Consider the following 72089-nt stretch of genomic DNA (forward strand, 5'->3'; position numbering starts at 1 on the left):
AGTATTCTTTGGGCCGGTTTCTAATTTCATGTGAGCTGGTCCTTATGTCCCCAATTGGGTCAGGTTGAATAAATAAGTTGGTTTTAGACTTTTGGGCTTGGGCCAAAGCTAACTAGTGTTTTCTTGGGCCAGTTCCTAAGTTGGTTTTGGGGCCGATTCATATAACTTAATATAGATAAAAAAAATGGGGTCTTTAAATATTTAGATTTTTGGGCTTTGAATGTAGCATGTGGACTGTTTAATTGTGCTACGTTTTATGTTGTACATTGTATGGACAAATCAAATGATAGAATGTTGTGGAAGCCTGTATAAACTTAGTTGTCATTATCTAAGACCGATGTGACGTTGATATTTTGTATTTTTGACACGTGACAAGAGTGAAATTTTAGGAGATATAATATTCCTAAAACGCTATAAAAATGTTATGCGATACGTTTGGAGTAATTGTGACATTATATGATATGTTGGGATATATATATTAAATGCAATATTTTTTTTGAGAAATAAATGTAAACGCTCAATTATTTTATCTATGAGATGCTACTATAAGGTAGTATAGTATTTGTGGATATTTTCCCACCAGATTGTGGCTTAGTGCAATAATATATTGGCACGTGAAAGAATGAAAGTTGTTATGAGATGTATTGAGACATTTCTAAATATTGTGGCTTAGTGCAATAATGTATTTGGCATGCACGTGATAAAGTGAAATTATTATGAGACATGAATGTCTGCCACTTGAATAAATTACGTAACGAAAATCCTAGAACCTAGCTACCACAACTCATGTGATTTGCCTTTGTGATGGGCGTATGTGATATGATTGGCCCTTTTGGCGTTTCAGTGAATCTGAATGGCCCTTTAGGCGTAAGTAATTTGATTGGCCTTTCTGGCATTTCAGTGAATCTGAATGGCCCTTCTGGCGTAGCCAAATAGTGGCTTGATTATTCCGTTCGCAAAATTAGAACGAGACGCACGATATTTTATGCCGAATAGTGGCAGTACTTACATAATGGCTTTCGTGTGAGGGTTACCTGGTGTGCGGCATCCCATTCAGGGTAGCTACGCACGGAGTAGTTCAATATGTGAGGGGAGGCATGCGGATGTACATGTTCGGCGTTGGGTAATGATTGTGGTAGCCAGGGAAACTAGGTAAGACATAGATATGACGTGATTGTAGGGACACACAAAGAAAGCCTTAAATAATATAATTATGGTAATATGTTGGTTAATGATATATCTTTAAATATATAATTGGATAAAGTTTTGCAGAAGGGTGGGTCAAACTAATTACTTGTGCAGAGACGACCCACTCTGTAATTGAGCATGAAATGCGGTAAGTATAGAATATGCTTGGCTGGTTAGTAGTTTAGTTAGAACCTAAGGCGCCTCGGTGGAGGAACTAAATGCCTTGGTATTATTGTTGGGAAGCTAAAGGCCTCGATTGGAGGAACTACGCCTTTAATTATTGTACTTAAGGATGTTGTATTATTAGATTTGCATGTTAAAAAGCCTCGATTGGATGAACTAAGTGCCTTATTTAGTGTGTAAATATATGTATAAGTATATATTGTATTTTAGAGCTACTCACACCAGCATTTTTATAATGCTGACCTGATTTGCATGTTTCCTTATCGGGTGTGTTCATTAAATGAACATAGTTGATAAGTCTTGACAGGTTTAGTGTTGAAGAAGGTTGGTTGCTGCTTGTGGTTTGCGTTAGCGTCGCATTTCAATATAGGTTTTGTTTTCCCTTGAGGTGATATAGATTTTCAGTTGAGACAATGTTATTTGTATTTTCATTTGTAGTTTTAAATAAAGAGTTATTGAAAAGAGATTTGTAACCTAATCTTATTTGTAAATTTTTGTAATGAAGAGGACTTTTGTTTAAGTTAAAATTTTTATGGGTTTTTAATTATCAGCATACTTAAACTGTTTATGGGTTTTTGGAAGTTGAGAGTGCATCACACCTCAAAAATCGAAGAGTCGGGAACAAATATTGTTTTTTCGAATTCTGTCGAAATTCGGGGGTGTGACAGCTCATCTATGGGGGTGGGGGTGGGTAACACTAGTTCACCCTTTTTTTTTTTTTATTACATTGCTTATTTTTCTACTCGATCATCATTTAACCTACATAGCTCTCGTCTTGAACAAAATTTGTCATTGCACCATCGTTCGCGACTCGCACAAACTCCATAACATGTCCACAAGCGTTTTCAAACAGGTTACCCAAAAATTCCTCATCAACCCCTCGTAACATTAATTTCAATAATTTTATATCAATAATTTCAATTTTTCTTATTTGCGAAATAAGGAGTTGCCTCTGTCATCGACTTGGGGAATTTATTGTTTAGGGGCTCTTCTTGGTGGGTACACTTCGTTTATATACACAAGTAAAGGACAACTGCAACTCGCATGATTGACATCTTTCTTATCAAGTAGTAAACAAAACACTACCAAAAGCAAGCTACAAAGACAATGGAGTAAAATATGTTGTTTATCGAAAAAAAAAATGTTGGACAGCTGGAAATGAGATTAAACAGTACATTGATGCCAGATATATTGGACCACCAGAATCAGCTTGGCAGCTATATGGGTTTTTCTTACAGAAAGAGTTCCCAACTGTCATAAGGTTATCCCTTCACTTGTCAGGCATACCATCAAGTTGTGTTCAACCCCAAGGAACCGATGGAGAATATTATTGAGAGGGTGAAACATCAGAAGTCGAGTCTCACTACATTTTTCAACTGTTGCGCTTCAATTTTTCTTTTTTGCTTATAATAGCAAATGTAAATGTTTGTTTTGTGTAGAACCTAATTTTGGGAAAGTAAGGGGAAATAGGGGAAAATGGTGTAGAATATGGATTTGACTGAGCTCGTATTTGTGCGAGTTGTATATATCAAGTTCTCCGGTGAAGTTGAATTAAGTCGGACGTAGTTCCTCTCCTTTTTATATAGAAAACTTTGTGATATTTACTCTTCAAGGCATTCATCCATCATCATCCTTTTCATCCACCCTTATACGTGAGCTTATCATATACCATTGTGTAGTCATGTTGATTGTTTTGGTAGCTCATTTGTCAGATTTGGACCGAAATGGTAATCTATGTTTTACGTGTTACGAGAGGGAAATGACACATCCAGTATTTTTGATATTCATAGGGGATTGGGCAAAACATTTCAAACCCTAAAACCACGCAACGGATGGACGTACACGCATTTAAAACCCACCAATGCGTCTGCTCGAACCACATTCTCTTCTCCCCAAATTCTACTACTCAACCTTTCAATCAACCACATTTTGTCCCATGGCCCGAAACAAAACAATTGTTCTTGAATGGATTTTTCAAACCTTTTCAATTCTGGGCTTTTTGATGAATTCTATAAACCTGAGATTGAAAGAAGGGGCCATGGGAGTCTCTGATTGTCACCCCCAAATTTCGACAGAATTCGGAAAAACATTATTTGTTCCCGACTCTTCGATCTCCGAGGTGTGACGCACTCTCAACTTCCAAAAACCCATAAACAGTTTTAAATATGCGGATAATTAAAAACCAATAAAAATTTCAATTAAACAAATGTCATCTTCATTACAAAAATTTACAAATAAGATTAGGTTACAAATCTCTTTTCAATAACTCCTTATTTAAAATTACAAATGAAAGTACAAATACATTGTCTAGACTGAAAATCTATATCACCTTAAGGGAAAACAAAATACATCCTGAAATGCAATGCTAACGCAAACCACACGCAGCAGCCAACCTTCTTCAACACTAAACCTGTCAAAACTTATCAACTATGTTCATTGAATGAACACACCCGATAAGCAAACATGCAAATCGGGTCAGCATTATAAACAATGCTGGTGTGAGTAGTCCTAAAATACAACATATAATATACATATATATACACAATCCATACGGCAATTAGTTCCTCCACCGAGGCGCCTTAACTTTCAACGACTAATACAACATCCTTAAGTACAATAATCTAGGCAGGTAGTTCCTCCACTGAGGCGCCTTAACTTCCCACTAACCACACAACAAACTATACGCATCATAAAAAGGCATTTAGTTCCTCCACGAGGCGCTTTAGGTTCTAACTAAACAAATAATCAGCCAAGCATATACAATCATCTATCTAAAGATATATCATTAACCAACATATTACCATAATTATATTAATTAAGGCTTTCTTTGTGTGTCCCTAAAATTCACGTCGTATCTATGTCTTACCTAGTTTCCCTGGCTACCACAATCGCTACCCAACGCCGAACATGTACATCCACATGCCTCCCCTTACATAATGAACCACTCGTCGCGTAACCACCGGCGGGATGCGCGACACCAGGTAAATCCTCACACGGAAGCAATTATGTAAGTAATGCCACTATTCGGCATAAAATATCGCGCGTCATCGTTCTATTTTGCGAACGGAATAATCAAGCCACTATTCGGCTCGCCCGGAGGAGGGCCATTCAGCTTTCTTTGAAACGTCCGGAGGGCCAATCACATTACTTACGCCCGAAGGCCATTGGATTAACTGAAACGCCGGAAGGGGCGCCCAAGGCCATTCGGATTAATCAAACGTCGGAAGGGCCAATCACATGAGTTGTGGTAGCTAGGTTCTAGGATTTTCGTTCTACGTAATTTATTCAACCTGTCATACATTAATGACTCATAATAAATCCACTATATCACGCGGCGAGGTCAATTGCCTTATTGCACTAAGCCACAATATATAGAAATATCTCAATATATCTCATAACCATTTTCATACTTTCACGTGCCAATATATTATTGCACTACACCACACTCCCGTGGGCAAATATTCACCAATACTATGCTACCTCATAGTAGCATCTCACATATATAATAATGGAGCGTTTATATAAATTTCTCCAAGATATTACATTAATATATATATCCCAACATATGATATCATGTCATAATGCTTCAACGTATCGCATACATTTTTATTATAACGTATTAGGAATATAATGTCTCCTAACATCTCAATATCGTCACGTGTCAAAAATACACAACATCAATGTCAAATCTTTCTTAGATAATGACAACCAAATTTATACAAGCTTCCACAGCATTTTATTACTATATGTGTCCATATAATATACAACATAAAACGTAACACAATTAGACAGTCCACAGTCCACAATCAAGGCCCAATACTAAAGTCTATAAATCTAAGTCCGTATATAATTTAATACTCATAAAAACATATATATCAAATTCTTATTATCAGAATTCCCCTCTAGTTACGTGCTAATATTATATTGCACTATACACTACTCACGTCAAATCTTAATTAGATAATGACAAACAAAGTTATACAATATCCAACAATGTTTTATTACTACATTTGTCCATATAATCAAAAGTGTGAAAAATTGGAAAAGTCAACATTTCATAGTCAAAGGTCAAAGGTCAAAGTCAACAGGTCATGGTTAACGTCAAAGTCAAATGTCATGGTCAAAGTCAAACTGTCATGGTCAAAGTCAAACTGTCATTGTCAAAGTCAAACTGTCGTTTCTATGTTCAACAGGTTCATGGCTAAGGTCAATGTGTATGGCTCAAGGGCTCATGATTAAGGTAATGGTTCGGACCCAACTGGCCAAGCCCCAAACCTTAGAACCCGAAAGTCTAAAACCAACTTATTTATTCTACCTGACCCAATTGGATCTATTTTAAGTTATATGGACTGGCCCCGAACAATATTAGAAACTGGCCCAAAACAGTTAAGTGGTTCGGTCCAAAAATTAAACTGAAACCGGCCTCAAAAACTTTAAATTAAACTGGCCCAAACTAAACAAATAGGAAATGGCCCAACCCACTAGCTAATGTCAAAACCGAGCCCAACAACTTAAACTAGAATCCGGGCCCAAACAAAACCAAAAGGTTTTGGCCCAAGGCCCAAAGCCCAAATCGAAATTACTGTTCATCTTCTCCACCAATTCTCTCCTCCACCAGCCACCAAAATTTTCCGGCCACCCACTCCCATTTCAACAAGTCGGTTGGACTCACAAACAAAAACCCTATAACATTAATTAAGGCATAAACCTCAATTCCTTAAATCTAACCTTCCCCAAAACTAGATCTGGACACAAATTTCGGCCACCATTAAAGTTTGTTCCAAGCTCCAATCAACAGCCCCCAACCATCCCCACTACCACCAAACATAATCCCATCAAAAATCAAACGAAAGTCACAGCATCAAGACAAAAATAAAAAAAAAATCGATATTACTCCTAGCCTGGGCGATCTCGCCGCCATTAATGGACTGTCAAGCTTCGAACTCACCCCAAACCAGCGTCAATACCACCTTTACCTTCACCCCCACAGTCCATCCAACACTACAATCTTCTCATACAACTCGACCGTAAACCCTCGATTTCAAAACCCGGCAGTTTAACCACCGATCTCCCAACCCGACAACACCAACTCACCATCAACCCAAAAACGCAAAACGATCTTCAAACCATACAACAACAACAACAATGCCAGTCACACATAGAGGTTTTCTTGGCGAAGTTATCCGCCATTAAAACCTCCGAGTTCGAAACAGGTTTACCCAATTTAACAAAGTTTCGACAGTTTAATTACAAAATCCGAAATTTAACAAAGTTTAATAATACAAATGGCACGAAGTCCAATACTGGGATAATGAGCGATTATCAATAGGCCGAAACCTTAGTCGGTATACCCCGATACACGGAAAACGATAAATCCGGTGAAATAGCAAAATAGCTACTCACCTGTATGAACAGCTCGACGAATCCTCCTAGTCCGAATCGTCGCGCTCCACCCCTCCAGCAAACCAGATTCTCTCTCTGCCTCCATTTTTAATATTTTTATTCTCCCAGAACCCTATTCTCTAGAACAATGTGTATATATACTTGGGTCCGAAACCCAAGCCCAACATCGACTCGGGCCCAAAAACCAGGCCCACGTATCCCGAGTCCAATCCGATGAATTTTGAAAATAAATAATTAAATTAATTAATTAAATAGATAAAAACGTATTTTAAAAATACGGGCGTTACACTGATGCTCAATCCTTCTGCCCAATACTCCTTTAGTTTAATCCTTTATTTATCGTGGCTTAGCTCGTGATAATGAAGATAACGCGGTAGTTACAATTGGGAGTAATATGTTAAGTTTGATTTGAGTAGGGAGGTGATTAGTGTTGTCTTAGATATTCCTATGAGAGAGCAGATCCTGGGCCACCAAGATTACCCTAGAATAGTAGTTGAGTTGATGACCGATACGGTCATCAAGGGTGTATACAATGACATATCTCACTGTGCGAGGCAAAACTTGCTGAGGAAGAACCAGCTAGCTGTAGCCATGTGGGTTGCCCACAATCTGGTGGGGTCAACAAAACTGTCGGACATTGGTAAGTCCATTTTTCACATCTTTTGGATTTTACAGACCCGAAACAATGGGTTCCGTCAAACAGTTATGCTCTCTCATAATGGTTAGTACCCTGAACTCCATCAGATACCACTTGCATTCTTTCACTCTTAGAGCTCTTCCTCTTCTAGCAGAAAGTTGCTAAGTTGTGACTTGTGAGTGCTTCCTCCCACGCATTTGCACACACATGGCAATTGGATAGTTCTTGAAGACACTTCACCTCTGATATATATGACCACTTTACTAAATTTGGGAAATATGTTATGGTCCCCAAATACCACATAATTCCTATTACTTGACGGACTTTTCTGCGTTATGAAGACAGCTTGGATCCCTGGAGCATTCCCGAGGACCTTAGTGTTGGGGACAACGATACCAATCGATCCCCACTACTAAGATAACTTGCTCTTGGACCAACTACAATCTCCAGAAAAAAATCTAAACTTTCACCACAACTAACCTAGCATGCCCAACTCTCTAAACAACTATCACAAACAAATAATAATATAAAGAAAATATAAAACATACCATAACACAAAGATGTAACGTGGTTCGACCTATGATGTCTACTTCCACAAGAGCTAATCCTTTTATAACTGTGGGAAGGAAGATGACAATCACTCCTCTTAAGTCTCTCCACCTTACTAGATCACTCCTCTCTCCTTACAAGCTTTTCTATTTGCAAGGGTTCTTTCTCAATTTTGATAGCTCTCAAAATTGGGTTTAAATTCGTGACTTAGGTTTTCCAAAACCTTACTTTTGGTTTTTATAGTAACTCACAATTTTGCGGTTACTGTAGAAATAAAAGTCTGCAAATATAGACATGGCGCTGGCGCTAGTAAAAAAATTGCCAAGACGCCGCCCTCGATTTTTCCTCAAACCAAAAGTCCAGTAACTTTGTTTCGTGAGAGGCTGAAAAAAAAACTATCTTCTTTTTCAAGGCAAGGGTGCAAAGCGCTTGGGCAAGGCTAATCGGAAAGGCGTCTTGTTGATACCTCTTCACACAAAAATCGCTTTTCTTTCTCTTCCTCATTCTCATGTGAGGGATAACTCCAACAATCTCCCCCTCCCGAACAGTGAGGGGTGTACCTCTATACAATTTCCAAATCAACAGGAGGAGTGTGCTACCATTCTGGCAGTAGCACAACAAACATCAAACTTTCCTTTTGGTAAGACTTTGGTCATCATATCCGACTTGTTCTTGTCGGTATGGATCTTTTCAATTCTCAAATGCTTGTCTTAGAGAAATTATCTAATCTAATGATAACGCACATGTATGTGCTTGGATCTAGAATGAAAACTCGAATTCTTGCTCAAATTGATGGCGCTCTAATTGTCACATAGAACTACAAACTATTTCTGCTTTAGCCCTAGTTCATTGAATAACCTCTTCATCCATAACATCTCTTTGCAACACTCAGTGACTGTAATATACTCAGCTTGTGTAGTGGAGAGGGAAACACACTTTTGCAACTTAGATTGCCAAGAAATTACTCCCCCTGCAAAAGTAAACAGATAACCGGAGGTAGACTTCATCGAGTCAACATCACCTGCCATGTCTGCATCAGTGCAACCTTCAAGCAAGGTCTTACTTCCACCAAAACACAAACACACTTTGGAAGTGCCCTTGAGATATCTCAATATCTACTTAACACCTTCCCAATGCTCTTTACCCAGATTTGACAGAAAACGGCTTACAACACCAATGGCGAAAGCAATATCCAGTCTTGTACACACCATTGCATACATCAAGCTGCCCACTGCGGATGCATAAGGAATCTTTCCCATTTGACTCTGCTCATGCTCACCCTTTGGACACATATCTTTGGTCATACGGAACTGGCCACCAATCGGACAATTGACTGGCTTTGCTTGATCTATGTTGAATCTCTTCAACACCTTCTTAATGTAGATTTCTTAAGAAAGGCACAACTTCTTACTCTTTCTGTCACGAGTGATCCGCATACCAAGGGGCCATTTGTTTTTGCCTCTTATAAGACTTTAAGGTCTTATAACCTCTTATAAGATGTGGCCCAGTGATTTTGGACATTTTGTTTGTTTGTTTTTTGCCTCTTATAAGAGGCATTCTACTAGAAATGTCTTATAAAAGGCTCCAATTCTATAAGTACCAAAATTGGATCTACTTCAATTCTATAAGTCTTATAACTTGAAAAATGACTCAAACACCCCCGTCCACATACCCCTAGCCTAATTTCTCTCTTCTTTCCTTTTCATTATCTTCTTCTCCAAATAACTCCATTGTCCTAGCCACCACCGGCTACCACCACACCACCACCAAACTATTAAAACCACCACCACCACTGCCGCCACTACGACCACCATCACCACCACCACCACTATCATCACCTCCACCACCACTACCACCGTACTATTAAGACTATCACCACCACCACCACTTCCACTACCACCACCACCACCATCACTACCACCGTGCTATTAAGACCAATATCATCACCTCCACCACCACCACCACCACCACCACCACCACCACCACCACCACCGTACTATTAAGACTATCACCACTACCACCACCATGCTATTAAGACATCCACCACTTCTACTACCACCACCACCACCGTGCTATTAAGACCAATATCGTCACTCCACTACCACCACCCCACCGTGCTATTAAGACCACTACCACCACCACCGCCAATTAAGATAGTTTTCTAAAATATATATTCTAATTATCAAAATTGATTTGAAATTGAAAATCAAACTATACGCTTGTTTCAAATTAATCTATTCAAGTTAAATGTGATGTAAAGTAGGGTTATATTTGTCAAATAACCATCTATAGGATGTCATGTATTTGTTTTTTCTATTTTTACAAGTGCTTATAAGAGGAACTTAAAATGAAAAACAAACCACTTTATAAGACCATTTTATAAGACCCTCTTATAACACATGGTCTTATAAGACCCTCTTATAACTTAACCCAAAAAAACAAATAGCCCCCAAGTATCTGCTTTGCTTGACCTAAATCCTTCATCTCAAAGGACTTACTTAAGTCTTTCTTCAGCTTGGATATCTTGTTGATGTTCTGGCCAACTATCAACATATCATCCACATACAACAAGAGCACTATGAAATCCCCATCTGGAAATTTCTTAACAAACACACAATGATCGAAAGCGGACTTCATGTAGCCATGCTTCACCATAAAGGAATCAAACTTTATGTACCATTGTCTTGGTGCCTGCTTCAACTCATACAAACTCTTTATCAGCTTGCATACTAGGTGCTTCTTGCCTTTGACCTCAAACCCCTCTGGCTAGTCCATGTAGACATCTTCTTTAAGGTCTCCATGAAGAAAAGCTGTCTTGACATCTAGTTGCTCAACCTCTAGGTTCATACTTGCGGTCAGACCCAATACCACCCTGATAGAAGTCATCTTAACTACAAAAGAGAAAATTTTATCAAAGTCAATACCTTTTCTTTGACCGAATCCCTTCACAACAAGGCGAGCTATGTGCCTTGGGTATGGACTATTCTCCTCATGCTTGACTTTGTAGATCCACATATTCTTGAGAACTTTTCTTCCTTTCGGTTTCTCAACTAAGTCATAAGTGTGATTTTTATGCAAAAAATCCATCTCATCATGCATGTCCTTCAACCACTTCTCTTTGTCTGTACCTTTAAGAGCCTCTTGATAGTACATAGGTTCTCCACCATAAGATAGTAAAACATACATATGTGGTGGATACCTGGTTGAAGTTTGTCTCTTTTTGTTGGACCTCCTTGCCCCATTTTCTTGTGCTTCAAGAGGATGCATTTATGCTTACTCAGGTGATGGTTCATGCACTTCATCTGCATATTCTATATCAATAGGATCTATCCCATCATGAGCAATAGGATCAACATCGTGAGCTTCAAACCCATGGTTCTCTGCATTCTCAATGCCTTCTACACGTTTCATAGTAGGAACTTATGGTTCTGAATCAACAGGATCATTAGTGAAAGCTTCTAGCTTCTCACCATCCTCAAAGTCTGTTATGGTTTAGTCTTCCAAGAACACAACATCTCGACTTTGGATTACCTTCTTGTTAATCGGATCATAAAGTTTGTAGCCAAACTTCTCATCCCCATAACCTAGAAAAATGCACTGCTTGGCTTTGTCATCAAGCTTGGATCTTTCATTCTTTGGAATATGAACAAATGCCCTGCACCGAAATACCCTCAAGTATCCATAATCAACATCTATGCCTGACCATACTTTCTCTAGATAATCATTATTCAGAGGCTTCGAATGCGATAGGTTGATCACATGTACGGTTGTGCGCATTGCTTCTACCCAGTAACTTCTAGGTAACTTAGAGTGAGACAACATGCATCTTATCCTCTCTATAATGGTCCGGTTCATCCTCTCGGCTATACCATTGTGTTGCAGAGTCTTGGGAATAGTTTGCTCATGACGAATCCCATGACTCTTGCAATACTCTTCAAACGGCCCAATGTACTCACCCCTATTATCTGAGCGAATACACTTCAAAGGCTTTTGATAAGAGCCCAAAACTGTAGTTTTAACCCCTTAACCATCATACTTTTAGACCAATTATGTGAGTAATAATTAAGAGTTAATACTGATTACGTGTTTTTATGCATTTCAGGCTTCAAAGTCCATTATGTACAGAAATGTGACACTTTAGCGAGATAAAGGAGCAAAGGTCGGTTGCTAAGGAGTTCTGTGAATAAAGGCCAAGATTCAAGGAGACAAAGCCTTTCTAAAGCCGGGTCAAAAGCTGAAAAGTCAACACGGGCAGAAATAGTGCACAAGTCAGCAGAACTTCCGAAGACCGTATCTTTGGACTCAGACCTCGGAATTGGGAGTATCTTATGTCAAAACGACCGGCTCGGAAAGAGATTTCCAATGGTCCAAGCCTTGACCCAATCAGAGGAGCAAAAGTGGACGAAATATCTGTTGAAGCCAACTGCAGCTGAAGAGCCCATTTTGGACTAAAGAAATTGGGTTTTGGGCCCGATTTTCCGGCCCAAAACATGGCTCCAAGCCCATGTACGATTTTTGGATCTGAAAGTATAAAAACAAAAGTTTGACTCTTTGTTAAAAAAAGGAGGTTAGGTAGTTAAATTAGGTTAGGTAGAAAGTAGCCATTAGAGATTAGTTTTTAGATCCAGATCTAGTTTTACATTATTTAGTTTTACATTAATTGATTAGTTTATTTCTTGAGTATTGAATCATTGTTTTTATTGTTCATTAGACTAATAAGTAGTTGTTATTCATTCAATCATATCTTGTTCTTATTGTTTTATTAGATTTATAAAGTTAATTACTTATTCCATAATGACATGTTCTTATTATTGTTCTTGTGTTGGGAATGGTAGTATAGAAATTTCACATCAAATCATTACTCTCACCATTGTTCCTTTTTTGGGTTTGATTAGTTGAATTCAATTTAAGTCTAGACAGGTTAAGAGTGGAACGAATCCTTACTCATTATATTGCATGATTATGTTTTGAGAGTAAGAAGAATTGATTTAAACGTAAGAACGGTAGGATTACGTATTAGTGTTGTTAACATTAATATTGAGGATTCTACTATTTTTACGGTTATCAAAATGGCGCCGCCATCTTAATCTCGTTCAAGACAAGAATTCAATTGCTTGAATCCAAAGGGGTAATCCCCATTCTCTACCCACCCACCATTTTAATTTTTCATTCTTATTTCTTGAATTTTCGGAATCGTTTCACCGCTTTTAGGCATAGGGGTTCGCGGATTCACAGAGAAAAACAACTGCGGTGAAGCAAGTGAAAGTTCCTCGAAAAAATACACGGAGACACACTGCGCCCCAAAAAGGGCGACCTGCCAATAATCGCTGGAAGTTGAGCACGACTTCGCGCCTAAGCAAAGCGACTCGCTCAAAACATGGAAGTTGAAGCGACTGCGCCATACCGAAAAGTCGCGAATGTGCTCAAAACATCTGGAACTTCGAATTTGACCGGCTAGCCCTGCAATTTGATTTTGCCGATTTCGCAGGTTTGATTCAAATTTTCAATTTTCAAGTTTTTCAGTGTTCTAACTTGTTATATACACTGAACACGCCGTAAACAAGATGCTATTCATAAGCGAAGCAATGACGACAATCGTATTCCTTTCTTCCACACCTCGCATCTCCAGTTAGAGGTTTCTACTAGTATATCAGAATTGTTTGGAGTGTTGCATGTTTAGTTAAGTTCGACTTAGTCTTGCATGAGATTAAGGTCTGGTCGAAGAAAAACAACTAACGTAATTACACGGCAACGTCGACAAACACGTCTATCTAGTATATCACCCATTACACCTCTAGCTACTATTCCACACACACCACCGATATAATGGTGAAGAAAGAGAGACTCTCTCTCGACTTCTACAAAGCCTGGCGATAGCCCCAAATCTTGCATCGTTCTAGCGGACCGATTAAGGGGATTTCGAATCCCCCAAATATTTTAATTTGTTACCCGTTTTCCATGGTTTAGACCATGAAAACCTTATCGCCATTACGCGTGGGATTGAACAAGTCCTAACAACATTCCACCATCCCACGGGTTTGTGCGGAACAAATTAAACCGAGGGTATTCCCTTTCACCTTAGCCGATAAAGGCGTCTTGGTTAAGCGCCCAAACGCCAAACTCGTGGACTCATGGGCTCAACTTGTTCAATTGTTCATGGAACAGTTTTTTTACTCACCGAAGACGGATGAAATGCTTCACAAGATTCATTTCTTCACCCGAATCCTCATGAATCCTTTTCGGAGGCACGGAATCGTTTAATCGATCTTCTCATTGAATGCCCAAGATCATAATCTTGCGAAAGACACGCTTTGTTCGTGCTTTCTTCAAAGGGGCTTTCACATTATCATAAGGAGGTTCTAGATATCATGGTGGGGGGTAGTTTTCTTAGTAAAGGAGCCTTGGAGGCTTATAAATTCTTAGAAGATCAATCTAAGAAGAACAACAATTAGGGAGGTAACGATTCCTCCCGCTCCTCTCCTTCTTCTCTTGAGGTTAAATATGATCCCGAAGCTTAAAACTCTTATCGATGCCCTCACTAAAAGGTAGATGCCATCTCGTTCAACAACAACCCACTCCACCATGAACATTAACTCTACTTTCGTTGTAATGTGCATTTGTAGTCTTGAGCATTCCGACTTCTATTATCCTCTTGTCTATGCACAAACACCACCACAACCATCACACTTCAACCGGTTAACTCAACATCAAGGATAAGGGAACTTAGGTGACCAGAATAGAGGTTTAGTACCCATAACCTAGAACTATCAACATCAAGACAGGAATGCTCAACAAGCTTTAATTCCAATACAACCATCTACAGACAAAGTAGTAGTGACCTTGTTGGAGAAACAAAATCAAATTATGCAACAAAACTCCAACTTGATGAAAGATCAGCATGATCAAAACTCTAATATAATGAAACAAACGATGCAAATGATGCAGTCTTTGTGCCAAAAGGTTATTGACATGTCTTTTAACCAAAATAATAACCAAACCGGCGTGTTTCCAAGTCAAGCAGTGCCTAATCCTAAGTCAACAAACACCGCCTTTGAAATAAAGCGGTATTTTTTGTAATGGTAATATAAACCAAGGGGACTCCATACAAATACTACCCTTCGTTCGGGGTGAGTAGTTGATAACCAAGTGACTATGCCTAAAGATTACCCGCAAACTAAAAATGATACCATACCAAATACTATAATAGAAACTGAAGACCCTATTTGTAGAAGTACCCGGTTAAACCACAACCAAAAAGGGAAAACATTACAAGACCCAATAATAGAAAGTGAAGACCCTACACTTGTAGAGGTTCCAATATGAACACCTAGATGGAAAACGGCTAGAGATAAAGCAAAGACTAATAATACTTTTATCCCTTTTGCTAAAAATAGCGATAAAGCACCATATCCCCAAAGACTAGTTGTGTTTAAAATGGACGAGAATTTTGATGAGATTAGGGAAGTGTTTAAAAATTTGACTATAAACCTACCTTTTCTAGAAGCTATAAAAGTCTACTCGACACGCTTAAGTTTCTAAAAGAGTTGTGCACCAAGAAGAGGAAAACCAACATACCCCACGAAGCATTCTTAATTGAACAATATCCCTTTTTATCTGAACATAACGGAATTGTTAAGTACAAGGAGGACTCGGTCGCCCCATCAGACAATGCACCTTAGGTGATACCTTCATAACAACCGCTTTATTAGACACTGGGGGCAGAGTGTTAACTTACTCCCTTTTTATTTATATAAACAACTAGGTCTAACAAAACTTCAACCAACCAAAATGACTTTGCAGTTAGCCGATCGTTCTATAAGTATCCCAAGGGTGTAGTTGAAAATATTCTCGTTAAAGTTCAGGATTTTTACTATCCAGCCGATTTTGTTATTCTTGACACAGAAGTTGCTCATGATTCCATTCCCATCATCTTAGGGCGTCCTTTCTTGGCAACCGCCAATGCCCAAATCAATTGTCGGGATGGCTCAATGACTCTTTCTTTTGGAAATCTTTCTATAGAAGTTAACATGTTTAGACAAAAACAGGGACAACTAGGTTTGCTTGTAGAAGGGGAAGTGAAGTCCATTGAGAGTTTTGTACCTCACATTAGTGCGGCTGACACTTTAGTCCCCACATTAGTAGATACCCCTCTTATGGAAGAAGACAAGGATTACAATTTCTACTCCCTAGACGTAGATAACATCAATGAGGATTTCCTTCGACTCTTTTGCAACCCTTCTTTGTCGCTTCATGAAGTTCTCTCTTATTGACATCCATTCATCTCTTGACGCCATGACGGAAGAAAATTTTTTCGCCCTCTATCCTAGTGATTCTTCTTACCCACCTATTGAGGAATGTCTTGCATATCTCAAGGCCTCTGATGATATAGACCTAAGAACACTAGTTGAACACCATTCACCCACCTCACATCCTCATGTCACTCATTCACCTTCCATCACGAATGTTCCTCGCCCTCTACCTTTTCAAAGAACCATTGAGTTTGTACTTAACCTTGGCGTTTCTCCTATGCTTCATAACTATCTAAAACCAACTGGTGAAGAAGTAACACCCAAGGACAAGCCACCTGACACTTTTTCATTTTTTCCATTTTTTCCTTCTCAAAATTATCCACATCCTATGTATCTTCCACAATCATCAATTTTCTCATGTTCATTTACTTGGCACCCCCTTCGTAGGAGGACAAAGAAGAAACTGTATGCTCGATTAGATTTTAGATCTATAAGGCTTTGCTCTCATTCCACTAAGCTACGTCATAGGAAATCTTGGTGCTTAATTCTGTTTGATGGTGCATTCCATGTTAATTATTTGTGGAAAGACCCACAACTTTTTCGATTGTTGATATATAGTAAACTGCATTTTAATACATATATATTAGATAAAGTCTCGAGTATCTGACTATAAAAGACTCATTTTATTCTTTGGTGTACTCCATTCCAATCTTATGTTATGGGAGTGCACCATTAAGGCAACCGGACCCTCCTTTTGGAGTGAGTGGTTGTAAGTGTCGGATTCTTAGTCTACGTTTCATGTGACTCACGATTTATCTCTTGCACTTTTTCTCGTGGATTGAGTAGTGCTTCTCTATGGAGTGAGTTTCATTTTTATTTCTTTATCGTAATTTTGTTTTGTTTTTTAAAAATCAAACATATAAAAACTAAATAAAATAAAAACATAAACATATATTAGTAAGTCTAGGGAATCGACTTTAAAAGACCCAGTTTTTCAGACAATACCAACTTTTACGGGTATAGGCCAAACAAAATTTTCAAACTTAAAAAGAGTTTTCCAATTTTGTTTGGGGGTGGCGTATTTTGGTATTCATTTCAAATCATGTTGCCACCCTAAGCCTGTCATGTTTACTCCAGTAGAGTTTGTGTTAGTTAGTATGTACCAGTTTAATTGTGCTTCATATTATCATATCATCTTTACAATATTTCTATTATAGGTACTGCCAATTTTTGTCACGTTTCTATGGTAAATTCTTTCCTTATCTCTTTACACTTTGAGGATAAAGCGTTCGATTGTTTGGGGGTGGGATAGAAACATTTGCAAAAATTAGACACTTTTAGGATGTAAATTACGCACTTTTATTTATAAAATGTTAAAATTATAAAAATTAGTTAGTTACATAATTTAATTGTGCTATTGAATTGTTTCATGAACCCCCTTCTCCCAAATTGTTTGGGGGTGGTATAGAAACACGATGTAAATGTTAAGCACATATTAGGTTGTATATTACGTATTATTTGTCTTAAAAATAATAAAAATAAAAATAAAAATAAAAATAAAAAGTTTATGCTATACACTTAGGAATATTGGTATTGTTTCTTCTCTATGCATGCTCTTAATAATCTAGAAGTCTCACGTAGCTTTTGCATTAGAATAGTTTTTAGAAACTTAGGTTAATATGTAGGTAATAATCTTTGCATCTATCTATAAATATATTACATGAGTATCTATGATTGTTTGGCAAGAAGTTTCTCAAATCTAGGCGAGTACTTATTCTACAAATCCTGTGAGAATATAGCCTAAAGCCTTATATGAGTGAAACATTTGAGAAATGACACAAGGGAGAAGTATATTCCGAATAGAGAAATCACACGTCCACTTGCTTGACCACTATACTATGTCCTAAGAGAGAATTTAGGCCCTTTTTGGATCGATATAGCTAGAAATTCTTACCTAAGTATATTTTCTACTAGTCGCCCCACTGAGCCTTTCATTAGCCCTTCCATAAACCACAATTCCTTTACCCTGTTACAAAAACAAAACAAAATATAAAATAAAAAAAAAAAAAAAAAAAAAATCAACCTACCTATTTTAGAATAAGTCTGAGAATAGGATGAGTAAAGAAAATAGAAGAGAAAAACCTGTGTAAACAGAAATTAGTTAGTTGCTTCAGAAAAGAAAAAGAAAAGAAGTTTCCATCCAAAGAAAAAAAAAAAAAAAAAGAAAAATAGAAATAAAATAAAAACTCCAAAAATAGAATAAAAGGAGTCGAAAAGCCAAAAGAAAAAGGCTAAGGATGGAAACAAAGTGTAAAAGCAAAAGAACAAGGTTTTCTCTAGTTACGTAATATGAAGACCCTATTATCTCAGACTTGTCTTTTTGAATATCCATTTCCTTCATTCTTAAACCATCTCTTAACCCCGCAACACCTAATAAAGACCTCTAGCTCAATTAGGAATAGGTTAGTGGGATAGTAAGTGGCAGATGTGTTTGATCAACTTCGGCTTCCTTGTGTGTCATTGAGATTGTAAGGTAAAGTATGCCCACTACAATTTGGAGTAGCAAAACTTGAGTAGAAAAATCGAGTGATTTTTGTCTTGACTTTTATGTGAGAACCTACTTAAGGGCGTTATTCCAAAGTTTTAAAACGGACACATTCTTGCATTTCATAGCATTACTCATTGTATATATATTTATTAAGTAGATGATTGATTATTATGTATATATTAGCTTAGGTTTCGGACATGATTATTACGTATTTATTCTTTAGGGAGATGTATAGATAATTGAGACATAAATAAGGAAACATTAGTTTTATTTCTTAGTCGTTGTAGTATAGATGAAGTTTGTGAGTACCTTCATGGAAAACTCTCACGAGGCTATAACTCGGCCCACTAGGGAATTCCTAGTGGTTTAGGGCCTTGTTGCATATGGTCAATGCAATTGCACTCAGCGAAACGAGAGTAGATAGAACTCCATTTTTGGTCACTTATTCTAATTTATCATCTTTGCTTGAGGACAAGCAAAATGCTGTTTGGGGGTGGTTTGATAAGAGCCCAAAACTGTAGTTTTAACCCCTTAACCATCATACTTTTAGACCAATTATGTGAGTAATAATTAAGAGTTAATACTGATTACGTGTTTTTATGCATTTCAGGCTTCAAAGTCCATTATGTGCAGAAATGTGCCACTTTAGTGAGATAAAGGAGCAAAGGTCGGTTGCTAAGGAGTTCTATGAATAAAGGCCAAGATTCAAGGAGACAAAGCCTTTGTAAAGCCGGGTTAAAAGCTGAAAAGTCAACACGGGCGTAAAACGCCAAGACAAGTCGATTAGAACTTCGAAGGCGTATCTTTGGACTCAGACCTCGGAATTGGGAGTATCTTATGTCAAAACGACCGGATCGGAAAGAGCTTTCCAATGGTCTAAGCTTTGACCCAATCAGAGGAGCAAAAGTGGATGAAATATCTGTCGAAGCCAACTGCAGCTGAAGAGCCCATTTTGGACTAAAGAAATTGGGTTTTGGGCCCGATTTTCCGGCCCAAAACATGGCTCCAAGCCCATGCATGATTTTTGGATCTGAAAGTATAAAAACAAAAGTTTGACTCTTTGTTAAAAAAAGGAGGTTAGGTAGTTAAATTAGGTTAGGTAGAAAGTAGCCATTAGAGATTAGTTTTTAGATCCAGATCTTGTTTTACATTATTTAGTTTTACATTAATTGATTAGTTTATTTCTTGAGTATTGAATCATTGTTTTTATTGTTCATTAGATTAATAAGTAGTTGTTATTCATTCAATCATATCTTGTTCTTATTGTTTTATTAGATTTATAAAGTTAATTACTTATTCCATAATGACATGTTCATATTATTGTTCTTGTGTTGGGAATGGTAGTATAGAAATTTCACATCAAATCATTACTCTCACCATTGTTCCTTTTGGGTTTGATTAGTTGAATTCAATTTAAGTCTAGACAGTTAAGAGTGGAACGAATCCTTACTCATTATATTGCATGATTATGTTTTGAGAGTAAGAAGAATTGATTTAAACGTAAGAACGGTAGGATTACGTATTAGTGTTGTTAACATTAATATTGAGGATTCTACTATTTTTACGGTTATCAGCTTTCCTATCTCTCTTTCCACCATACTATGGAAAGTCTTGAACACGCCAAGTACTTCATCCTTGGTCTTCAGACTATATGCCCATATCTTTCTTGACGCATCATCAATGAAAGTCAAGAAGTACAAAGCTCCCCTATGGGACTTCACTTTCATAGGACCACTTAAATCTGTGTGCACTAGCTCAAGGACATTGTCATTTCTGTGAGACGAGAATCTTTGGAAAGACACCCTGTGTTGCTTTCCTACCAAACAGTGAGTACATCTATTTAAATGCGTACCTTTTATGTTTGGCAAGAACTTCCATGCCTTTTTCTCCCATATGACATAGTCTTTTATGCCATAGCTCGGAGGAAGCTTCTTCTTTTGCCACATTTACTTCTACTTTACACAAACTAGTCTGTGTCTTGTAAAGAGAGCAAGTTTTCTTCCCTTTGGTTGCTACAATGGAACCTCTGCTCTGTTTCCATACCCTGTTACCAAACAAGTTTAGAAAGCCATCATCATCTAACTTCCCAGTGGAAATTAGGCTTAGCTGAATGTCAGGGACATGTCTTACATCCTTGAGTGTCAAGGTGTAGCCGACATTGGTTTCTATATGAACATCTCCAATGCCTACAATCTTCGAGACACCACTGTTATCTATCTTTACCTCACCAAATTCACCACAGCTGTAGGTAGTGAAGAATCCCCTGTGCGGTGTGACGTGATAAGATGCTCCTGTATCTATCACCCACTTTGTATCCTGGCATTAGGTACTAAGACATCACACACAACATTCTGACACAAATCCCACTAGACCATCGTCGACTAGTGTGGGAGTATCTCTGCCTGTGTTTCCGTTCCTCTTTACCATGTCTTCATGTACACAATTATTCTTCTCATCCCTCTTTAGTGTTCTGCACTCATACCTGAAGTGACCCTTGGTGGCACAATAGTAACATTGTCTCTCTGCTTAGGAGTTCTAGTCTCACCCCTAGATTTGCTTCTGTTATCACCTTTAAAATGAGATGATTTTATGCTCTTACCTCTCCCCCACTTCTCTGTGATAAAGAAATATGAGTGAGAGGAGCTGCTTCTTGAACCCCTTCTTGTCTCCTCATTCAACAATGCCTTGGTAGCCATCTCCATGAAAATAACTCCATCCTTAGCGGCTCCGTTAAGAGAAACTGCTAACGTCTCCTAATTGTCGGGTAGAGAGTTTAATAGGAACAAAGCCTCAACTTCGTCTCCCATATCAATCTTCATCAAGTGCAACTGATTGATTGTATTTTGTACTTCATTAAGATGCTCAGACATTGAAGAACCTTCTTTGTACTTCGTGTTAGCAAACTTCTTAATGAGCAGTACTTTATTTCCAGCTGTCTTCCTCTCATAGAAATCTTCAAAATTCTTCCACAAGCCAAAAGAAGTAGTCTCTTGGGATACATGGTGGAAGACACTGTCATCAATCCACTATCGAATGTATCTAATTGCTTTTCTGTCAAGCTTGCTCCACTCAGCCGCCACTATTGCGTTTGGTTGTACTCCTCCATTCTCAATAGGTTGTGCCAAGTCCTTGAAATAGAGAAAGTATTCTATCTTGTCTTTTCAAATAGTGTATTTAGCTCTATTCAGACTAGTCATGCGAGTGTTCACAGAATGGTCCATCTCTACAAGCTATTTCAACTCAAACCTTCTCTCAGGAATTTTGTCAAACACCTTCCGAGCAAAATTTGGATAACAACCTAGGTTAATCTAACTTAGCTATGATACCATTATTGGGGACAACGATACCAATCGATCCCCACTACTAAGATAACTTGCTCTTGGACCAACTACAATCTCCTGACAAAAAATCTAAACTTTCACTACAACTAACCTAGCATGCCCAACTCTCTAAACAACTATCACAAACAAATAATAATGCAAATAAAATATAAAGCATACCACAACACAAAGATGTAACGTGGTTCATCCAATGATGCCTACTTCCACAAGAGCTAATCCTTTTATAAGTATGGTGATAAATGATTAAATGAAATAGTTTACCTACGAAATGAACGATAAAACTCAAAACGTAAGTAAACTAAAACTAATCTATGTGCCTATGTTTATCAAAGTTTCTACTCTCAATTCTATCGAGATAGAGTGGAGTAACAAATTCGTTCCACTCCTAGTGCTCTAGCATAGAATGTTTTCTAGTCTAATTAGTCGGTCTTAAGTCTAATGAGAGCTTTACGAAGGGTGTTATACTACGATACCTATATGAAATTGATTATGTTGAATTTAACTACGAATGCTATGGAAATATAATTGTTTTTGAATCTAGATAAAGGATTAGAGGGGAATCGAATCCACACCGAATCCAATTTTAATAACCTAGCATAGATTCTTGTATCTCGATTCTTACGTTCTTACGGCAAGAAATTCGAAGTTCTAATCCCTAGTGTTCATGACATTTCTACGAATACTAACTAGCATGAGGTCGTCCACCCATTCTCATGGCGAATCACGACCTTCTAAATTGGAATAGATTCTACAATGCTTCTACACTATACCATTAAGTTTTCATCAAGGCTTCATCAACCCTCTAATGGAGGTTTTAGCCTTGAGTCATCAAACCATCATTTCCCGTTGAATTATAACTACACATCATATTAAAATTTAACTTAACTAAATTAACCAACAATGTTTCAATCTACTTAAACTACTGAAAATGATAATCAACAAGAATTAAAACTAGATCTATAAATTGAGATGACAAAAATCGAAATTGACAAAATAACTATTTTATTTATCTAATCAATCAAGAACAATGATTCAAAGACTTAATCTAAAAACAAGAATTGAAAATGGAACTAAAACTTAATTAAAATATCGAAACTAGATCTAGAATTATCTATATTGTTTTAGGTCTAACTAGCTACCATTAACAAAGAGCTAAGCTTTCGCGTTTTATACTTTCAGATCCAAAATCGTGCATGGGCTTGGAGCCATGTTTTGGGCCGAGAATCGGGCCCAAAACCCATTCTTCTTCGATCCAAAAGGCCTCTTCAGCTGCAGTTGGCTTCAACAGACTTTTCGTCCACTTCTGCTCCTCTGATTAGATCAAGGCTTAGACCATTGGAAAGCTCTTTCCGAGCCGGTTGTTTTGACATAAGGTAGGCCCCATTCCAAGGTCTGAGTCCAAAGATACGGCCTTCGGAAGTTCTGCTGACTTGTGTCTTTGCTTTACGCACTGGTCGACTTTTCAGCTTTTGACCGGGCTTTAGAAAGGCTTTGTCGTCTTGAATCTAGGCCTTTAATCACAGAACTCCTTAGTAACCAACCTTTGCTCCTTTATCTCGCTAAAGTGGCACATTTCTGCACATAATGGACTTTGAAACCTGAAATGCATAAAAACACGTAATCAGTGTTAACTCTTAATTATTACTCACATAATTGGTCTAAAAGTATGACTGTTATAGGGTTAAAATTACAGTTTTGGGCTCTTATCATATGGGAAGGAGTTTTGTCCTCATTCCATACATATTGGGCAAAAACTTTCATTTTGCAGAAGGAGTGCTGAATAAGGTTTCAAAGATATGTAACAGGTTCTTATGGGCTGGTCCGGAGATGAAAGCTAAGATGCACAAAGCAAGTCATGATGTAATGATATACAGTAAAGACCAAGGGGGGCTGAATATCATAGATACTAAAGTGTGGAACATTGCAGCTTATTGTGGCCTTATTTTCAAGGTTGCCAGTAAAGAGGAGAGTTTGTGGACAAAGTGGGTGAGAGCTTATCATTAAGAGGACAATTCTTTTGGACTATGAACATACCGACTGACTGCTCTTGGGTGTGGAGAAACGTCCTACACTATAAAGAGAAAGCACTCAAGTTCACAAAGCATCTTATTGCAAATGGAAGGGAAACCAGTATATGGCATGATCCATGGCTTCCATCAAGTCTTCTCCTTAAAAACTCTAAAGCTCTAGCCTTGTTACAAGTCCCGAAAGACACACCAGTTAGTAGGCTTATTCATGGTGGCAGATGGAATGAGATAGTGCACAGTCTACCAGAAGGTGATATAAAGGAGCAGATTTTGCAATGCAATGCGAGATAAATACTCATTTGGGGGAGGATAAAGTTTGGACGGCTTCCACAACTGGCAGGTATTCCACAGAGTCAGCATACATAGTATTGAAAAATATGAAAGAGAAAGTGGAGTGGAGCAAACTAGTTTGGGGAAAGCTTACTATTCCCAAACACTCGTTCATAGTTTGGCAACTGTTTGCAGGATGTCTACCGACTAAGGATAGGCTGAGACACAGGAAAAATCTCAATTCCTTAAAGTGTATTTTCTGCAATGCTCAAGGTGAGAATTCGAAGCACTTGTTCTTCAATTGCGATTACACAAAAGAGGTGTGGTCGAGAATAAAGGCAGCAATGGGGCTTAAGGAGATGGTGAAAGAATCAACTATGGAATGGAATTTCATCATGAGGATAACAAGGAAAAACTCTATAGAGACAGAGATTATGAGGGCGATGACATGTGCGGCTATTTATAGGATTTGGAATGAAAGAAACAGTCGGAAATTCAAGAAAGTGGCTCACACAGCTCAAGTCGTCTGCCGGGACATTTTGAGGAAGATGCAAATTTACTTCCAGCGAATCTTGAAGGAGGAAGTAGATAGTCCAGGAATAAATGACATGCTTTCTCACCTAGGAGTTTCAGTCAGATTCAAGCAGAGGACGCAGATAATGTGCAGATGGACAAAGCTTATGGAGGGAATCATGAAGATCAATTCTGATGGGTCCATGATGCCTCCGATGCTAGCTTTGGAGGGTGTATACGAGATAAGGAAGGTCATGTTGCTGCCATCTTTCAAGGTCGAGGGGGGATTAAATCAGTTTTGTATCAAAAGCTGAAAGGCATTGAGATGGGTCTTAAAGCGGCAATACTGATGGACTTCAATAAAGTGATTATCAAATCTGACTCCAAGAGAGCTATTCAAGTTCTTTTAGGACAGGAGGAGAGCCCGTGGTATTGCCTCAATTTAGTAGCTGCTATTAAGGGGCTTGGGAATAGTTTCGAAGTTCTTCAATATAGGCATATTTACAGAGAATGTAACCAGGTGGCCGACTTTATAGCAAAGTCAGTTGCGAGAGGGGAGTGTGATTATGTTTTTAGTTTGCCACCTTTGTCTAGGGAATTATTTGTACTGGTGGAAAAGGATGTAGTGGGAACTATGTATGCAAGAGTTGTTTATTAATGTAGGTTAGGGTCTGCCTCAACCCTTAATCTTTTAAAAAAAAATAAAAAAAAAATTATTCACTCTCGATGCTATTGCAATAAGTGGAGTAGAGAATTCGTTCTACTCCTAGTTCTTTAGAATTTATGTTAACTACGATAATCAGTCTATCAAAGTCAATGAGAGTAACGATGGAAATTATACTACAATGGTGAATCAAACAATCAAGATGATATGATTCAAACTACGAAAATACTAAATTGACAATATGAGGAGGAATTAGGGGGATTTGATTCCACCTTAATTCAACTTAATCAACTAGCGAGGAATTGTCGTACTCCGAATTGCAATGCTTTCGCATAGCAATTGGGTCTTTCTAATCCCTAATTGTTCATGGTAATCTTTACCAACTAACAACTAGCATGTGAAGCAATCAAACACATTCTCATGGTAAACTAATTACTTTCTAAAATGGAATAGATTATTACAAACAATTCTATGTTAACAACAATCAAGTTTCATCAAGACTTCCTCAAACCCCTCTAATGGAGGTTTTAGCCTTGAATCATTATACTATCATTTCTAAAACAAGAACAATCAAAACAAGTCATTATTGAATAACTACTTAACTTTATTAATCTAATTTAACAATAGTCTAAGATTCAAAATGGATTAAAACTGAATTTAAAACTAATTTCGAACTAAGATCATGAATACCAATTATCAATTTAAAACAACTAAATCTATGAATGAAGAATTGAATTCAAAATTAAATATTGAAATATAAACTAAGTATTTTATTCTAAAATTCAAAACTTGTTCTAACAACTAATAAAATTGACAACTAACTAGATTCATCTATAAAAACTAATTTAATGAATTAAAACTAAGTATTTTGATCATTCACCCACTAAAAAACTAACTAAAAATTCATTCACTAAGTACCAAAACTAAGATTAAAACTAATTTTCTGATCTAGAACTAGGTAGCTTAAGAGCTAAACTTTTGTCTGTTGATATATAAGAGACCAGATCCACAATTTCGTACATGGGCTTGGAGCCATGTTTTGGGCCGGAAAATCGAGCCCAAAACCTCAGTACTTCAGTCCACAAAAGGCTTTTCAGTTGGAAATGACTTCAACAGCCATTTTCGCCCACTTCTACTCCTCTGGTTGGTTCAAAGCTTGGACCATTGGAATGCTCTTTCTAAGCCAGTCGTTTTGACATAAGGTAGGCCTAATTCTGAGGTCTGAGTCCAAAGATACGGCTTTCGGAAGTTCTGTTGACTTTTCTGCCCGCGTTAACTTTAACTTTTCAACTTTGACCGAGCTTTAAAAATGTTTTTTCTCCTTGAATCTTGGCCTTTTATCATAGAACTTCATAGCAACCAACCCTTGCTCTTTTATCTCGCAAAAGGGGCGAATTTATGTATATATTTGACTCCAATGCCTGAAATACATAAGAACACGATAACAATACTAACTCTTACTTATTAATCACATAATTGGTCAAAAACGATATTGTTAAAGGGGTTAAAACTACAGTTTTTGGCTCTTATCAAATAACATCGACCGACTCCCGCATTAACCGCATTTGACGCTTAGATACTTGTCAAACAACCCATCCATTTGTTTAGGGGATATGGTTAATATATCATGCGATCTCCCACAACAAACAGGTGGAGCTCAATAACACTGGGGTTGTGAGTCTCTTGAACTACCTGCACAATACAACACGAGAGGGAGAGGGAGTTAGAGTTACGAATTTGTAATAACTGTTGTCGTAACAAATGAAGACATACATACAAGTTTAGTAGGTACTTGGTTGTCGGTGCTAGGAACCGCTTCAGACTCATTTGAAATGTTATACAAATCCTGATTTATATCAAATCCACAAAGTGGGGATACTCAGCCACTGAGGTAGGTGCAAATAAACCTAAAAAATGATCTCTTGTTTTCATTGCACCCACTCGCACTTGATTCACCACACATGTTGATAATGACATTATCTTATTTGCAGCAGGCTCCTCCTCTAATTGTTGATTGTTGATCAGTTTTGCCAGGTTAAGCGGCCCTTCTGCATATTCAATAGGGTACTGTTCATTCCCCCTAACATGCTGGGTAATAACTCCAGTTTCTCCAGCCTGGGATTTGGGGTACTTTGAAAGAGGCAAGGTGTCGGACACGGTATAGTTTGACAAAGCCTAGAGTTGTTCAGACACAACTTTTTTCTTCCTCCCAGAAGTTGAGGGGAGCGCCGCACTTACTCCAAGGCGGGCCGATGATTGTGTTGGCCTTCTGTAGTACATTCTTTCATCTTCGGAAGTTAGGGAGGTCGTGGTGCTTTTTTTATAACAATAACAACTTGTTTCTCTTTAACAGGGGTAGGTTGTTTCTTCCTCACAGCTTCTACTTTGACAAACTTTCATGGTATGCACTTTTTCACTCGGACGTGAGCAAGAGCGAGGATCTCCTCAGCCGTCTTCTTCATCACCTAAAACGAAACAACTTAGATGTCAAAATAGTAGACCAAAATATAGTAAAATATAAGAACCAGTCATAGTTATACCAATAGTCTCCTGTGCCTTAATTCTTCTTTCCACCAGGAGATCGTAATTCTTAGACATATCGAGCAGCTCTCGCTGTCATAATAAAACATGAAAATAAAAAAACAAATTGCTTTTAAAAAAGGACACATAACACAGTAGAACATTGAGAATGGTTAGGCAAACAGATACAAACCTCCAAAGCAGATTTGACCACTTCCTTATTCCTAATGACCTTTGGAATATCTAACAAATGGTTTGACTGCTAGCATTTGGGAATTGGTTCCCCAGTTCGATTCACTCCCATAGCAATCAAAACAAAACACAAAATGATGTTAGAGCGACACATTTAGTTAATAGCTGCCAACACGTATCTCGGGGAAAACAAGAGCACAGTAGCCGTTTGATGGTTCTAGATTCGATCTTGATCGTCCTCTATATATAATTTTGTCTTTTAGTGCCAAGAAAACCCTAGCTTATTATATAGAATATATAGATTGATAGATATACAGTATTCAGGTTACTTTTAACCCCAACAGAGAAACAATTTTCTCAGTACTAAAAACTTTAAAAACTCTCCAAACTTGTCAAATTCTCAATGGGGATTCCAGCATTTTACCGATATTTAGTAGAAAAATACCCGCTTTCTGTTGTTAATGCAATTGAAGAAGAAGAAAATGACGGGGGTATTATTGATTCAAGTTTACCCAATCCCAATGGTATTGAATTTGACAATCTTTACTTAGATATGAATGGAATTATTCATCCTTGTTTCCATCCCGAAGGCCAGGTAATGACAATTCCTTTCATTTTGTAATAAAGATCGTTTTTTTATTCGAAATTTGAGTTTTTATTGTTTGTTTGATTATAGGCAGCTCCGAAAACTTATGAACAAGTGTTCAAGGCTGTTTTTAAGTATATTGATAGGATTTTCTCCATTGTTCGACCGAGGAAGTTACTTTTCTTGGCAATTGGTGAGTCATTTTTTCATAATTATTAGTTTGTAGCTAAAAGTTTAAGTTATTAATTTGTTGTTGGTGTTATTAAAAGACGGGGTTGCACCGCGAGCGAAAATGAATCAACAGCGGACAAGGAGGTTTAAGTCTGCTAAAGAGGCGGCCGATGCGGTAAGCTTGGTTATTAATATATTAGTCTGTTACTACTATTTGCAATGTGGTTTTTTTTGGATTCATTTTGTTTGTTAATTCATGTTAGGCTGTTGGAGAGGAGAGGTTGAGAGAAGTTTTTGAATCAGAAGGACAAAGATTGTCTGCTTTGCGTAGTGACAGTCTCGATTCAAATGTAATTACACCTGGAACTGAGTTCATGGCTTCGTTGTCGTCAGCTCTTCAGTATTATATACATCTGAGAATGAATACTGATCCAGGGTGGCGGGGGATTAAGGTAAAACTTGTAATACATTGCTTAAGTCCTTTGTAATTCAAATATGGTTGTATGTTTTGGTGGATTTGATTGGGAGTATTTTGGATTTTCAAGGTAATTTTATCTGATGCCAACGTGGTGGGTGAGGGAGAGCACAAAATTATGTCATACATTCGCTTGCAAAGAAATCGTCGTGGTTTTGATCCAAATACACGGCACTGTATGTATGGGTTGGTAAGTATTTTCTCGTTTTATTTTCTCTATCTAGGTATACTGTATATGCTATTTGTTCTAGTTGATTATTAACCTTGATTTTTTTAAAAGGATGCAGATCTAATTATGCTTGCATTGGCTACCCATGAAATACATTTTTCGATTCTTAGAGAGGTTTGTGAATAAGGATTTTGATGAGTATCTGTTCATATGTTTCTGTTTTGTTCTCTAGTTGAACTTGGTTAACTGCAACAAAACAATCTGTACTAGCTGAGCTTTATTTTGGTATGATATACAGGACATTCGCAAGGCCCAGCAAAGTGTGAAAGACCCACAAATAAAGAAGAGTTCTTTACGCATAGGTCGGCGAGAGAGATACAAAGAGACGAAGTTAAGGGAAGTAAGTGGTGAGGAAGCAAATGATTACATCTCGCGGCAGCAGTTTCAGGTTTTTCTTTCTACCCCTAGTTTAAGTATCTTTTAATCTAGGGGAAATGGGCTCAATCATGTGTGAATTTAAAATAACTCGGCACAATCCATGGACAAAAACAATGTCTCTATAGAGCATTAGAGCATATTGCAAGGTGAGATTGACTAATAAATTTGTACTCCAGTCATTGCATCTTCCAACTCTCACTTCCAGTGTTGAGTGCGTACACCGGTCTGTAGGAAAATATCAGTGAGTAAGACTCATAAGAGTGGGTTGTCACAGAGTGGTATAGATCGTCTGGACTGTGGGAGGATGAGATATATTAGCAAGGCACCTAGACCAAAGTGGTGAAGGTTGTGTCTAGAGTTCCTCACATCAATTGGGTGCAGGACAAGGGATGCTTATATTTTTTCAATTGCCATGTTAAATACAAAATTTAATAAATTTCAATTTTTTGATATTAGTTACATTAAAATTTTCATACTTGTAATGAAGTGTTCAAGTTAAGTGTATGTTGGGTCCTCCTAAGATCCATTAGTCTCTGTTCCCAAATTGAAGAAAACCTTTAATATCTAAATACCATTATGAAGATCTGTTACTTTGGCCTCATGTGGTTCTTGTGACTGGGAATTGGACCAAACTCCATATCTGTGATACTGACTGTGACCAAACTCCGAATCTAATGAATCACGCTAAACTAAACTAACAACATAGTTACAAAGACTCAAGAACTTAGTTAAGCATGAGATGATGCAAATGGGCAACTTGCAACTGGTTATGCGCTAAAGCTAAAACTGAATAAAGAAGTTCAAAAGCAATTATTTGAGATATCAGAAAACAGTTGTGATACCACAAGGATATGCTGGATATGTGCCTTTCCTAGAGGTGAGGGTTTGGTTAGGAGTTTAATCGCTTACCGGTTTGGTGTTTCCATGACCTGGGATCATGAGTGACTGTCAAACTTATCTAATCACTGAGGACTTCTTCAGCGATCCCCTCACATTTATGGAAGGTTGTTAAGTAGGAAAATATCGGCATGTAAGACTCTTGAGTGTGTTGTCACTAAGCTGAATAGATTGTCTAGAATGTGGGGGGCTGATATATGTTGGCAAGGCACCTAGCTCAACGGAGTGAAGGTTGTCAAGACTCAAGAGTCCCACATCAGTTGGGTTTTGTCCAAGGCCTGGTGACGTAGGACAAGGGATGTTTATATTTTATGAAAGTTCTGTTAAATATGAACTGCGTATCCTCAAATCAGTATATTCTAGTTTCTTCTTGTCCAATTTTAGTCCCATTATTTACCCTTACTTAGAACTTAAGGAGTTACAGAATGCCCCGTGACAGTAATTGTGGGGACTTTATTAATTTAATTAGGTTTGGACCAAAGTTTCTTTTCTAGGAAATTTTATATTTATTAACTTATTAATCAATTTATTAGTTGTATTTATTTTATGTCAAAGTATACACCTCGCACCAACCGTTGCTTGATATCTTTTCATTGCCGTTTTGATTTTGTCTTCAATCCATCCACAGACCAGACTGGTAGCCACTTCCATTAGCACGTCATGTATTCCACCAGTGCTATGAAATAAATGAAACAAGTACCATTCTGATTGTCCTCGATATTATGATGATGAAGATGATGACTATTGTGACTACAACACCATTGGTACATAGACACCATACTGATGTAGGATAAGTTAACAAGTATTGTATTGGACTATTGGGCTTACGTAGATACTGAATTTTTGTATGTGTGGACAGTTTCATTGGTAAGAATGGGTCGTATTTTGACAACAGCAAACATGAAAAAGAAAAAGAAAAATAAACAATCATTAAAAGAAAGACACAGGGGAAAAATAAAGTCAAGCCAAGAGCAAACATAGCTTTCTTATTTGGTTCGAAGGAACGTAAGTAAACCATCTCTAAGTGGGCCTTTTGAGATAACTTATACCTGGTGTCTGCCTTCCAGTTTTCTTGAAATGGTTTACAAATTGTCAAGCCTAAAGTGAATTCTAGCAGAAGGTGTTTTCCAAGTGAGCCTTGTGCACGAATCAAGGTCCATCACTTAGATAGGCACTTCGCTGAAGCATTTAGAGGAGCTATTATAAGATCACCTTGCCTTAGGGTGCATGCTTGACCTTGGCTTAAGAACAATAGTTGAGCCGTCATCATCGTTGTCGTTTTAGTGTCATCGTCCTCATCATAAAAAGAAGTGCCTTCTTCATGCTATGAAGAGCAGCTAGGTGATCTGCATTCTATCATATCCACGTGGTAGTATCTTATTTTTATTTCTGAATGAAGGATTGATGTGCCCCTTTTAGTTGACTGCTATTACATTAGAATGGAAAATGTTCCTAGTGCCAAGGGTTTTCTATTTTTTTTGTATATACTTGACTATTGATGTGCTCTTATTTTGTCTTCTTATCTTTTGTTATTACAGTTTCTTAATGTTTGGGTCCTCAGAGACTATTTAACTCATGACATGCAAGTACCGAATTCGACAGTCAAGCTAGCTGTGGAGCGCTTGATTGATGATTTTGTCTTCATCTGCTTGTTTGTTGGAAATGATTTTCTACCCCATGTACCATCGTTGGAGATCTCTGAGGTTCGTTCACGTGATATTTATATTTTTATGAATTTGTTGCATAGAATACTGAACTTTTGTTCTTATATCATTCTTTATCATATGGGGATTGGAATTTTCTTCTTACATCATTTTCTATCATAAGGGATAGACGATTAAAATTTTCTTGTTATGTCATTTCCTATCATAGTGAAACTTCCACTATATTTAGTTTTGATGCATATTAAGTTTTTGTGTGCATGTCTACCCTCCGCTCATCTCATTAACTTGTGATTTTATTTATTTGATTGTAATAGGGGGCAATTGATCTACTCATGAATGTATACAAGAAGGAATTTGTCCTAATGGGCGGTTACTTGACTGATTCTTACAAGGTGCGTGTAATTGTTTGCTTCTACTGACGCAATAATACATTTATTAAATTCAGACATTTTTTCAAGTAATTGTCTATTCTTTTCTATTAATTATCTTTTCCTATTAACCTTTTTCTGATAGTTGCACTTTTATTTCCTATTTCCCTCAAATCCTCTTTCCACGGTGAAGGTGGGAATCGAACCTAAGACCTTGGGGCCAACCTCCGAAGTCTTAACCAGTAAGCCACTGGACATCTTCACATAGGCTGCAATACCAAAAAAGGTATTAGTAGAAGATCCTTTAATTTATCTCAACGGGTTTTGACACCCTTCAGTTAAAATCCACATATGGAACATTTAGGAACCCATTTGAACTCAAATCAGTTAGCAAAGATATTGACTACACGTGTGTGGAGACACAATCACTTTGTAGGATGGTAGGACTGTGGGACAGTTGAAGTTTTAATGACAACATTACTGTTCACCAGCACCTTTAGGTGTAATGAAAGTTGAATAATTTTGTTCAAAAGTAGTTCTTTACCTTGTTATAGATTCTACTCTCTGGTAATACGAGAGAACAGAGGCTTCATGATACTGTGGAGTTGATGGGTTAGGGTATGTACATGCTGCCACATGGTTCTGTTTACCTTAGTTATCTTTTTAACTGAGGTGCTTAGTAAAACATTGGTTTCTTTGCTGGAGGAGGGAATCATTGATGGATTGAAAGCATCTAATAGGGCAGGGGCGATATTAATATCATTCTTACTGGTTGCAGATATATAACTTTTTCCTCCCAGTGAAAGCTGTGGAGAATGCTGTTTAAAAGATCCTTCTTACTTAATTTGAGTTGATTTCTCGACTGAAAGTTAACTTGACAAAGTCGAGGATCGATAGCGTACCATCCAAACTGCCATATTCATTTGCATAACAAGGAAATATATACTTCTTTTGCTTTCCTAATAACAAGTCCTTCGAACTCAAATTTTGCCCTTGTAATATTAAGTCCCCCAAACTCAATTTGCATACAACCATTTACCATGAGATAAGATGATAACGATGTGCAGCATTAGAAGTGTCCTGTAAGAGATTTCTCATAACCCTTTCAATGTTATTTGCGATGCTCATCGGAATAGTAAACACAAGAGACAGTATATACGGGATACTAGATAAGGTCTGCTTTGGACTTATATGTTGCTGCTAGGAGTCCGGTAAGAGGATGACAAAGAACCAATCTTACACCTCAGAACATTCGCTGCATCATGAAGGCTTAGGTCCTCTTCGCGAGAATATCATACTTTTGGTAAAATTCACATGTAGCTTTGAAACGCTTTGAACTACATAACAATCGCCCTAACCTGGTCTACATTAGAATCAATGGAGATGTACGTATCATCAGCATATTGGAGAATAGGAATTTTGGGAGTGGAAGTAGACAGATTGAAACTTGAGTAATTCCTCTGTCTTGAGCTCCCTGACAATTCTGGTGAGAGCATTCAGCCACAACCCGCAAGTATGAAGATCAGCAGGGATCTTTTTGATGATGTTTTAGAATTTTTAAGAAAAGCAGCCCGATTTGCATTAACCATAAAGTCCAGGTCCTTACCCTCCCCTTAACTTTGTCATGGGGCGGCCATAACTCGTAACATTTTTCTAATCCACCTGGCCGGACTGAGGGCTGTTTCGACACCCTTAGATTGTTGATCTAAACACTTTGCAGAAAGACAAACTTATGGTCTGAGTTCATGTTGCTTGGAGATGGAAACTCCCACTTTAACTTTGTATCAAAGAGGAGATCAGAACTACAAATACAGGTTATAGCTGTTCAAGTCAAAAGGTCTTCTTTCTTCAAGTCTTATTAACTTTCAAACCCTTGCCAAGGTAGGAGAGAGTAGGGTTGTCAATGGATCGGTTTGGGTCGGATTCTGGAAAATCCGAAACCGAACTGATAATCCTTGGCGAAAACCACATATATAGATTTCTATTTAGGAGGATTTGTATGCCTTATAATCTTTTAAAGGTGTCATTATTCCCTTGGATGGCGTTTCTAGAGAGGGTTCAAACTGTAGGAAAACTAATTGCTAAGGGAATGGACATTGATAATAAATGCTCTTTTTGTGGAGGGATTAGAGAGGATGTGGATCATATCTTCATCCGGTGCTCTTTTCCTAAGAGGATGTGGGCGGTGCTTTTTGCTTTGTTTAAGAAGCCCTGGACACCACCGACTACTATTGATGGTGGCTTGGTGGGGACAATATAAAACATGCTCAATCGCCAAAGTCATAGTGGATTAAGGAGCTCCGACCTAGAGATGATAGAAATCAGAGAATAATTGAGCAAAAGACCAAGGAAGCATTAAAAGTTTTGTTGGAGATCAAGTACTTGACAATTGGTCTATAGAGGTGTGGCAGATTTGAAGTCTTTAAGATTTCAATACTTTGTGTGTAATCGGGATAACATTGTAATGTGAATTTGAAGGGTACTTCTTTTTGTTATGGGTGTGCATAATCTCGTAGTATCTTTGTAAGTGGGGATTAACCTTTTGTAATTTTTTATGTTGTCTCAGAATGAATGAATATTTTTTACCACTCCAAGAAAAGAAAAGAAAGAAAAAAAAACTCTTAAACCCTTACACCTGGACAAAATGTTAAGCCAGGCGTTCTTGGCCCATTAAGCAAAGCCGGTGGTTTCTTGGTCACGACCAAGCTAAAGCTAAATTTTCATTGAAGAGTGTTTCCATGGGGAATAATCTCTAGGCACACACTAATGCACTCACACCTAAGGTGTCCTTGTCTCACCTTTGCCCCTAGACTCACCTTAGCACCTAGTTAGCACGTGAGCCTTTAACTGTGTATATATTGATACATGGTAGGTCACCGTTTCCAGAGTTTATATTGTTGAGTTCTTTTTTCGTTACTTATGCATGTGCCTATGCCTTTTACTAATTTGCATATATGACTATATGAGAACCTTCATAGTGGTTTTATGGTTCTAGCTTCTTGGCAGTATTTGTAACACTTTTTCCTTTTCTGCAGGTCAATTTGAAACGTGTTGAGCACTTTGTACAAGCAGTGTCGTACCATGAAAATGCTATCTTTAGAAAACGTCGCCAGGTTTGACTTTCGACTCAAGTACTTGCTCTGCCATGTGAAGAATTCCTTTTTTCACAGTTATAGGACACCTATGCTGTCAAAGGCAATGTTCTAAAAAATGCTAGGCGGTAGTCAGATGGTGGGGGAGCGCTTAAGCCTTCTAGGTGGCGCCTAGACAGGATAGGTGCTATGCGGTTTTATTTATTGGTTTATGTATATACTGCCCGGCTCCTAAAAGGATTTTAAATAAGGACCAAATTTAAAACAACCACAACTTCACCTACAAAATAATTTAAAACCTAATCTTTTGTGCATATGATCTACTAACTATAAAAAATATCTCTACAAAAATTCAATTCGTTTGACAATTTTTAACATTGGCAAAAGATGATTGCAAAAACTAGACATTTTTGGACCGTTAGATATTTTTTCAAAAGTGGACAACAATTTTTATCTAAGTTAGAAGATATCAAACGAGTTGAATTTTTGTAGAGATGTTCTTTATGGTTAGTAGATCATATACACAAAAGATTAGGTTTTAAATCATTTTGTAGGTGAAGTTGTGGGTTGTTTTAGATTTGGTCCTTATTTAAGGTCATTTTAAGATCCCGGCTGAGGGATAGAGGCACATTCATTATGCGTACATTATAGCCACATTTTCGACATACAAATGAACTAAGGCCTAGTTTTTTGTGGAAATGATCTCTCCACCATGAAGGTCATTCTTACAAAAAATCATAATATTTGGATATGTCTAACCATGTAAAAATTAGTGTTCATTTTTGAACATTTCATCTAACGGTCTAAAAGTTTTGTGAACATGTTCTAATGTTAGACTTCTTTGAATGAGCTGAATTTTTGTGAGCACGTTTTCCATGGCGGGGAGATCATATCTACAAAAAATCAGTCCTTAATTCAACTTTTAAGTCCATGATTTTGTTTGGATTCATTTACAATGTGGCTATAATGTGCGCCTATATATATATATATATATATATAAATGTGTATCTATGAAATGAAACTTTATAGACTTCTTAAAATGCATGTTAGTGAAATGTGACCAACACATGTCTCATGATTCACACAAAAAGGCACAAGAATTTCCAACCATGATCTATTTTTCTGTATGCCCTATTGGGCCTTTTTATGTTGGGCTTGTAATTAACTTAAATGCTTAAGACTTAAGTCCCACTTTTATTTTGGGCAAACTTTTTAAATTTACAAAAAAAGCCCAAAAAACAAATTGGGCCCATCTAATCCGTCCATCCCCGCCCAGGCCGATTAATCAGTCTCCCTAGGCCCGTCTAATCGGTCCATCGATTAATTCAACGATTATATGCCTAATCAGTTTGGCTAGGCACTGCCTAGGCCGTTTTTTAGAACACTGGTCAAAGGTGCCACTTGGGCAGGTTTTTCACACTAATGCCTCGCCTGCTTCAAAGTCCGCCCATGATCTGCCCAGCACCAGTGGTGCCTCCAAGGCGCCTTTGGCAAGACGAGGCGGTTTATTAGGCAGGAAGGGCAATTGAAACTATAAGCAACTTCCAAAAATAAAAGCCCAACAGAAAATTTACAAAAAAAGCCCAAAACCGTTGAGCCAAAAAGAAAAACCCACAGTTTAATAAAAACTCTCAACCTTCTATTCTATTCTAAATGTGATTTATTACTATGTAATTTGTGTGACTCTTACATTTTTAGTGTTTAAATGTTTATGAAATATGATTTATTACTATAAGAATATATTAAAGTATTCAACTGCAAGAAGAATAATTTTTGAGATCTAGACATGTATATGCTACTGTAAAAACATAGTTTTTATGTATGTTGATTGGTCAAGGTGCCGCTCAGGGCGGGTTGAAACTGGTCTACCTCCAAGCCTTCTGTTGTTGACAACATAGTAAGACACTAGATTTATTTTTATCGGTAAAGTGAAATTTTTTGTTAGAATTAAGCAGTTCGAGAAAACCTACAAGTACACCAAGAAAGAAAAAGAAAAAGGACATCCTCAAGAATTACTGTACATAATTATCAAGAGTCTCTATACAAAGTTTACCCCATCTCAAAAAAAAGCATAGAAGGGCATAAAAAAAAAGTTTACCCCATCTCGCCATAAAATGCTCGAAGGAAATACTTCTCAGATCCACAAATACCTTACTAGTTTGCTCCAAAAGCATAGAAGGGCATTTATTGTTGTAATGGCCTAATGGAAATCCATTGCTTTGCCCTCAAATTGTTGTCTGTTATGCTCCAACCATAACCCCCACATGATCGCAAATGACACCATGTTCCAAAGTATGTTGCGGTCTGTTAGAAAAATACCCCGTATAGCACTAAGTAAAGAGATCCACCACCCAACAAGGACCGACCCAACTAAACTAGAATTCTCATAAAATACGACCAAACTTGCCAAGAAAAGGGACAATACAACTATACAAGAGTAAATGATCAACTGACTCTAGTACTGTAGCACAGGGGAAAAAAAAATGTAGTACAGAAAAGACACTGATCCTAAGGTTTGACCTATTGATGATATTCAAGGTTTGCTCCTATTTTGTTTTGCAATCTTCTTTTAGCTTCAATCCAACTTCTCTAGTAATTATTGAATTATCCGATTATTAAAAATTTCTGGAGAACAAAAGGGTAAGGTTTTGATATCTACTTCCGGAAAACGCTGAGACAATGATATAACTTAAAGGAGTGTCTTAATTGTATCTTGACATCCACTTGTCCACACTATCTATTACTCCTGTGCCAGTTGTTTTGGCTACTGAGGCCTTTGTCAATCATTTGCTGTTTAGGTGGATATGCGCTTTCAGGGTGGCTCAAATGCGCAGCGCCGGACTAGTGAGGAATCTCGAAAGTTGTCTCATGCTAAGCAAAACAACTCAGAGAATTTCTGGTCCTCTATTAACCTCAGTTCAGAATCAACTGAACTACCCTCACCAAGTGTAAGTAAGAGTTTATTATGTCTGAAGTGACAATTGGAGAAACATGATTCATTTAAAAGTTACAAGATCACCCTGCTTAAATTTCTGTACTGATTAACCCCGATGAACTTACAGCTTGGCAGTGACAAATCCCAGGGCTCTGGCCATAATGCAACACCTAATGGTGCAAGCACAATAACCGACAATGTTCGTTCTCTTATCTTTTCTTCTCCACTTTGTTTTTTTATGTTGCTGTTTAGTATTCTACACTGGACTCAATTATGAATCTAACAGATCAGACTGGGAGAAGAAGGGTGGAAAGAGAGGTTCTACACTGAGAAGTTTGAAGTCAAGACTGAAGATGAGCGTGACAAAATCCGAAAACATGCGGTAAGCACTTTTCTCTCTTGATTTTGACAGTCTCATGCATAAACTTCCCCAGCATGATCTAAGTTGCATGTTGCAACTCTTCCATTTTGACCTCTATCTTGTGCTTAATTCAGTTCAGCTTGTATTAGTATACAGTATACTTGCACTCTTATTGTGACCTGAAGTTCTTCCAATTAAATGGATTTAACACCTTTCTGAAAGCTTAAATGGTGCCGAGAGATTGCATTTGCTAAGGTCCTGATGTTATGATTTTTATGCTATTTTATTTTTTGATGCATTAAACCTTAATTGATTAATTGTCTTACAACCCTGAATTAAACCTGGCTCTTTTAGCAAGTTCATAGGTCTGAGTATTACAAAATCTAGAAATATATCTAAAGATGCATGACTGAAAACAATGTCCTTGTATGCGGATATTGTCCGCAAGCGGTCTAAGCCTCCAGTCCACATTTGAACTCGACTGCTGAAGAGTTTTGAATATGGCACATTCTCTCCTCCTATGATGAGACCTGCTACATTATGTTGTCTTCCTATCTTACACCATGTGCAACTCCTAAGAATTTCAGCTTCTATAGTAGATTGTGCTTGTAGCGATTGAGTGGTGGCCAGAAGTTGTGTTCCATTATGATCGCTGATGAGCACAGCACAAATAGCAATTTTGGTATGCTTGATAAATATAGAAGATATATTGGCTTTAACCCATCCTGGGGGAGGACTGCTCCACTCCTCGATCTAAGTAGCTGATAAGGATTGGTTCACTTGTGGTTCCTGAATCATTACTTGCCATTCATTCCAACTATGCCAAACTTTATGAAGCACTGTCCTGCCACATCCTGCACTCATTGGGATGCCACAAATATGATACATAATAGCAAAACCATAGTGATCTAAATTTTCTTTAAAAAGGTTAGATGCTGTGCAAAAAATTGAACCAATTTATTTCATTAATATGTGTGAAGGAGAGTCTTAGACCCAGAACAGAGGAAAATCATATAGTCTGGGTCCGAGAAGATTTAAAAAATAAGTAATTAATGGTTTCATCTTGCGTCAAACAGAATTTACACCTGTCTGGAGAACAGTTTAGAGATGGTAGGTAAAAGATCTTGCACCAAATTTTATAATAATAACTTAACTCTAGAAGGAATCTGTAATTTCCATATTTTTTAAGTAATCAAAGTTAGAGTTTCCATGAGATCGTTGTCCCACTTTTTTCTTCCATATTGTAAATGAGATTATAAGCAGATTTTACATTAAATTTTGGATTTCTAGACCCTATCGGAATTATTGGAAGGTCTAAAGTGGGTTGTTAGGATGGATTGCACAATCAGGGATGTAAAATCCCATCTAAAGGTCTTAGGTTCCAGCTTCCACTAGGATTAATAATCACTGACTGTGATAATTAGGTCTACAGAAGATGGGCAAGTATCACACGAATTCAAGATGGTAGTAGGACTTCCATTCACCATAAGCTAAGGATCAGTCCAAAACTTAACTTGTAGACCACCTCCTTTACTCTGCATAAAACCTTGTTGTATATATATTTAAACTTGTAATAAGCCATGGCATACATGGGATATCTCAGTGTTAGAATACAAGAGGAATTAAGGTGAATTCCTTTTTATATTTTTGATTTCATAATTTTGACTCCAGATCCAATTTTAAGTGAGTCTCCTCCAATATAATTTACTTATATAAGGGCCAAATTAAAATAATATGGATTTCTAAACCCTAATCCTCCCAGGACTTTCACTTTCATCAATTTCTCCCAAGAACAAAGATGGATAGTCTTATTGTCTGTCGACCTTCTCCACCAGAAATTCCTACTAGCATTACTCATACTTTCAGTGATGTGTTTTTGGGAGTAGAAAAGTCGACATTGTATACACACTTGTGCTATTACTTTTGTGAAAATTATTTTTTGAAAGTTCCAACATCCATCATAATTTTCATACCTCACTGTTGCTTGCTGCAACTCGTCCATTTTGACCGCTATCATGGGTACAAATTTTCAATTTAGTTCAGCTTGTATTAGTGTTATTTTGCTCTTACTGTCACCTGTTTCTGTGTCTGACCGAGTGAATGGGTGCCTGCAGTTTGCATTTCTTAAGGTTCCTATGTTATATTGGCTTTTTAATGCTTGTATTAGTAGTGCTTTTGCGAATACTGTAACTAAGGTTTGTTGACATCATCCTTGTTAAACAGATTTATCTGTTCGGCCCACTTTTCCCCTGTTAAATACAAACTTCTTGGGTTTCTTATGTCATGTTTTTCTATTTCTGATAGGTCTTAAAATATATTGAAGGAATGTGCTGGGTTATGCACTACTATTACGAAGGGGTATGCTCCTGGCAATGGTAAGAGAAACTTTGATTGGCTTTGATCTGTACGAAACTAATTCTCATTTCTCTTAGACTTTCTCAGATATATTGTTGAATGATTGTATTGTTAATGGGTGTACCACTTTAGAACAAAACCACGTATGGTACTGGGTCTAATTAGGAAAAGGAGGTGGGCTGATGGTGATAGAAAGAAGAGGTGTATTTTTACATAAGAAGGAATTAGAAATTGGGATGAAGAAGACAAGGGTAAAATTGGCGTAAGTGAGAATTTCAATGTTTGGCTAGAGGAGCAGAATGGAATGTGTAGTTAAGTGTGAGTTGCCAAATCATGGGGGTTTTGTTCTAAAATGGTACAAACTTTGGTGGTTTTATCTAAAAAGCCCTACATATTTGCAGCATCAATTTCACATATTTCTATTTTCTCCAGGTTTTATCCATATCATTATGCGCCATTTGCTTCTGATTTTCTTAATATTGAGCATTGTGAAATTCATTTCACACCTGGGACACCGTTCAAGCCATTTGATCAATTAATGGGTGTATTGCCTGCTGCAAGGTTTGCATTTAAGACTATCCTTTTTGCTATTGGTACTTGGTTGTCAACACAATATGTGATTAGAGTTGTGTTTCTAGTGCACATGCACTTCCCTTGTGTTACAGGGAATTGATGACTGATTCTTCATCACCAATTTTAGATTTTTATCCCACTGGTAAGGTTCATTTGGTTTTTCAGATACAACCTTGACTTCCTTACTGTAGTTAGTGATGATTTCTTTTATCAGAAGCTTACAGTAGTATATTTCTGGTGTATTTCTGGTAGATTTTGAGCTTGACATGTTTGGAAAGCGTCATGCATGGCAGGTAATGCTCTGTATTTTGGCTTTGAATTTGAATATTCACGCGCTGATAAGTAAAACTAGAAAAACCGGTACTAGAATATACACATGTGAAATTGAGCAGTCAATTTGGGCAAGCGAGTAGGAACTCAATTAATAAAGCTTGAGCTGAATCTCTCGTCCAGCATGATCTCAGTGTAGTATATTGGATGATTCTTCCTTGTATTATGAATTGTACGCTTAAAGCTTGAAAAGTCCTAGTCAGACCTAATCATGGCTCCTAATTGTGGGTATTACCATTGTTAGCAATATTATTGGCATAATATCTTAAGATAACTGCGATAAGTAGTTTTTAAGTTTCTTTATACAGAGAGATACTAAGAGAACAAACACAATTTGGGCTAAGTTTTCTAACATTCTATACTTCTAACTGTGATGAAATAGAAAGATTCAACTGCATTACACTTTCAAGTTATTAATAATATTGAATTCTTTCCTCTCTCTAAAAATTTCATACTACAAATAGGATAATAAATGTTGCTTCATGACCTTATGTTGTGTTGAAATTGACAGGCTATCTGCAAATTACCGTTTATTGAAGAATCTCGTCTTCTTCTAGAGATTGCAAAAGTTGAACATACGTTGGCGGTAGTGCCTACTTCTGATGATCCTTCCTTTGTCATTCTCGATTTCAATTTTTTTTTTTTTTCAATTTTTTATTACTTCGTTTCTTCTTAACTTGTTAGTGACCATCTTTCTTCTCACTATATAGGATGAAGAGAAGCGTAGAAACAGCTTTGGTATGGATTTACTGTTTGTCCATATTTCACATCCATTAGCAGCAGAGATCATAATATTTTTCGAGCGAAATAAGGATCACCCAAAGTTGGCTAAGGCTAAAGTCAAACGGAGAATTGATCCGAAATTCAGGTTTGTGATCGTAAAATTCAATAAATAGCAGCCCACACCTTGTTCCTTTTCAGGTTATTTTTCAAGTTATCATTATTACCAAAAACGGCTTTAATACGTACTAGAAAACTGTACACGTATGTGCAAACTTAAATGAAATACCGGTTTTAGTTGTTGTCATTAGATCCAGAAAATAAGCAATTTGTTTCTTAGTTGGTATTTTTAATCAACAAATGACTCATTTATTGTGCTAAAATATGTATAACTTAATGACCAGTCAATTGAGATATACCTCATTCTAATGGGGTAAGACCCCCCCCTCCCCCCCCATACACACACCACCACCACCACCACCATTTTCAAGATTCACTGCAGAATGATGGCTTAACCGTATCTCCTTTGATGTTTGTATCTTGTAAACTGTATTATACAAATTGTAATTGACTGTTTTTTTTAGAAAACCTTCTGCAGACACAAGGGGGGGTGTGGGGTGGGGTGGGCTGTTTGGAGAACCCTACCATACACCTCTTTGCATTAATCAACTGACAACAAAATGTATTGAAAGTCAACTGTAGTCTCGTTATTGTTTATGTATCATATTCACAGAATGTTATTTAAAAGGGAAATAGGAAAAAGTTGTTATAGCACCTTTGCATTTATAGTAAAGGAATATTCTGCAGAGGTTCTATTAATAAAAGCCTCAACATCAAGGTCTTCTAGGGCTGAAGGAATTTTTAGAACGCATTACATTTCCTGATAACAGGAACTAGATTCAGAGGGAACCAAATTACTGGCAAAGTTGCAAATTGCATTTCTTTGACCTTTGAATTCTGTAGAAACATTCTTCGTCCCAAAGTGGTACGTACCATTGGCCTGAGTCTTGGTTCTCTTTAGAAATGGTCTCTGTATACCAACCTGTTCCGGACTTCCAGTGATTTGGTTGACTAGAGATGACATAATACATAAGCAGGGAAATCTTTGTTTTTTTTTTACTTTAATTTTGCTTTTTATATTTAACAATATTTTGCACTGATTGTAGTTCTGTATGGCTAGATCAAGTAAATGGAGTCTACCCTCTAAGCTCCTAAGCACATTTAATTTCGTAGTACATATGCATCTAGTTGAAAAGGTCTGCATTGCATTCTCTGGCACAATTGAAAGGTGGTTACGATTTTCTTTGGTTTTTCACATGTGCAGTGGTGGAATGAATGGATTCTTGTACATTTCTGATAAACCTGTGTGGCCACTGGAAGTCTGTTCATCAATTAATGACATGGAGAAGATAGCAATGAATAAAGTCATGTAAGTTATCTTCATGGTTACATCTATTGAAGAATAGTTTCAGTCATCGGATATTAATATGCACATCTAACTGCATATTGGTTTTTGTGGCAGATCGGTCTTTTATAAATACCCTACGAGTCACACTCACATCCCCAGGCCGCCAGAAGGCGTTGTCATGCCTAGGATGGTATGTTTGACATATATTTATTTGCCCTTACCTGCTGTCCAGAAGATTGTTTTAATCCACCGGGTTAAAATAAAGTTAACATTGAATTGGCTTTAATTGTCTTTTGTTGAGTGAACAGTGTACATCTCTGCCGTCAGCATCTTAATAAGTCTTAATCTTTTAAAAAGAGAATTCTCTTTTCTATTCTTCTTCTTGAGTGTTTTTGCTTTGGTGAATTACTGATTGGGATTCTCCAAGGTGGAGTTCCCAAAAAGAATACCGGTATATATGGCTGCTTGGTTAGATCAGGAAAGGGAGATACATGTATACTCTATGCGAGATAATCATTATGTATGAATTGTGTGTGTGTGTGTGTGTGTTTTTTTTTTTTTGTGTTTTTAATATAGTTAAAAGATGTGTTGCATTCCTAAAGAAATTGTTACATTCCGATGAGGTAAATCTACCTTAGCAAGAACTAATGTTAGCAACTACAGCCCCAAAGTTACAAGAAAAGAAAAACAACAAGTGGTACCAATCAAAGTTAGTAACCCATATAGGCAATGGGTTACAACATATTACTATCAGTAAAATTGTATTGTTGTTAATGGAGAGGAAGTTTACAACATATTACTATCAGTAAAATTGTATTGTTGTTAATGGAGAGGAAGTTTAGAGAGGAAAGACAAAAAGAGGCTACAGCCTTATTAGTTTCAGCCTTGTATCACTTCAATATATATATGAAAAATAAGAGTGTACAATAATAGAAACTTCCTAAAATATTTGGGTTGGGGGCTCGGTACCCGAACCCCCAATGGGCCATCCACACACAACGAAACTAGCATTGTGGGACATCTCCCTCGGGATGAACTAGGCCTTCAGCCTAGAAATCCCCTCAGGAAATGTCCTCTTAGAACTGTAACACTATCTTTTGGAAATAGGAATGTAACTATCTAGTAATAATTTGGACTTCTATGTAATATTTAACTATTATTTACTCTTTTAAGAAAAGTTACAAGACTTCTAGTATATGGACTTTTATTTGTTCATTTATTTAATTAGCAGCAGAGAGCCACCACCCCAAAAAAGAGGGACTGTCTCAAGGGTTCTGATACAAACATTAGCCTATCAAAGATTTGGCTGAGGCATGACCTAAACAAAGTATGGGGTGCCCTACTTCCCATAAAAGCTAGTATAGACCCTGGGGATAGATTGCAATTATACCATGTAAATGCACTTCACCATGATTGAAGTCATACTACACTACCTTCTGCAAGTACTCTTTATCGTGTGCATGTTTGTGCTATGGAAGTAGGTCAATACGTACTATGTAAAAATGTTTTCTTTTCATTTTGATGTATAACAGCTATTTTGTCTATGCATGTTAACGTGTTGTTCTCGCAGTCGGTCCGAAAGGAGGACATCTTTCCAGCACCAGTGTTGTGGCATGAAAAGTCAGTTGTTCTTGGACGTCTACATTCTGAAAGGTGATTAACTCCATTCAACCTCTTTCTACATAGAAGAAATTTCGATATGGGATCTTGAATGGTGTTGGGGTTAACGAACTATGGGAGATTTTTTTTTTTTTTTTAAATCTATTTCTCTTGGTGGTGGAGGTCTTCGGCGTAATGATTAGTAGAGCTAAGGAGCTCAGCATTATCCAGAGTTTTAGGGTAGGGGCTCGTCTCTCATTTTGCAATCTGCATATGATATCGTGGTTTTGTTTTTTCTTTTAAAGAATAAGCTTAGGTTAGGCTGACCCCCACCTGTTTCATTAAATAAAAAAATTCTTACATATTGTGTTCCTGATGCATCATCCTCTATATATCCCTTAAGCATTCTATCTAAAGGTCGAACAAAGAAAATAAAATTAGAAGAGTCTAGCCTACAAGAAAGGGAGGCTAAGTGATCTGCAGTCTTATTTACTTCTCTGAACATATGAACACATGAGAAAAGGAAATGGAGTGGAATTGCCTGGACATCTGAACTATGGTCGCTCACATTACCAAGGTGGCTTTTCAATCTTGTTGATAGACTGCACATCTTTGAATGAATCTGAATTCACCTCAACCCTTCTCAAGTCCATAGCTAGACAAATTAGTATCCCAATCTCAATAGCGTTCAATTCTTGGAACAAGACAGACTTCTTACCCCCAGTACTAGTAAAAGTTGAAACAACTCTACCATCACCATCTCTGATGATTCTCCCATGGCCATTCCCTACCCATTCACAACACCATCGGAATTTAACTTGAAACTTCCAGCAATGGGTGGAATCCATGAGCATAGCCTATATGTCCTCATCCTGAATTCCATATCAATACCAATGATATCAAATATTCCTTGTCTCAGCTGTATCCTGCATTTCTTTGATTTTAACCTGCAAGTCTAAGCTCTGAGATCTCTCACGATCTTGTTCACCATCCTATCAGCAGGTTTAGTTCTATTCTGATAACTTCTGTCATTTCTTTCCCTCCAAATAGCTCCACTGTAGCACAGAAGTAGACCTTATAAATTTCCTGAATAATGCTTTTACCCCTGCATAGTCTAAGACTAGAAGACCACTCTCTATTGGCATTCCTTGTATCTGTGAGAAGGCCAAAGATCTGCTTGATACCAGATAAGACTTGTCTAAATTAGGGACACTTAAGTGTGTAGAGTTTTCTCTATCATGAGGACAAAGGCAGCTTGATTAAGGATTAAGGATCTTTTCTGTACCAGTCTATCTTGTGTTGGGAGGCTATGAGGGAAGCGTTGTCAGCAGCAAGTAAATGAATGCTTAGGTAAAACTAATTTTCCACAAACCAAATGATGCCATTTCACCTGAGAGTTGGACCTTTTCAGAGCATGGTAAACAATGTGAGAAGTGTACAGCCCGCTGGGACAAGGGGTCCATATAACTGTCTTTCTGCAAGTGGTTCTTTATTTCTGTACTTAGTATATCAGCTCTCAGTTCCACATTCTAAGGGTTTAGAACTAAACCATTCCATTGACCATGGGAAATCAGCTCGCTAACCTTTGCATTAAGAGGCAGATCCCAATTATCAACCGCATTCTGGATAAGCGGACTTGACTTACACCATAACTCATGCCATAGTAGAGTCTCCTCTCCCTTTGCAACTGTTTTAGCCTCAAGGATAGTTCTCCATGACCGAGTGCAATCAGCTGGAATAGGCACGGTCCAAAAGAATTTTTGTTTTATTTGTTACATCCAAATCCACTAACTCCAAACACTCACACTTTGAGGCAATTTTGAAGACAAGACCACACATTGCATCTTCATTCCAGACTTTCATATTCAAGATTCCGCCCTCCTCCTAATTTGTCTTTACATAGAGTACCGATACTAGCCCAATGTATCACTTTCTTCATATGAGAACCTCCCTATAGAAATCTAGCACATATGATCTCAACTTGTTCAAGTACTACGAGAGGAAGAACAAAGGTCCTGGACCAATAGGTATGGAAAGTCATAAGAACAGAGTGAATTAATTGGAGTTTCCTTGCATGTGAAAGGCATCTTGTCGCTCTTTCGAGCACCAGTGAGTGTTACTAAGTGGTTGGATAAGATTTCGAGAGATTTTTTATAGGGTGATTCCGAGGAGGCACATCACTATCATCTTGTTAGTTGGAATAGGGTGTGTACTTCTAAGGATCAAGGTGGCATTGGTATAAAGAAGATCCGTTTTATGAATTGTGCCCTTTTGAGTAAGTGGTTGTGGAGGTTCGGTATTGAGAGTGAGAGACTGTGGAGGAGAATTATTGTCTCTAGGTATGGTTTGAGTCCTTTTGGGTGGGAGAGTCGTGATGTGACGATCCCCTATGGGTGTAGAGTGTGGAAAGGGATTATGAAAGAAGTGGAGAACTATAGGAAGAATATCTCCTATAAAGTCAACAAAGGGGATAGACTCAGATTTTGGGAGGATGTTTGGAATGGGGATAGAGCCTTGAGTAGGGATTTTGGGAACTTCTATGCTATGCCAGACAGGAAGAATCAGCCGGTTAGGGATTTTATTGTTATGATAGATGGTACTACCTCATGGAACATTGATCTCAGACATACCTTCAATGACTGGGAGATTGATGATTTGGCTACCTTGATGGCGAGATTAGGGTCTATGATCAATAGGTTTGGGCCCATGATGCTAAAGGTATATTTACTGTTAGATCTTGGTATTCAGCCCTCCTTGCTGCCTCACCTAACCAACCTCATATCCTATCATACCTTGTTTATCCTTGGAGTTTCATTTGGAGGGCTAAAATTCCATCTAGGGTTTCTTTCTTCACTTGGTGTTCGGTTTTGGGTAAAATTTTAACCATTGACAATCTTCGGAAAAAGAAAATGATTATTGTTAATTTCTACCCTTTTTGCTATGATTTAGGAGAATTCGTTGCCCATACTTTTATCCTTTGCCTTTTTTCTTGTGCCATTTGGAACTATTTTATTCAATCTGGTTCAATCTCTTGGGTGTGTCCACGATCTGTTTGTGATCTTTTGATGATGTGGTCTAGTTTGTGGTCCCCCACCCGCACTAAGAGAAAGTTGTGGAATATCATTCCCTTTGCGATACTATGGGGTATATGGTTGGAAAGAAATCGGAGACATTTCGAGGATAGATTCTGCCTTGACGTTGCACATTTGATTCTTCACATCAAATGATTGCTTTTCCTTTGGTGTAAGCGGTGGAAGGAGTTCAAGGAGATACCATTCGGGTCATTTGCTTTTTCTTGGGAGGTTATCATCCGAGATGTCTAATCACTGTTGTATTTCTGCTTTTCCTTGTTGTCTTTTATTTTTCGGTTCTTAGTAGGATATCTCATCCTATATTGTAATTATCTTTAATATGGTTTATATATATATTGATCGTTTACCTCTTCCAAAAAAAAATCTTGCCATCCAATCTGCAATTCTGGAAATTACTCTTTCAACCAATGGTTGGCATTCTCAACACCAAGTTTGGCAGCCAAGTCCGAAGCATCATGAGAAGATAAGATCCAGTGAGGAGAGAAGTTCTATGAGAATTTATTCTTAAACCAGTAGCAGCTCCAAACAATTCTATGTAGCCTTTAAGCAGTTTTATCATGGTTTTGTTAAGCAGGGACCATACACAGTTTGCATTCCTTCTTGGAATACTTTAGTGTTTTGAGGCAGCTCCTGGCCTTAAGGTTATGAAGCGGTTGATGTGATTGATGCTGATAGGATGGTGGGTGTTATTAGGTGTGGTGCTGATTCCTTACCGTCGGGTTCTCTCAAGCTTCTGCTTGGTGCACGTCAGTTGCCATGTGGGAACCTGCCATTGAGAACCTCTGGAAGTTGTCACTATTATCCAGAGGGGAGTGATTTTAATTAATTAACTTATAGTTTACTTTGTTTCTTTTTCTGATGCCTTATAACCTAGTTAAAAGGTAGAGAGGACTGTTAGGGATTTGTTGTGGGACGATTCCGAGGAGATCCATATGCACAACGACTTAGTTAATTGGAAGAGCTTGTGCTTGTCCAAGAGAGATGTGGTTTGGGGTTGAGGAGGATTCGAGAGTTTAGCTTGGGCTTAATGGAGAAATACCTCAAAGAAATCTCCTCCATGTGAATAAGACTTTCCAAAATATGCCATTTCTTGTGAACTTCAATTTTCGTTTGAGGTATTGAAGAGTCTTAGCGAAAACAAAACTAGGTTTACTTTGAGAAGGAACATTCTGCCCATCTCGTGTTAACCAAGGGTTCTTCAAGGGTTTGAAGAACCCATCAACTTAAACTGAAGAGGGGACAGTTTATTTGAAGAATGAAGAATGCCTCCTTTGCATGTTAATTTGTTTGTGATCAGTGACTCCATCCTTTCAACTACTGTGATGCATTCTAGCAGGGTTTAGTTTTAGTTTATATTGGTTAGGGATTTTTAAAATATTTTTTGGTTGCTAATTTGGTGTTTTTAGGCTTAATTTTAATTCTGAAAAGTAGGTATTTTAGTTTTTTAAATTTGAATTAAAAGGCGAGCTTCAAAATCATAATTCCTCTAGTCTATATATTGATAGTACAAACTGCCTCGATATTATGAGATATTTAACGATTATCGGTTTTCCAGCAACCGGTATCGAAATACAACCTGTATTGAAATACTATGATATATAATCTGATATGAGAAACTAACTTACTGAAAAAAGAATCTTGATATATTGCGATATTTCCGGCATATAATTTGTTAGTCAGAGTTATTGCTACATTTGGAGTATGGGAAAAAGAAACTATCAAATTGCTAACCCAACAATAAATCTTCTTCCTCCACCTCCTTCCCAAAACCGAAGTTCTCATCAACTTCTTACTCCCTTCCACATCCCCACACCCACTTCCTACCTACTACCTACTGCCACTTTCACTTCCATGCCACCACTTCCCAACAAATCTAAACTTATCACCTCACCTATTTCAACCGTATATCCTCCACTTGCACACTTTATATCCCCAACAAGATTTGCTCATAATCTGTTGTGATCTTATTTAATTACTCTGTTGGATTTCGACCTAAAAAATAAAATAAAATAAAAAATCTTTCCTTTTGGTTCCCACTTGAGAAATGATCAATTTGGTGAGTGTTGACTAGTTGGTTTTGAGTTTTGTCATCCTTGCTTGCTCCTTATTTCTCACTCGGTTTTCTGGTGTTTGCGGCACAACTTCATATTGCTCATTTATTATTTCTCTCACCACAAACGCAAATCAAGTGGGTTTATCTCTTCTATAAGAAGTGTAGCAGGAATGAGACCTAGAAAAATTACATAAAAAACCTTGTGAAATCACAAATTTCAGCATTATTACCCTACATTTGTCGACCTCTCTTTACCAGTGATATTTACTGGTATATTGCAATATTTATGTATTTACCATGAATTCAAATTTTCCACACCTCATTTTACCGATGTTGGACATAAGATATCTATAAAAAATATCGGAAAATGGGCTGTCCGAAAAATTGCTCTGGTACGAAATTTTGTACTATGGTTGTAGTAGGCCTTTGGCCATACTCGGTTGATTGAATAATGCAAAGTGTGTCTGTGTGAGAAAGGTTTTCTCTCGTTGTGTGTATTCTTTGTTTGATAATTATTTGCAAGGTGATTACAAGTGATAACTTGTCATCTCCCTTCTCAATTTTGTGGCTGACAACTACCTTAGTGGCTGACAACAACTAGTTTGTGATTCTTCGGCATCATGTTCATATCTTTTATTGCACGCAAGTGCATCATACTGTCTGCTACAACTATCGCAATATTTTGAGATAGTACTGTCTGCTACAATTATCTTTATGTAGACCACGTAAAATTGTCCCCATCTCCCTGGACATCCAAGAATCTGTGGCAGTTAATATAGGAGCACTTGGTACTTATCTAAATTTTCCTTTTCTTTTTAAATTGTCATAAATTTTAATCTGAAAAGTTGATTTTGATTAAGATCACCGAAGAATACTCATCTTTAAACTACACTAGTGCTGTAATATTACAAGTATGATTATACTGTACAGCTTTTCTGCAATATCATTTCAGAAATTTATCCTAATTACAAAACGATGATATATATAGAGTTTTATTGTTACTTCTATGTCTCACTTATTCTCTATTTTCTTTTTTTTTAACAAATTGATGGATTATTAGCACTTTAAGAGTTGACTTAGTCATATTAACTGCCTGTTCAAATTAATATGGAGAATGCCAACCAAAATATATTATATTGTCACTAGCAAAAATACAGTACACATTCAAGTTCGATGGACAACTTTGAATTGTTTCATTTTTTCACTGAAATAATATGTTCAAAGTATTAAAGTAATTCTGAATCGTCAGTTGCTAAAGATGGTCCAAAAGCAAAAGTTGGAACTTGGACTAATTTCACTTGTCCCCTGGATTTGTTTTTCAAGCATTGCTGTACTCATTTTACATTCTTATGTGTATTTGTTTAGGCCTGTTCCAAATTCCATCTCAGGCTCGTGTTTGGCAAAGTTGGCCCATCGTCTTGTACTGGAGTATTATACGGAGAAAATGAAAGAAAACGTGGATCCTGCAGTACTTGATGGGCTTTTTTCTGTAGATGCCCTCTCGAATTCAAAAGAACCAATTCTTGAGAAAAGGATGGATGATTCAAGTTGTGTGAATGTGGTAAAACCTGAGAAGAAAGAAAGTGATGCTGCTGGAACCAAATCTGGCCAAAGGAAACGTAGATGCGCAGCAGCTGATCAGAAAAGGCAGGAAAATGTGGATCCTGTAGTTCTTGGACACAATTCTTTAGATACACCCTCCTGTGAAGCTCTGCAAGTGAAAGTTCTTGAGAGAAAAGTGGACAACGAGACATGTTTGAATGCAGGGAATTCTGAAAAAAAAGAAAGTGTTGCTGCTGGCACAAAACCTTCCAAAAGGAAACAGAATCAGAGAGCTGCTGGTGACAAAAATCAGGCAACTGTGGAGCCTGCTGTAGTTGCTGCATCACTTCCTATTCAGTCGAAAAACTTAAATGAGATGGTTCATATGGACAGTGAGAGATGTGTGGATGCAAAAGAATCCGAGAAGAAAGAAAGTGATACTATACTTGGCAAAAGGGAACAGATCCGTAGAGATTCTGTTGTAAAGAAGGAAAAGAATGTGGGGCTTGCAGTAACTGATGCACACGCTGCTGTTGATACCCCCTCATTGCCACTGCACCAAAACTCAGAAGAGGCAGTTCGTAGGCAAACAATGGATGATGTGAGTCATTCACGTCCAACTAAACCTGAGAATAAAGATGATGTTGCTGCTGGGATAGTACCTGGCAGAGTGAAGCGTAAGCTTGTAGTTTTTGGTGAGAAAAGGAATGCAGTAATTGATGAACACATCGCCGTAGATGCTCCCACATGTCCAAGTCAACTCAACCCAGCAGAGAAGACTGCTAATGAAAAAGAAAGTGGTGCTGCTGGGACCAAACCTCATAAAAGAAAGTGTAAAGCTACTGCTAATGATGAAAGCATCGTTCACAAGAAACAAAAAGAAATCAAGTGTAACGTAGTAGGAAGCTAAAGTGTTGGTTTGTTACTTGGTATTTCTGTTTCTAATTTATTTGTTTTTTAAAATGTGTTAATTGTACTATAAGGTTATAGCAATTTTGGTCAGAATTCCGTCATCCCTTCCTGCCTCATGTAACTGTTTTTTTCAATCTTAACAATAAAAGCATTTTTGCTGATGGCTGGAACTTGTGCAGATTATACTCTTACACATGGCCCAAAATCTCGCCGATATATCTCGGTAAATTGGTACACCGATATCGATATTTCCGATATATATCCACCGAATATTGAACTCTTTTTTTTTTGAGATATATTGGAATTTCCGATATGAAAGTTTATATTGCCGATATAATTGATATTTTCGAGATATTCGGTGGGATATATCTCAAAAAAATTTACCGAGATATATATCTCAAAAAAAATTTTGGGATATATATCGGAAATATCGATATCGGTGTACCAATTTACAATTATAAATCGAATATATCTCAAAAAAAGCATTTTGGGCAAAAACTAATTGAACTCTTTTTTTAAAGCAATTGAACTCTTTTTTTTTTGAGATATAATTGTTAAAAGCATTTTGAACATCGAATATTGAACTCTTTTTGAGATATATATCCCAATATTGAACTCAAAAAAATTTACCGAGATATATATCCGATAAAATCTTCAAACTATAAAGACTCCCACCCCCCTCCCCCAATTTTTTAAGCAAACTTCCACTACTGCACCCCCAAAATTTTCACACAACTATAGTAAGAATATAATCAACAAAGAAAAATAGTATGAAAAAAAAACTAATAAAAAACATTCCAATAAATCAATGTTTTTAACTTCATTTTTTGCCCTTACAAAATTATAATTTATCATTTATTTTGAGTAAAAAACAATTAAAGATGGACAAATGTGTCTTTGAATGTTTGATGGGTTAACGATACTAAAACAAATAGTCAAAGCCCCAAAGCCTAACCAGCCAGTTTGTATAATTCTAATCACCCATAACAAACTTGTAAGCTCTCCCTCCTTTCTTTCACTCTCAATTCTTAAACAAGCGGGTCAGACCTCAACCCAATAAAAAAAAAAAAATAATAATTGAGAAAGGACTTGGGCGCTTGCTTTTTGTCATGACGCTTGTCCTAATTATTTGTAAAACTCGTTATTATTATCAATAAAATTTTCACTTAAAAAAAACAAAAAAATACAAAACAAAACAAGCTAGGTAAATTTTTACTTTCAATGTTAATCTTTTATAGTTTTCTCCACATGATAGTAGGGTTATATAGACTTATATCATTATAGGAAGTTAACAATTTGTTGAATTGTTGTAGATTTGTGGACTAGATTATGTAGATATATATATAGACATAGTAGTATTAATTAATGGCTTAAGTAGTTCACTTCGTCAGTCCATATTAAATTCTTAGTAGTCAACGCATTCTAGTTTTGTGAATTGAAATAAATGCATAATTTTGTTGATCTTTATTAACAGTGTCTCTTATGTAGTCTGTTCTAGTTTAGTAGTGCAGGGTTCCATTTAGAACCCGATTGTTTGGGTACTTGATTTTGATTCACAGATCATAATGGTAAGAATGGGTTGCGTTCTAATGCCTGGAGGTTTTCATGAGGCTGATCTTGAGCCGCCATCTGAGCACGAATATATACCTTCGTTTAAAAGAATATTTTTGGGTAAGAAGAGGTAATACAAATGTGTGTAAACATAACATATTTACTAGTTATATCATCTGCAATCACCTGAATCTCGAGGCGCTCTTCGAACCAATCATATACTTTATTGAGATCCCATTCGCTCCCCTAGCTTTTGTCTCCCAGTGTCTGTCAGTGTTCAGTATATGCTTTCCACATCCCAACAATCTCTCTTATGTAATATGTTCTAGTTTAGAACATATGTAATATGTAATATGTTCTAGTTTAGAACCTGAGTGTTTAGGTATTTGATTTTGATTCACAAATCAGAAATTCAGAATCACTGGTAGTAAACATAAGAGCAGGTCAAAAGTAAGTTGATAGATGATGAAGAAAGTATTACTGTTAGTATAGTGGGTGTACAAATAGTCTTTCCCACTATTTGAGTGGATGAAAATAACAGACCACATTTCTGTTACTTCTCTTTCTTATACCCCAGTTGGAAAGAGTTGCGACACTAAAAGATCGATCTCTTAACATTATGGTATCTGCTGCATCTAAACCGTTAGATTACATAGTGATGCTAAACCCAACACATGCTTTAGCTTGGAGAAAAAAGTCATTCGGCCTGCTTTTGTCACTCTTTTTCTTATTTTCCAAATTAAAAACGAAATAAACCAAAAACCAAAAGAAAAAGAAAATTAACTGAGAAACCAAAAACAAAACCAAAAAAGGTAGGGTGGGGAAGACGATGACAGTGAAAGTTTCCCTCCATCAAGGGCTTTTCTCACCCTTTTTTCTCCTAAATCTCTCTCCAAATTTTAATAATTTTACCGCCTTCAAATCCCCTTTGTGTTGTTGTTGCTCCATTGTGTTTGACTAATTGGTTCTTCATTTGAGGTGCTTTGTCAGGTAATTGTCTCTGAACTCTTCTCAGTTTTTGTGTGGTGGTGTGCCTTGAGACTGTAGTAGATAGGAGAGCAGGAAATACATGTTCAAATTAAGTACAAGATGGTAAGCATTTTCATTTTTTGTAACTAACAGCTTAATTACTTGGACTGTAATTTCATTGTTCATATGAAATGGATCGCTATTTTTGAACTGAACCGAACATGGCTTGGTGTTATTGAGTATGTGATTTGGGTTTGAAGAATGAATCTTATGTATTCTCAATTTTATGATTATTCTTAAAGTTAAGCTTATGTATTCTCAGTATGGTACTATGGTGTTTTTGTATCTAATTAGGTGGTTAAGTTCTGGTCATGTTTGAAGAATGAAGTTTGTTCTTTAATGGTCATGTTTAGAAAATTATGTAGATTAAGTTAATACGAAGAGCTAGTTGTGAACCCGTTTTCAAATTTTAGAATTAATTGCTTGCTCTTACCATAATGTTATTCTGTATCGACACAATACGTAGACTAAAGTATATTTAGTGGTTATGAGTTTATTATGCCCACTCAATTTCTATACCTGATTCAACTTGACGTAGTTGCTTATAAGAGAAGACTAATAAGAGAATGGTAGATAAAGTCAATTTTAATCAATTGATCAAGAGCAGGGTAGTGTTGCAGTAACAACATTTTGAGTGATAGATAGACATCGACATTGTTATCTACCGCAGTTGGATTTCCAACACCATTACAAAAATTTCTGTGTGTTCTAAGTTCTAACACCATTACCATTATCCCAATTTTAGGCATTTGTACATGAGTACATTACGGTTTTGCATTATTCCGTTGTCGGATTGCATTTAGTTGTTCTGAATATTTACATCAAATACATACATAGTAAACGACAATCTGTTAATGAAAAACGACAATGTACTGATGATTGTCGTCGAAAATAATCACAGAAACCATTATACAAAAATATACGGAGTACCCTATCTTATCGAATAATGAAATATTTGTTTGCAATTGTAAACCCTAAACCCTAGTTCATGTAGTTGTTCAATTTTTTGTTGAATGATAATGTTGTGTTTATTTACATCTATTATTGTTATTGGCTTTGTGCAGGATCAGGCGAATGAGCGATATATAAGAAAGTAGTAGACCATAAGTCTACGAGGGGAAGAAATCAAGATGCATTTTTGGCTGCTTGTAAGTTCGTTGCTTGTCAGCAAGAACATAAGCCTCGCACCGTAAAGGGTACATGCTAAGCTTCCTTAATATGTGGATTTCTTCCCTATTTATCTTACTAATCCCAACCTCCTTGATTTGCAGAGGCGCTTCTGTTCTCGTCTAGGCATGAATCACCAAGCTATTAAAGCTGCACAAGAAGCAGTCCAGAACTCATTCCAATGCATCAAGGCTGATACCTAATTGGTATGCCAAGGATGAAGACTTAAAGAATCTTGGCACTCTTTGTCAATGACGAACTCATTCCAATGCACAATGTTAAAACGGAGTAACCGATGCAATGTCGTGGACATCACTAGCCATTTTGTATATTCAGATTTCAGACAAGTGTTTTGCGTCATTTATAACAAATATATTTTTTTTCTATTTTCTCCTAAGGCATTAACTTCCCCTTCGAGATAAAAAAAAAGTAAGATGATGCTTTACCTGTATCTCTCTTGCTAAGATACTTTTAAACAACAAGTATACATATATAATTTAGTCATACAAACCAAAATTTATCTATTTGAAGATCTTAGATAATATCTTTTTCATTTGAGCACAACTTACTAACTTGGGAAAAAATGAAGTAAATAAAATGTAGTAGTACGTATATCGTTTGTTGTTAGCTTTGAAGATTTATGCAGCATGGTCGTGGTAATAAGATGTTGGAACTGTGCTATTCAATATGACCAATGATCAATGTAATTTAATGTTAGATAAACATGCACATATACATTGTCGTAATTGAATATTACAGTGTCGCAACCTGTGAGTACATCTTTACCAAAAAAAACTTGATGGTACATTTCAGTGTGATAGACGTTGTTATCTAGGTAGTTGGATTTCACACTTCATTATTTATCCTTTACCAATATACATAACAACATAAAAGAACATGCTTGAATAACCACAAATATGTACTTCATAATCTTTCTATTCATTCAAAACAGTGAGGCGGCTTAGTACCAAAAACAGATCACAAACATGAAGTACCAAAATGGGAGTTACATAACACCTCCAATTTCCAATTTCATAAAATATAATACGCAGGTGATGAAGAATATCTAATGTCATTAGTCATCTCCCACTTTCACATAACCAAAATGCATGCATGATTTCTGTCCATTCTAACTCATCTGCAAAACCTATAGAATTTCATGAAAATATTAATATAAGAATAAGAGTAATCTAAGAATAAAATGAGCTGAGTACTCAAAGAATTTTTTTTGCAAACATTCAAACATGTGTAAATAATTGTAACAAGGCAGAAAGATTATCACCTTACTAGGATCATTAAGGTTGATGTTCATGCTACCATGAGATAAGTCATTAGCTCCTAAACTCGAAGATTGTTGACTGCACAAACTAAGAATGCATATCACTACAGACTACAATTACAAGTTAACAAACATGAGCAAATAATGGTCATAATCTATAACTCAAACCTGGCAAGTTTCTTAACATCCTTAGCTTGACCGGGATTGGTTCTTGTTTGTTTCTTGCCATTATTGTCGGTCCATGATTTTTGCCTTCCTGGTCGCCCCTTATGCTTCATAATGGGTGGATCTTTCAATGGTTTCACTTTGCGCATACGTATTCTAGACTTCGTTTGGCTAAACTTTTCACTTGGTGCACTTCCAATTTGCTTTATGGGGCTGATTTCCACATTTTTGAATGTCGCTTCAACTTTCTTTAAAAGATTATAGAAACCCTTCATTGCAACCTTAAATGCTTTGACTGATGAAGCACCTTTAGTTGCTATATTAATGGCTTCACGACAGAGTTGGCTAAACCTTATTGTAACAGATGCATGACAATCATCTACCATTTCTTCTCCATCTTTGGTTGTCACTGATCCAGACTTCGCATCCTTTGTCCATCTTTTAAGCACGTATTTTTCTGGAAGGTTCAAAACATCCACAACTACAAATATCTTCATAATGTGTCTGCACAAGTATCCAGCAAATTCAAACAACAAACAATTGCATGTGACAGTATTATCACAAGAATCATATGTTACGATTTGAAATGTATGATCATGACCATCCCTCCACACATGAAACGTGGGCTTTGTACCGGTTTCCTCAATCTTTCTTTGGCCATAAGAAAAACCTTCTTGGAGTTGTTGCTGAAACCTTACAAAAATTTCTTTCGTGTAAACTTCAGTAGCTTCCTTCTCAATTACCATAGAAAAATTCAAAGCACGATTGGTATAATTGCTTTTATAGTCTTTATCATTTTCAGCATCTCACCTGCATACTACAGCCATTTCAAACTGTTTCATAAATGTTATCAAAGGCAAAGATCTCTTCAAGTAGCCATCAAAGTACGCATTAATACTCTCACTCCATTGGGTCGTGTACATAGATGCACAAAATATATCACGCGTATAAACTGAAGCCCATTTCTTTCGCTTTTCAAATAGGTTTGCTAACTATTTATTTTCTCCTAGCTGGTACCTTCCAATCATCCCATTCCAACCAAGCTCAAACGTTTCGACGGTCTCATACCCATACAAACATTTAACAAAATCATCCCAAAAACGATGGCGCGTACCAGGTAACACTTTCTCAATAACTCCCCCAATTGCAGATTCTTGATATGTTAGAATCACTTTTGGTTGCTTACCGTTCATTGCCCTCATCCATGCCTTGATGACCCATTCAAAAGACTCCATACATTCATTATAAAGCAATGCACCACCGAAGATTGTTGTTTGGTAATGATGGTTGACACCTACAATTGGGCTGAAAGGCATACCATACCGGTTTGTCCCATAAGTAGGATCAAAGCAAACAACATCTCCAAAATAGTGATAATCCATCCTTGACCATGCATCAGCCCAAAAGAAATTCTTGGTTTGGCCTTCCAGATCCATTTGGATTGAGTAGAAAAATGATGGGTTGTCCATTTGTTGATGCTCAAAAAATTCAAGGAGAACTTCCACATCTCCAAGTTGAAGCTCATGTCTTCGAACCTTACCGAGAATGTTTCTAGCATCTCTTTCAGTGTAGCCAATATTACGAATTCCTTTAGCTTCAACACCCATATAACGCAACATAAGATTGACTTTAACCCCAGCTAATTGCTTGTTCCCCAACATTTGTTCTTGTTCTTTTGGTACCTTTTTCGAAGACCGAAGTTTGTGTCGTTTGCTTAGAGTTGCAAGGTTGTGATTATGCTCCTCAATAACTCGAGTGACAACCCAGTTTTTCTTTTCGTTTCTTCTTATTGACATGACAGCCTTGCACCCAATTCTTGTATCAGATCTTTTTCTCTGCCTCTGCTCAATCGGTTTTGATCTAGTAGCGTTGCGAAAAACTTGGAGGGAACAGCAGTATGACCGAGCTATGATTTCATTGTTACACTGAGATTTACCTGTAGCGTATTTTCTAATGCTGAATCTTGCCTTCCTTACAAAATAATTATAAAAATCATAGGCTTCTTCTGGAGAATCGAATTCCATGCCAACACAAGGTCGTATGCTATTTAACATGTCTTCGTTGTCCTCATCCATTTCAATGCCTCCACTACCATTTTCGACGTTTCAACATTATCAGCATTGGCTCTGACAATATTTTCCCATTCAAGATGCTCATCTCCTTCAAATAACCCATGGTCTTCTTGATTCTCAGTAACAAATTCGAGCATGTCTTTCTCATTAGAACTATTATAATAGTCTTCAACAACATCACAAGAAATTTTTAGACTATCACTATTTTGATGTGGTTGCTCCATAAATAGATCTAGGGTGCAATAAAATAGTGACAAGTTTAGAAAATAAATGAACTCACTAGCAGAAAAAGAACAAATTATGAACTAATGCTCGAAATCACATAGGTTGAGAAACGTCTCTTTGAAAGGTTGATATGTATAGTTTTTTTTTTTCTATTTTTGTTCAATAGCAACAGCTAAAGAGAAATAAAAAGAGACTTTGTCTCAAAACTGAAAATTAGATTTCTTAACTCATTCCATCTGTATACATTGTCTATTTATACTAAACACTTAACAATGAAAACTAAACTGATTACAGAGAGAGAAATGTTTGTTACAACTGCCTAACTAACTCAAGCTGACGTGGACTCTTTTCTCATTTTTTCTTGTTTTTCTGAACTGCTATATTCTCTTGCTTATTAGCCTCCCTCAAGCTAAAGGGAGCTTGCCTCACTGAAAGCTTGTAAATTAGCTCCTGGAAACGAGAAGTGGCCAAACCTTTTGTGAATACGTCTGCAACTTGATCTGCTGTACAAACATATTTAATTTCAAGAAGTTTAGCAGTAACCAACTCTCTGACATAATGGTAATCAACCTCCAAATGTTTGGTCCTAGCATGAAAAATAGGATTACTGGAAAGAGATATAGCAGAGATATTGTCACACCACAACAAAGGAGGATTTAGCAGAGGAATTTTCAGATCATTAAGTAAAATGCAGATCCAATAAATCTCAGCTGCAGTATGGGCTAAACTTCTGTATTCAGACTCAGTGCTCGATCTAGAGACAGTTGTTTGCTTCTTAGCACTCCAAGAAATAAGATTCTGACCAAAATAGATGCAAAAGCTAGAAGTTGATCTCCTATCAGTTGGACATCCAGCCTAATCAGCATCAGAATAGGCAGTAATGGCAGTAGAACTTTTTGTGAAAAATAAGCCTTTATCAATTGTACCCTTGAGATATCTGAGAAGTCTTTTTACTGCAATCATATGATTTGTAGTGGGAGCATGCATGTATTGACAAATTTGATTTACAGAAAAGGAGATATCAGGTCTAGTCCATGTAAGATATTGTAAACCACCCACAATCGATCTGTATTCAGAAGGATCAGAAAGAGGAGAACCACTGTAAGGATCTAACTTGACCGAAGTAGAACATGGAGTTGAGCAAGGTTTTGCATCAGCCATCTTTGCTCTCTGTAGAAGATCATACGTGTACTTAGTCTGAGAAAGAAATAGACCAGTAGAATTTCTCTTAACCTCCATGCCTAGGAAAAAATTAAGAGAACCAAGATCCTTCATGGCAAAACTTGTGCTAAGTTGTTGAATGAGAGAGTTGCAATATAAAGTGGAATTGCTTGTGACCAGAATATCATCAACATAGACTAGAATGTATGTAGTAATGCTATCCTTTATTCTTATAAATAAGGAAGGATCAGCTTTGGACAAAACAAAACCAAGAGAAAGAAGAGCATGCACTAGAGCTTCATACCAAGCTCTAGGAGCTTGTTTCAGACCATACAATGATTTTTGAAGCTTGCAAACATAATTTGGCTTTTCTGCATCAACAAAACCTTTGGGTTGCACCATATATACCTCTTCTTTAAGATGCCCATGTAAGAATGCATTGGAGACATCTAACTGTTTGATATTCCAATCATTTTGAACAACTATAGACAATATCATTCTTATGGTAGAGGGCTTCGCCACAGGACTGAAAGTTTCAGTGTAGTTAACACCAAGTTGTTGACTGAACCCTTTTGCAACAAGCCTAGCTTTAAACTTGTCTAAGCTACCATCTGCTTTCTGCTTTAGTCTAAAAACCCACTTGTTGTCAACAAGATTTTGCATAGGATCTGGAGGTACCAGAATCCAGGTTTTGGTCTGTAATAAAGCATTATATTCATCAGCCATATCTGACCTCCAGTTAGGATCTTTAACTGCTTGATTGAATGTTGTCGGAGTAGGTGGTAAGTTTTGTAGTGTTGAGGAAAGAGCAATAGGTAATGGATGTTTTGTGGCCATGTGAGCTTTTGGTTTCGAAATGCCATTCTTTAACCTAGTTTGCATTTTGTGAGCATTTGTAGAGAGAGAAATGTCTTGATCAGAATTAGAAGAAGATGATTGGTGAATTTCAGGAATGAGAGTGGATAAAGATGGAGGAGATGAATTATGAGTAGAATGAGTAGATGAATCAGTGAACAATAAAGAAGAATGAATATGTTTTGTTTTGAGAAAAGGATGAAATGAAAGATGATTGTCAGAGTTTGGAGTAGAAGAACTAGCAAATATTTTTGATTTATAAGGAAATTCTGATTCATTAAAGATAACATGTCTAGAAACAAACACTCTTCCAGAAATTGGCTCAAGGCACCTATACCCTTTATGATCTAAACTGTAACCAATGAAGACACAATGTTTACTTCTCATGTCTAATTTATTATGAGAATAGGGTCTAAGCCAAGGAAAGCAGCTGCACCCATAGGTTTTCAAAAAAAATATAGTCAGGAGTTTGCTTGAAAAGTTTTTCCCAAGGACTTAAGTTAAGAAGAGTTTTGGATGGTAGTTTATTGATAAGAAAAGCTGAAGTTTGAACAATTTCCAACCAATAAGAAGTAGGAAGATGGGATTGAGCTAGAAGAGTTCTTGTCGTCTCTAAAAGGTGTCTGTGTTTTCTTTCAACCACACCATTCTGTTCTGGTGTGTGAGCACAACTGAATTGATGTTTAATACCAGATTGTGTTAAGAGGTTTTGAAAAACATAACTGGAAAACTCACCACCACAATCAGACCTTACACATTTAACATGATAATTAAGTTGATGTTCAATAAGAGTTTTGAACTTGACAAATCAAGAGAAGAAATCAGATTTCATAACTAATGGAAAAACCCAACAATATCTTGTATAGTCATCCACAATGGTTACAAAGTACCTAAAACCACTTATTGAACATATTGGTGAAGGCCCCCAAAGATCAATATGCAACAGTTGCAATGGATCATATGTGGTAGTATTAGAAACAGAAAAAGGTAATTTGTGACTTTTGCCCAATTGGCAATCATTACAAAAAGAAGTAGACTTGCTAGAATTTTGAACAAGAAGATTGTGCTTGCTGAGGACTTGATAAAGTGTTTGTGAAGAAGGATGGCCCAATCTTTGATGCCAAGTAGAGAAGGAAGCTTTATTACTGAAGAAAGCTGAAGGTGATGAATGAGTGACAGTGTTGAAGGTGAAAGGATACAGTCCATTGTTAGACTTGCCTTGAGAAAGGATCCTCTGTGTAGTATTGTCCTTAACAATAAAGCCAGCGGAATGAAAGGTGAGTGAACAGTTATTGTCAGTGACAAATTTGTGTACAGATAGCAGATTATGGGTCATGTGAGGAACATGTAAAATGTTGTGCATATTAAAGCATGCAGAAGAATCAGTAGAACACAATGTAGAAGAACCTGTGTTTAGAATGTTCAAACCTTGACCATTGCCTACTCGAACTTTCTCCTTTCCCTTATAGGAAGAATAAGATCCAATATTTGCTAAATCTGGAGTGATATGACGTGAAGCTCCTGTGTCTGCATACCAGTATGGAGAAGAATTCTGTTGAGGAGCATGTGTAGCATAATAGGCAGCATAATTGACTTGAGGAGAGAACTCTGAATTAGATTGAAAATCTGAGCTATTGTTCTGAAACTCTGAGCCATAGTTCTGAAAATCTAATCCATCACAGTAGTTCTGAGAAACAAAAGAATTGACATCTTCATAAGCATTATAATCATTGAAATCAGTAAAAGAAATGTCTTCAGTAGGGTATTGTGATGAAGATGCATTGTCACTGATGCTTGCTAGCATTGCCAATTTGGATGGAGGAATCTTGCCAGCATAAGCATGACTCATTCTATGATGACAATCTATTGCAAGATGTCCTGTTTTGCCACAAACTTGACATACTGGTCGATTTCCTTGATGAGCAGAAGAAGCTCCACCTTGAGTGTTATAATTTCCTTGATGTGAAGAAGAAGCTCCACCTTGAAAACTTGGATTATACTGCTGAAAACCTCCTCTTGTAGGAACAAATTTGCCCTGCTGACCACTATTGTAGTAACTATTGTTACCTCCTCTGAAATTATTTCCACTATAATAATTGTTTTGATATCCAGAACCAGACCCTCTGTAATTACCTCTGTTAGGTTGATAACCACCTCGAAATGAACCTTTATTGTACTGAAAATTTCCATTGTTAAACCCCCTTGTTGTGTAAAAGGCACGTGAGTTGTCATGAGGCGAGACATTGTTCATATCTTCAAGTGACAACTCCTCACTCAGTAAAAAACCATGGAGCTCATCAGGAGTTACAGATTGTTGCCTTGTTCTTATAGAAGTAACAAAGGGTTTGTAATCATTTGTTAATCCTCTCAATGTATGAAATACTATATCTTCATCCTTAACAGTATTTCCAGCAGCAGCTAAAGAATCCGTGACTTGCTTAATATTGTGAAGATACTGAGCTATAGAGAGATTCCCTTTCTTCATATCTTGAAGCTTTCCCTTTTTGCATAACATGAGCAGTAGTAATAGTTGCAAATCATTTTTCCAGAGTCATCCATAATTCATGAGATGAATTCATTCCAATAACATATGGTAACACTTCTAGAGACATTGTGGCATTTAGCCATATGAGTAACGTTTGGTCTCTCCAAGATCCATTCAATATAACCGGGGATTAATCGATTTGTGAAATTTCCTCTAACATCTCTTTAAAACTTATCGGGACGGGTTTTCGTCCAAGAACAATGTTTAGCATATTAGAATTACATAAAATAGGCATAAAGACATTCTTCCACATGATATAATTCTCTTTATCTAACTTTAAAGGAACAAGATTTCCAATATTCGAAAGGAAAGATTCTCAAACAAACTTACTAATGAAAGTGGTTCTGCCATTGTGTGATCATGAAAATTCATTGGAATGTTGTTGAACTGATTGCTAGTAGGTATATTTGATTGATGTTGACTCTGATTTTGATTTTGATTATGAGTATGATCTGTTGATGGTGAAGATGTTCCTTGATTAGGGATTCGCGGTCGATGTAGAAGGTATAGGTGATTGAACAATTCTTGGAGCCATTTGAAGAACAAAATTCTCAATTTGAGATTGATACTGATGAACTCAGTTAATTTGTGAATGATCAAAGATGAAAAATTGAATAAATTTGATGAATTTTGTATTGAATCAAGAATTTGGATGAATGGAATTGAAAGATTTGTTGTCAATTTGATCATCAACAATGAAATTAAAAATTTAGGGTTTGGATCGATTTAGATCTCTTATGAGCGAATGCTCTGATACCATAAAGAGAAATAAAAAGAGACTTTGTCTCAAAACTGAAAATTAGATTTCTTAACTCATTCCGTCTGTATACATTGTCTATTTATACTAAACACTTAACAATGAAAACTAAACTGATTATAGAGAGAAAAATGTTTGTTACAACTGCCTAACTAACTCAAGCTGACGTTGACTCTTTCTGCTGTTTTACTGTTTTTCTGAACTGCTATATTCTCTTGCTTATTAACAGCAACACAAATGAGTTTCAATTCTCGAGAGAGAAAGGGATGACGTAAATGACGACAGCATGGGGCATGACGTTTTTCTTCAACTTAAAGAGTACTGCTGGTGAGCATCACCACGCTATCTAACGGTTTAGATAGCAACGTGTACCATAATGCCCAAGAGATCGATCTTTTAAGATCGGGACTCAGTTGGAAAAATTGGAAACAGAAAAAAAGCAAGGGGCATGGCGTGCCTCGTATCTTGTTGTTCAACTACTACAGCTCCATCCCCATTTCTTCTCTCCTCAGACTTCATTCGAAGCAGAACAAGCAAACCCACTTCTCTTTCCTTCTTTTCTTCACTTCCCCAGTTTAACATATCTGTAGAAGAATCATTCACAAAACATCCTTTTGCTCCTCCACCCTACAAGGTATGCACTGCACTGTATCTTTCTTTCTTTTTTAGTTTATGTTTCATAACATGTGGTTTTTAAAAAAATTTGTTTGAGATATATCTGTTTATATGGTGATTAGACTTGTTGAGTGAACTGGGTTTAGTTCAATACTTAATACCCAAGGTTTGTTGTGTCATGGAGTGTAACTAAACAATGAAGTTGAGTGAATTAGTTGTGTTGGATCGTAAAGATGAAAATTTTGAATGACCCATTTGAAGAGATTCAGTTGATGGGCTTGAAAAATAACCAATTATAGTGCATATGCGATGTTGAGCACTGATGTCAGAAAACACATGCATTCTTATGAAGAATCATAGTTGGAGCAAATTATAGGGGTATAAATCAGTAGGGCTGGTCATCTAGTCAAGTTACAGTATGTTCAGGCTTGGCTTGTTTTCAAAATGAGCCCTGCTGATATTACAATACGAGTCAAGCCTGAGTAGCTTGGTTTATTTACCGTTGTAGGATGATATTCAAGTTGAGCTTGTTCATGCTCGGCTCATTTTTTCAACGAGCTTTTAGTTATCCTCAAGGGCAAGCTCCTTAAGCGGCCAGCGCTAGCTGAGCCTGAGTGGTGGCCAGCCCTACAGATTGGTAGTTAAGTATGTAGTAGTAGAACTAATGAACTATGTTCAGGTAAAGGGGAAATTGGATTGTGGTTGGTAGGGGAACTTACTCAATTTTTTTTTTGTGGAAAGCTGTCTGTGTAAACACGTGTAGGTACGTAGATTGCACCTATCCGTAATTTCTGTCGACTGTGTGGTGCTATTTTTTTCGATAATATCTGGTTGTAGCATTGAGACGGCAAATAATCTGCGAAAGTAGTAGATTGTCCACTAAATTTTCGTTAAACAAGCATGGGAAGTTAATTGAAGGTTACATGGTACCTTGATGAAGCGGTCCATAATTTTAAGGTGTTTTGTGCTATGGGAATACGTAACCCAGTGGGTAGCATAAGCTTTGTCATTCGTCTAATTTATTGTTCCCCATTTAATCCGTTTATTGTATTTTTTTTCTGCCTCTTGTTTCCCTAGTATTAGTTTCTAATTTCATTCATTCATTTATTATTATTATTATTATTATTATTAATCATGATAATGGATTTCATTTAAAAAAGAAGGATCTGATGTGGGTATATGACATCCATTTTTGGAGCATCATTATTCATTTGTTACCTATATCGCAACCAGATTGCAATTTGACAGTTTTAGTTCATGTATTTTTTTGAAGTTGACTACAGAATGAATTAGAAGGTTTTGGTTTAAATAAAGTGTAAGTCATGGTCCATGATTCAAATGTAAGCCAGCCCATTGTTAAATCGGTTGAGTCCCTTAGATAAGTACTATTTTCTTCCTTGTCAAATAGGCAAAAATAAAAAACTTGTTGCGAGCTTCACGCTTGGGACTAACTAATGTACTTGCCATACAATACTCATTTTCTGTATGTCAATGTTCTCTGCATTGAGGATGTTTTGATACCATCACTTCGTTCTAGATAAAGTTGGTGAACTATAGGAATGAGGAGTGTATACTGCACTGCTTTTTTAATTAATTCACTCTGTTTGTGAGGTAGCTATTAAGCTTCATGAGAACAAGGAGTGAAACACAAGCAAGTAGGTCAGGGTCCTCTTGGAGACTGAACAGAAGATAACACTATAGAAACTATTACGTCCATAGCATGCACGATATGTTTAGCTTCGCTACGTACTAGCCATGTGAACTAATAGTGGCTTGATTTATGTGGTGTTAGAAGAGGAGATGTTGTTCCCACCCTCACGTGAGGCCTTTTTTGCTAAGCAATTTGTTAGTCCATTGCTTCATTCTACATTCCTACCTCTAGGATTTAGTCAGTTGGGTGATTGAACTTTTTATGTATGGAATCCTTGTTCAGACTATATGGTTTCCACATCCCAACAGTTTCTCTTATGTAGTCTATTCTAGTTTAGTTCTGTGGCATTCCATTTAGAACCTGACTGTTTAGATACTTGATTTTGATTAACAAATCAGAACCACTTGTAATAAACTTAGGAGCAGGTAAAAAGGCAGTTGATAGATGATGAAGAAAGTCTTACACATGAAAAGGACTGGAACACCATTCAGGCATTCAGTAACTCTTGCTAGGAAAAAAAAAATCACTCGGCAAATTTCAAAATAGTGGTATGATCAAAGCAATCCAAAAAGCCATTATGTTTATGGGGAAGGAAAAATAGGGATTGGCTAAGAGAAAGAAGTGCTAATGAGATGACTTAAATTATATTTGGGTCAGCTTTTAATGCAGTGATCTGTATGCGGAGCTCCTGAATGTCTCTCTCTCTAGTTTCACACCTGCTGTCATGTTCAGATTGTAACATGAGCTTTTTTGTCTTTAGTATGTATATCTTTGAAACAGTAATAATTTGATATAGGGAGGTAGCTTGCTTTACGGATATGTTCATTTTTTTGTCATTTGTTATTTTGCAAATGTACAAGCTGGGATTCAGCAGACTACGGCCCTACCAGTTTCCTAATTCAAAGTTTATTATTGTTTTGTCATTTTGATTTTATTTTTGGAAATGCAATCTGGATTTAGTAGACCCCTGTCAGTTTATTACGTCAAAATTTAATCTCTATTGAACCAGATATTTTCTTAGAAAAGGGAGTCAAAGAATAGGTGTCTGAAACTTTCATGAGGAGAAGGGAAAGTTGTTTCTTTTATTTTTAATTTGCTCTGATTCATGATCAATGATGACAAGTAGGTTCATTGGGAATTTTACTAATTAATTAATTAATTTTTTTAGGGCTTTGTTGTTCATGCTGCTTGGACACGGAGGTCTAAAAGTGAAGCTGCAAAGAAACCCAACAGGAAATCTTGGAAGCAAAGGACAGATATGTATATGAGGCCTTTCTTATTGAATGTTTTCTTCTCAAAGAGATTTATCCATGCAAAGGTGATGCATAGGGGAACCTGCAAAGTGGTCTCCGTTGCTAGCACCAATTCCAGGGATTTAAGAAACACTTTACCTTCCCTCATTGATAACAACGCCTGCAGGACCATTGGGACATTGATCGCAGAGCGATCCATGGAAGCTGATGTTTTTGCAATGTCTTATGAACCAAAGAAGGACGAAAGAATTGAAGGTAAGCTTGGGATTATCCTTGATACCATAAAAGAGAATGGGATCATATTTGTACCCTAGTCAGCCTGTGTTTAGGTTCCAATTTTTGTAGTCATAACTTGTTATTGTTTAGTTATGATAAATGGAACAAAAAAAAAACGCGGTACTTCTTTGCTTTCTGAAGAACAGGTTGTACATCAACTAATTACTAGAGTAACCGCGTGTTTGTACTCTATTTCTGTAATGCATATTTGCATCTTCAGTATTGCTAATGGTGTGGTGGCGGTGGTTGTTTTGTATGTCTGTAAGTTTATGCAAAGTTTGTACGACTCTTTATACACTAAAACATGAAGGACCCAATAAACATAATATGCTTTAGCTTGTTGCCTTATGTGGTGGGCGGGATAGGCATCTTACAGACTTAGGGGCCATTTGTTTTTGCCTCTTATAAGATGTGACTCAGTGATTTTGGATATTTTTTTGGTTTGTTTTTTGCCTCTTATAAGAGGCATTCTACTAGAAATGTCTTATAAGAGGCTCCAATTCTATAAGTACCAAAATTAGATCTACTTCAATTTTATAAGTCTTATAACTTGAAAAATGACTCAAACACCCCCGTCCATATACCCGTAGCCTCATTTATCTCTTCTTCCATTTTCATTATCTTATTTTCCAAATAACTCCATTACCCTAACCACCACCACCACCACCATCACCATCACCACTACCACCACCATCATTACCTCCACCACCACTACCATCGAACTATTAAGACTATCACCACCACCACTGTGCTATTAAAACCACCACCACCACTACCACCGTACTATTAAGACCAATATCATCACCTCCACTACCACCACCACTGTACTATTAAAACTATCACCACCACCATACTATTAAAATATCCATCACTTCTACTACCACCACCATCACCATGCTATTAAAACCAATATCATCACCTCCACTACCACCACCACCGTGTTATTAAGACCACTACCACTACCACCGCCAATTAAGGTAGTTTCCTAAAATTGATATTCTAATTATCAAAATTGATTTGAAACCGAAAATCAAACTATACGTTTATTTCAAATTAATATATTCAAGTTAAATGTGATGTAAAATAGGGTTATATTTGTCAAATAACCATCTATAAGATGTCATGTATTTGTTTTTTCTATTTTTACAAGTGCGTATAAGAGGAACTTAAAATTAAAAACAAACCACTTTATAAGACCATCTTATAAGACCCTCTTATAACACATGGTCTTATAAGACGCTCTTATAACTTAAACCAAAAAAACAAATAGCCCCTTACACACGCTAGATATAGGTTTAGAATATATACGCGGGATTTCTTTTTGATTTTGTTTGGTAACATGTGGGAAAGGGATCTATATAGAGTCATATATATATATATGCTTGTTTAATGGTATCCCACTGATCAACAGAAAAATGACGTAAACTGTATTACCTCAATAAATTGATTTGAACTTTCCAGAAC

At 36.9% G+C, this 72089-nt stretch overlaps 3 protein-coding genes and 1 pseudogene across 3 annotated transcripts; 3 read left to right on the top strand and 1 right to left on the bottom strand.

Annotated features, from left to right (window-relative positions):
- The first annotated feature begins 24502 nt into the window (after positions 1-24502).
- On the top strand, positions 24503-25222 carry LOC147524945 (uncharacterized). Its single transcript, XM_086577371.1, has one exon. The coding sequence runs from the start codon at positions 24503-24505 to the stop codon at positions 25220-25222; it is 720 nt and encodes a 239-aa protein (XP_086433497.1).
- A 3338-nt stretch (positions 25223-28560) lies between these two features.
- Positions 28561-54185, top strand: LOC147524946 (5'-3' exoribonuclease 4-like). The gene is made up of 23 exons (XM_086604725.1): positions 28561-28879; positions 28961-29063; positions 29140-29216; positions 29305-29493; positions 29587-29706; positions 29797-29859; positions 29984-30133; positions 32559-32723; positions 32999-33076; positions 36088-36165; positions 38943-39092; positions 39207-39278; positions 39366-39461; positions 41745-41815; positions 42228-42356; positions 42434-42510; positions 42621-42661; positions 43210-43284; positions 43409-43566; positions 44743-44847; positions 44941-45016; positions 46397-46479; positions 52936-54185. Exons 1-23 carry the CDS (start codon positions 28688-28690, stop codon positions 54020-54022), a joined length of 3435 nt encoding a protein of 1144 aa, XP_086460851.1. The 5' UTR covers positions 28561-28687; the 3' UTR covers positions 54023-54185.
- Positions 54186-58900: 4715 nt separating this feature from the next.
- On the bottom strand, positions 58901-60722 carry LOC147524947 (protein FAR1-RELATED SEQUENCE 5-like; annotated as a pseudogene).
- Positions 60723-67181: 6459 nt separating this feature from the next.
- LOC147524948 (Ribosomal L18p/L5e family protein) lies at positions 67182-70881 on the top strand. The gene is made up of 2 exons (XM_086604730.1): positions 67182-67464; positions 70265-70881. The coding sequence occupies exons 1-2, from the start codon at positions 67279-67281 to the stop codon at positions 70661-70663; spliced, it is 585 nt and encodes a 194-aa protein (XP_086460856.1). The 5' UTR covers positions 67182-67278; the 3' UTR covers positions 70664-70881.
- Positions 70882-72089: the final 1208 nt, after the last annotated feature.

This window comes from Coptis chinensis, chromosome 1 (genome assembly GCF_015680905.1).
Source record: "Coptis chinensis isolate HL-2020 chromosome 1, ASM1568090v1, whole genome shotgun sequence".
Classification (NCBI taxonomy): domain Eukaryota; kingdom Viridiplantae; phylum Streptophyta; class Magnoliopsida; order Ranunculales; family Ranunculaceae; genus Coptis; species Coptis chinensis.

Excerpts from the sequence above, each read along its gene's own strand:
- LOC147524946 (XM_086604725.1), top strand. The coding sequence starts at position 28,688 with ATGGGGATTCCAGCATTTTACCGATATTTAGTAGAAAAATACCCGCTT. Across the intron at positions 39,462-41,744 it reads ACAAAATCCGAAAACATGCG|GTCTTAAAATATATTGAAGG; the intron begins GTAAGCACTTTT and ends TATTTCTGATAG. Across the intron at positions 43,285-43,408 it reads AAGTTGAACATACGTTGGCG|GATGAAGAGAAGCGTAGAAA; the intron begins GTAGTGCCTACT and ends CTCACTATATAG.
- LOC147524945 (XM_086577371.1), top strand. The coding sequence starts at position 24,503 with ATGAAAGAGAAAGTGGAGTGGAGCAAACTAGTTTGGGGAAAGCTTACT.
- LOC147524948 (XM_086604730.1), top strand. The coding sequence starts at position 67,279 with ATGGCGTGCCTCGTATCTTGTTGTTCAACTACTACAGCTCCATCCCCA. Across the intron at positions 67,465-70,264 it reads TTGCTCCTCCACCCTACAAG|GGCTTTGTTGTTCATGCTGC; the intron begins GTATGCACTGCA and ends TAATTTTTTTAG.